This window comes from Cannabis sativa, unplaced genomic scaffold (genome assembly GCF_029168945.1).
Source record: "Cannabis sativa cultivar Pink pepper isolate KNU-18-1 unplaced genomic scaffold, ASM2916894v1 Contig3, whole genome shotgun sequence".
Lineage (NCBI taxonomy): Eukaryota > Viridiplantae > Streptophyta > Magnoliopsida > Rosales > Cannabaceae > Cannabis > Cannabis sativa.
Window position 1 is genome coordinate 2,761,917 of NW_026870039.1, and position 61,832 is coordinate 2,823,748.

Here is a 61,832-nt window from a genome sequence, read left to right on the forward strand (position 1 = left end):
GGAGCTAAAATATATAGACATATAAAGAACCTTTATCATCTCTATTGTAACATTTTTTTACTCAAATCATGCTTTTATTATTGAAATTATTAAATAAAAAATAAAAATTGATACTTTATTTTCAAAAATACACATATAAGATGTGGACAATATTTATATTTTTTTATGTGCTTTTAATTACCAAAATACATTTTATACTACCACTACACAATCAGACAATGGTTGCTGGGTAGCTGGCTGAAGGTTGCATCAGGCGACGTTTTCAGTCAGAGGAAAGTTGTTGGGTGATTGGCTGAAGGTTGCATCAGATGAAGGTTCCAATCAAACGAAAGTTGCTGAGTGGTTATTAGGTGGTTTGCCGAAGGTTATATTAGACGAAGGTTTCAATTAGACGAAATAACTGTTAGTAAAATGTTTATGCAACTGTAATGCAACTGTTATGAAACTTTAAAAATCAAAACAGTGTTTTCACATACGTAACTCTATCTAAAACAATGAAATACACCAAGATAAACATTTTACTATAATATTAGTGTAATTTTTTTTGGATTATACTTAAGTTAGATTGTTTGGAAACTCCAGTTTAACTTTTTGAGATCTACATTTTATGGATATGAAAATTGAAGTCAAGACATTAGTTTTATGCAAATTAAACTAGATTTTGGATTGAATTTTAGTTTCGTAGTAGTTTTTCTACACTTTTTTTTTTTTTTTTTCCATGAAATCAAAACGAGACCATGTTTTAATTGATTCTAGTCATCTTCTCGGGCAAAGTCGCCATAATTAATGGTGGTTCTCTTTACGGTTGAATTTTTATTTCGGTTGCGTTAGGTTCTTTGCGTGGTTGCAATAGTTGCCCAAGAAGCATGAATCCTGAGTTGAAGGTGTGTAATTGGTATTTGTATATATTTTTTTTTTATTTAGACTGTATATTTTATTTGGCCAACTGAAAGTATTTTTGTATTATTATTATTTTTTTTAGTTAAAATTGAAAAAATCCATTATTATTATTATTTTTATTATTTACATAATATATATATATATATCAGTATTTATTATTATATAGATAACTAGAAAAATGGTAAAAGAAAAACACTCTGTAATTCTATGCTTTATTCCTAAAAAAGTTATTTTGATAATTTTTTTTATCTATTTCGGAAATTAGAAAGTTATGTTATTTTGAATGATAGTATACATGTAAGTAAATTTTTAATTTTTTTTAAATAATTTACCTCGCTAAAAATAAAATTGAAATACTTTATTTCGCACAAATTTTTATATGTACATATAAATACTTTTAGTTAGTAAGTATATATATAAATTTTATTTTTCATATTCAAAATTATTCTAAATTTTATAAAACTTTAAAAGTGATGCTAAAAAACTATAGGAACACGATCATATAAAAAAATGATTAAAATAGTGTACTTTTTTTTTTTGAGAAATTAAAATAGTGTACTTTAGCATATAGGAGGTATGTAGAAACGACTTTTTAGAATAATGTACTTTAGATTTATTTGAAACATATTTAGCTAGGTAAACTTTAGCTAAATATAAAATACACTTCTAAATTCTAATAAATTCTAATTTGAGTTTTAATTTAATTTCGTAGCAATTATGAAAGAATGATATCACACCGTATTATTCATCATCATATTTATATATAAAACTACTTGAGGATAGTAGCACATGTGTGTTGGAGGTTTTAAGTTCGAGTCTAAATTATATTATACTGATATAATATATAAAAGTTTAAATAAAAAAAATATATAGCATTTGACTACGTTACCTTAAAAAAAAGAGAGAGAATAAAAACTTACTATATTAATTCTTTGTCAGCTTTTGATAATCCACTATTTCTTACAATTTTAAGGAAATCACAAATTCAATTTTTTTTCTTAATAAAAGAGGAATTGACCATTTGACCCCATAATTTGAAGGGGTAAAAACGTGAATTTACTTTTTTTTCTTTTTCCCTTTTGTTCCGACTAATAATAATGAAAATGATAATTTTACCGCGAGGCAACGCTCTCGGAGCTGAGCTTGGGTGGTTCGCGGTGCACGAGTTGACCCTGGGCCTGCGCCTGGGCCAGCACCAGAGACTTGTAGATCTCGATGATCATCTTATTGTCGTACTCCTTAAGTGGGGCCCTTCCAAAGGAGCCAATCCGGTCGTTAAACAAGCCACCACCGTAGCCAGTACTACACACCTGCGTATTAGCGAATCCCAGCATCATTTTCACGTAAGCGTCTCGTAGCCAAACCAGTAACTTCTTAGGCGAAGGGACTCTCCTCAGAAACCCCAGCTTCGGCCGACCAATCCGGATCCGCCATACCCGTCTTCTTCTTCCTCGGGTCGAACCAAGCTCCGAGACCCGGATCTTCCTCCGCCGAGAATCCGACCCGTTTAGCTTCTTGTAGCCTCTTCTCTTCCAGTAACCTTTTAACCCTTACATAGTCGCAGACACACCTTCCATATGATTCAATATTAACCTCTCTTTCTCTCTATCTCTCTAGCTAGCTAGAACGAAAGAATGTAGAGAGAGAGAGAGAGAGAGAGAACGAAGAAAGAGAGAAGAAACAGAGGTGGGTAAGAAATGAAATGAGTTGATTAAATTAGGTGTAATGGAATGTATCTATAGATATATAAAATAAATATAATATATGTGTATACTATATATATATATAGAGATATAAAATTGAGTATCATAAATGTGATACGCTATGGGGTACCTGCTTTCCTCATGGAAGTTGTTGTCTTATTCAATGAGAGTGGAGATGGCACGTGTTTATCACGTTCGATCACAACCGTTGGATTTGATCGCCCAATCATGATAATAAATCTTGAAGGTGGGGTAAATAATTAAAGGTATCAACTTTTAGTTTTTACCGCTAATATACATGGAATAGGAAATTGGAGTGTAATTAAAGTCTCTAACTAAGTTGCTTAAAGTTTTGTCTTATTGCTTTTATAAAAATTTACATTTTATTTTAGTTTAACGAGCTTTTACAGAGATAAAGATAATGTGATAACAGAGTAAAATTGAGCTTTTATAAAGTTTACAAACTTTGCTGTGCACGTACATATGTTTTGCTATAATCATAAAAAAAAAAAACATAATTTGTAATGGGTAGCGGATATATATTACGATTTAATTATTATTATTAAAAATTTATTATTATTTTTGGCACTTAACTTTAGTTATTGATTTCGACAAAAAACATTAAAAATTTATTTTTAAAAATAATTATACAGACTTTGTTAAAAGTTGAAAACAACATTATCCAATTGAAATGTTGTGGAAGCACACACACAATATTATCTCATTTGTTATCTCTCAAAAAATTAATGAGTATTAATATTTTTTTTAAAAAAAATTATATTATATACCCACTTTATTTTATATATTTAAATTTTACTTTTATTTTTAAATTCTTTAAGTTATACCTACTTTTATAGATAATGTTCTCATATACTCCTTAAGTTAATATAAATTATGTGCTAAACTTAAATGAAAAGTGAGAGTATATTAAGCAACTCACTCACAAAAGTGGGTATATTTTAATAAAATATAATATAAAAGTATTTTTTATATATATTTTTCAACTTATTCCATTTTTCTTTGACATAAGAAAGGCTCACTAATGGGGGCCTTCTAATGGGGTCCTCTCAATGGAGTTCTACACTCTCACCTCTTCATGGCATTTCAAACCAGGAGGCGTCTCCTTGGTACCTCCACACCTTGGACCAAGGAGGAGAATCCTCACACCTCCATCACCTTAGGCCAAATGGGCATCCTCACCTTCTCATGTCATCTCGGTCCAAAGGGGGTCTCATGCCTCCATCATCTCGGCCCAAAGGGGCCTCACGCCTCCATCATCTTGGTCCAAAGGGGTCTCATGCCTGCATCACTCGGCCCCGAAAGGGGCGGCACGTCTCCATCATCTCGGTCAAAGGGGCCTCACACCTCCATCGTCTCGACCCGAAGGGATCCGACGCTCCCGTCACCTCGACCCGATAGATTGGCCTTACCTTAGCGGCACGTGCCTCTCACTTTACTCACCAACATGACTTGGAAGACTCATTCAATTTTTATCATTTTTTAGACATTTATTTTGAAATGAGATTTTTGTATTTTGAAATCTTACCTGACTGTAGTTACGAGAAGGTGCTCCTATGGTCAAGAGATTTTAAATCCTAGATGAAAATCTATATAAGGGGAGTGAAGTCACTTGTAAAGGAACCCGATTTTGATTCTCATAAAATCATTCTCTTTAGCTCCTATCTAATTCTAAAAATTCACTTGAGGATTGAACTCTTGGAGAACTCTCCATAAGCATTGAGATCAATAACACTCTAGTGGACTAGCCTATAACCGACGAAAGAGGGTGAACCACTATAAAATCCTCATGTTCATCTTTGTCAAATTTTCTTTCATAAAATGGTTTACTTTGATTAATTAGTTCTTGTGTTCATCTTGTTCGTTTGCAATCCTCTTAGATCCGTTCACGAAAAGCAGCATCAACAGTTTGGTACTTTAATTGAGAGCGATGAACACAAGTGCTAATCACCACTTACCGTCATGGTAAGTACGAGACAAACGAATTATGAGGAGGAAGACCATGGTGACCCCATGAATGAAGAAAATTCCATGGAACACCATGAAGAGTATCAACCGCAGATGACGAAGGTCAAGTCGAGATCTTTGGAAGTTCGTCATCACTATCCCATGGTGTACGACAAATACCAATTTCCATGAGGTGTTCATGGAAAATGAGTCTTGCGCCAACACACAGATGAAACTCTCGGACTCGATAGAGAGCGACAAGAGATATGGTACCTAAGAGGCTACATGACCACGATGACAAGGAACTGCGGCGTGCGGGGATAAGAAGGGGACGACCTCGTGGGATTCGTTCAACACGTTACCATGTCGAAGGCCAAGAGAGGTTTAGGTCACAAACAACTCAAAGTCGTGATACTAACTGTAATGTCATACCACAACGACCTTCTTGTGAGAACGACACTCATGGTGGGAGGAGTGAGCGTGCCTCATCACAGCAATGATAACGGGTCACAAAATTAATACTATAAGGGAACTAATACTCGATCTTCTTAGAAAGCTTGAATTCCAATATTGTATAACATGTTCCTAGCCACTCATTTTATTAAGGTCCAAAAATAGATGTTGTAATAATCATCTTTTATGAGAAGCTTTGACGAGTGAATCAAAGAACTTAACGAACACAAGAAGAAGTTCATGTATACTCCGGATTCAGACTGATATACTAATGATCATTATTATGATATGAATAACTCTTTCATTGTAAATGACATGTTAATAAAAGATGTTTATTCATATCGGTCCAACCATGTATAATCAAATTATACACAAAATCTTCACTACATGTCTATCCACATATGTGATCGTAATCAAAATCACATACACTAGAGTATAGTGTATAGTAAAACTTGATAATTCTATATTAAAGATCTCTAACTTAAATACACCATCGATTTGTTTTAATCATATTGTATAATCTTAATTCTCTTGTACAACCTTACAAGATTATACAATTTCCATATGAATAAGGAATTTTTAGATATTTATTAATTATACTTCTATTATTAAAGTATTCATTTATCCTATAATTGTATTTCATATATTCTATAATATATTAACTATTAAATACTTACTTTTAGGCATAAATTCTAACAATAGTTCTCAACCAAGTATCTAAGACTATAAAATTTTTTTGCAACATTAACTATTTTAGCCTTAAAAAAAGAAATTAATAATTAAGTGATTAAAATTTAAGTATTTTTGTAGCAAATAAATATAAATGTGTGTATATATGTATAGAGAAAAATACGACATAACTCTTAATATTTTCATTTTGTTAGCAATTAATCCTTAAAATTCAAATTTAATTTGATAGCAAAACTCCAAAACTAACTTTCTGTTAGCATTTAGCTATTTTTATCTATTTTTAACAGTTAGTTGTCATATTGGACTATCCACGAGGACATATTTTACACATGATACAATTTAATTAGCCAATATAAAAAATATTTAAAAATAAAGTAAAATTTAAGCTAAAAAATAATAGCAAAAAAATAATTTTTTTTTCTTTTTTTTTTCTCACTGCTCCTCTCTTTCTCTCTCTCTCTCTAATATTCTGATCTCACCACGAGACTTCTCTCTTTTTCTTCTCTTGTCATGCTGGCAACCTCTCTCTCCCGTCTCTTCTTACGTCGGACTCTGTTTCTCTCAAACACTAAGGTGGCGTTTGGTTACTAAGTGAAAATAGAATTGGAATGGGAATGGGAATAGGAATAAGAATGGAATGGAATGGAATTTTTATTCTTTTGTTTGGTAAAGCCTCTGGAATCAACAACGGAATAAGAATTATCATGTTCGGTATTGTATGGAATGCAATAGAACTTTTATTATTTTGACTAAATTACCCTTTACTCTTCAAAAATTATATTTATTTTATTAAATTACCATTATTTTATGAATTGAACAAATAAATAATATTCTTAGCAAAAAAATATATTTATCATGTGAGGGAAATGTGCACATTCTCAAACTTAATTATTAAAAAATAAAATAATAAAATTACATATAAATATTAAATAATTAGTAATATGATGGTAACATCCAAAAAAAAGTGAGAAGTGGAGGAGGATTGATAGGGTAAAATAGACTTTTGTTAGTATGGAATTAACTTTCAAGTGATTTTATAGTGGAAAAGTAAATCCTTAGTTTAGGTGAATTGTAATTCCTTTGGAATGGGCTTTCAAGTTCTAATAAAGAAACCAAACACTTGATTGAGTTTTCTTAAGGAATAGCAAGTCCATTCCAATGCTCATTCATGTGAACCAAACACCACCTAAGTTTCATCATCTCCACTAAAACAAACCAACCCAAATCAAACAAGGAAAGTATTAGTGATTAATTACTAACAGAATGCAAGTTTTAGGAGATTTTGCTTGGATTTTAGAAATTAATTGCTAGCCAAATAAAAGTATTAGTGATTATGCCGTAATTTACTCATATATTTATATAGTACACCTTGAGGATGAAATGAATCTTACTGCCGATCTATATAATTAATTGGTGAAGGCAATATATATGGGAAGGGAGTATCCGAGTATGGGAAGTTGAGGTGGACTTTACATGAATTATATTTGGCCAGCTAGGTACATGTACAGATTTGAAATACATATATCGATCTATTACTCTCTCTGCGAAATTTGGTTGGTATGCCATCAAATTTCATGCTTTTATTTTATATTTATATATAATATATTATATTCGTAATCCAGAAAACAATCACCAACATCAACTTTTGTATGCATGCATGTATATATATATAATATATTTATATATATTAAAATTCCTATCAACCATAAATTCTTACATATTCACAAAATTTTATTATTATAATTTTCACTTAAATTATTAATTTTCCATTTTCGCATCTCGCGCAAAAACTGGGCACGTACATATGTTCGTCTTCATTGAAAGAAGTATTAGTCCAAAGGAGATCGACTACATTAATTTTCACGTGGTTTCGATGAATTTGAGTTTGGTCACTCACTCACTTATCGGTTATCATTTCATTCTTATCTCTTCCATACTGGATTATTTTTGTACGAAATATAAATATAATATAGGAAATATATTTATTTCGTACTTTTTTTTAAAAATATTACTTTGTGTTTTTAATAATATTTATTTAGTATTTTATATTTTGAAATTGTACATATTTGCTACCCTTAAATAAAATATAATTAACATAATTTTATTAATTTGACTAAACAGTTCTCAATTATACGTAATCAAATAATTAAATTTAAATTCAGAATTTGTAAAATTGAAGACAGTTTAATTGTATTGAAAGTTTCATCATTTTTTTTTTTAGTTTAAAGTATCAAATATATATGATTTTAATGTTAAGAACAACTTTGTAAAACTTAATTTAGCCCTAATTAATTCAAGAGAATGAAACAATAGAAAATAGATTAGCGGAAGCGTAACGGTGTCCATAAAATCGATTTAAGAAAACCTTACATAGGTTGCGGCGGAATATAATAACTCCTTCGTTCAAGATCTACGACCGCTTGATTCCTTTTTGTCACGAGCATTATCAAGATCTAAACCTGGATCTCTTTCTCTCCTTCGGGTTTGGTTACCACCGTCTTACTCACTATGATTGAGTACTTGACTTGCAATGTGTGGGTATGGCACTCTTTCACTCAAGGTTTCGAATTGGATGAACAATGAAGGAGGTTTGAAATCACTATGAAGGTGTCTCTCATCTACTAGTTGTCAGAGAATGAAAACTAGCTTTGGTAGGTTGAATAGTCAAGTTGACAAGAGGATGAGATGAGAGCATCATGTCCCTTTTATAGTGTTTCAACTAGGGCTTAGAAATTTGAATTATATGGATTAAAACGGAAGGTAAATATTAGGCAAAAAACACTTAAGGCCCATACACTTAAAGAGACCATTCTCTAATTACAATTTTGCCACTTTATTTCAACTACTTATTCTTCTTTCAATAATACCATATTTTCTAATTCAACTAGTATAAATGTTAAAACTATTTATTTAATAATTATATTTAATTATCAAATAAAATTGTCATGTATATTATTTATTAATTAGACCATATAAAGTCTCTTAATTAATAAATTGAACCCAAAACCTCTTTTCTTCACAATTAAGCTCTTGCTTAGTGAAAATTCTTAGATAAGACATAGTCTAATTTTAGAATTATAATTGATTAATAAATCAATTAACGAGTACGCATAGCGGATATTATCTCAGCTAGTGAGGGGACCATGAGCCTATATAATCGAGCTTTCAATAAGTAGATCTAGAATTCACCACGTAAATTCTCTAACTTATTAATTAAAGCCTTGCGCCATATAGATTTAGAATTGAATAGCACTCTCAATTATATATAATGCTCCATATGTACCACGATATACATTATGATTATCCATTGTTACAATCTTAATAGTCGAAGATCCTCTATATATGATCTACACTAAATAGGGACAAATTCTTGTTCTACTCTTCAATGTATTTTATCTTTAAAACAACTTGGCTACACCGTAAATCATACTTCAGTAAACGAATATAATTACTTAAATGAGGCGTCAATCATTTATCTCTATTCAACCAAGCTCGAAGGAAATCATCGTTTCACTTCTAAATACTTATAGAAGCTATAGATTCCTTATCTATGATCAGCGCTCCCACTCAATTAAACTACCATGTTCCCAAGATGTAAATATCTGCCAGAACCATAAGTTAACTTTCACGAACAACTTGAAGATCATAAATAATACGACTAAGTTTAACCTAAGCATATCAAGATTAAGATCTATTGACCTAAGGTCAACCATTGATATTGACTTAGAAAGGTATAATGGTAAGTTTACAATATCTTATCCAAGATCAATATCGGTCTATTCTAATGTCTACTCCATACATTCGATACTGGTAAACTTTCCAATGCCCTGAAAGGACATAACACTTATTCAAGGTGTAATAATACATTATAGTCGATTATCATGTCAGTCTAAATCTAGTGAACTGAAAAATCATGGGAATTAAACTTTTAAACATATAATCATGATTATATTTTACTGTGCTGACGACACTATAATCATGAACAAATATATACACATTTATATATATTTTGGACTTAGTAGAATTTATACATTAAACATAATCATGAAATAAATTATGTAAAGACTACTTAGCTTTAATTTGGAAATTAGCAGATAATTAGAGTTTAATTATGAAACTTGTTTATTAGTCTTGAATCATTTATATATGATGATTTATTTGAATTCAGAATGCATTTTATATGTCATATATAGAATTTCATAATTTTGCATGTTTTGTGCCCGGCATCACTGGAGCACGGTGTTTGGCTATTAGAATCACATATGAATATTTTTAGTATAGCGGGACAGTATAGTTAGACATTGGAAATGTCGAGAATAGTCGAGATTTTAGAGTTGACAAAAATACCCCTAGGTGACTTTTTATGACTTTTATTGTGGGAGGGGCGAAATGGTCTTTTCGCCCATTTGTGTTTTGTCCTTTAGTGGACTTTGTTTTAACTTAATAATTAGATTTTTAATTTAATTCTAAGCTGATATTTATTTAATAAAATCTTTTTAATATTTTCATTTTACAAAAATAAGAAATTTGAAAAAAGAAAGCATCTTCTCTCTCAACTCTCTCTCTCTCTCTCTCTCTCTCTCTCTCTCTCTCTCTCTCTCTCTCTCTCTCTCTCTCTCTCTCTCTCTCTCTCTCTCTCTCTCTCTCTCTCTCTCTCTCTCTCTCTCTCTCTCTCTTTCGAATCCACCTAGAACCAGCTAGGGTTGGTGTATTTCTCTTCAATTCAAGCTAGATTCAGCAAGTTTTTGGTGGTCTCAAGCTCTAGGTAAGCTCTTAGTAACCTCCTCCTTAGTTTCTTGAATTGTAAGAAAATGGATTTTGTATGAAGTTGTGATTTTAGCTACTATTGTTGCTATTAGTGCTTGATATTGTTTTCTGAGGTTTGTTTATGTTTAGATATGTTGATTTGATCATGTTTTGATAGCTCATTTGTTGTCTGAGCAAGCTTTGAGTTTTAGAACTCAAGCTTGGCTCTTTAATGGGTTTTTCGATTACGAGATTGGGTAGTTATTTTATTGCTTGGAATATGTCTATTGGGGTATAATATGCAGGTCTGGAAGGTTTGGCAAAGTTTAGAATTGATTTAGTTAGGTTTTGGAATTTTTAGGAATTACGGTATAAGCCTAAGCTAGGTTTTACGGGACTTGTAATAGGTTACCGGATTCTTCTTTGGGTTCCCCGAAAAATTTGTGTTGTCGATTCATGCTAGTTTTAGAGATTTGGTTGGTTAATTCCCTCCTAGTTTAGGGTATTTCCATGTTAAGTTACAGTAGATAGGTTTTTGGTTAAAACCTAAGTCGCCGGTTGTGATTTAGCGTGTCACTTATTCGTGTTGTTATCGATGTGATTTAGGAGCACATGGTCGGCAGAAGCGGTTGTTCTACTCAGGTTGGCCGGCATAGCTGAATTCAGAATCAAGGCAAGATTAGTATAATGTCATGCATATATTATTACCTGTTTAGCATACATGTTAGTATTTCCTTTTAGAATACATTGATAGCAGTAATAGTATACTTAGAATTGCAATGATTACTAATAAATATATGTTATTTGAAATGCGATCGTATTTGTCACATCAATAAGGCTAGAGTATGACTAGCATATTAAATATAGGCTGACATTATGGTCGATAGTATTTTCGTATGAACGTTATAGACTCAAGACCGTGTGGGACACGAGGATAGGGTTATGATCGGGTGTATGGGCACCTAGTTATAACCCGGGATGTTTCTATGTTTTATGTTATGCTTTTCTTACTGAGTCTGTCGACTCACAATGCTGTTTCCATGTGTAGGTAAGGGCAAGGTTAAAGCTGAGGAGCCGTGAGAGCGAGTAGGTGAAGATTGTACATGTCGGGGTCGTTAGACCTGGAGCATAAGATCTTTGGGACATTAGGGCTTTTTGCTGTATAGTCGCTACGCGACAAAATATTTGTATATGAATAGCAATCTTTTGTAAATTTATTTTGTTAACAGGATCTCGGGATTTTATAAATGTATTACTTTATGTCTCTAGTTAAATAAGCAAATTTTAATTAATCACATTTTTTGCTAATCTCATTGATTAGCAACAAAATTTATAATACATTAAAAATCACGTTAACATGCCTAAATTAGTTAGGGTGTTACAATTTGGTATCAGAGCTGCCAAGTTATCTTTTGAAGATCATCACGACACGTACAATCATCATCAGCAGTCAACTCGTTTCACGGTTCAGTAAGCTTTTATTGCTTTAGTAGTTTATTTTGATAGTATGATTTAAGAAAAGCCTGTTAGGAAGCATGTTAGTAGCCTGATAATAGAATAGGCGCATGTTTTTAATTTCAAAATAAACGACCATTAGTAAGTTCTTACTTGATCACGATCTGACCAGACTAGCTCTTGGTTACGCAAGCTGTTCTAATTAGTATGGACGCCAGGCGAAACACCAGGAGCCAAGGCAATTCGGTTGGATCCAGTGGTGGTCAGGGAGCTTAGATTACCTTAAATATTTGCGGCCAAGGTAGAGGTCCTAGAGGCAGGGCACGTGGCCGGGGTGATGCTAACCCGCCACAGGCTGCCCAAGCTGCCCAAGATTGGGAAAATAAGCCAGGATTAATGAACAAGATGAGGAGATTTGGTGATTGAGACAACAGGGTGCTCCTACAATCCCTGCTCCAGAAATACCAATAGCTCCTGCCCCTGTTGTGCAGGCAGAACCTGTAGCTGCAGTGAACCGAATGAAACCCCTGTATGAAATGTTCCGTAAGCAAGCACCTCCAGTTTTTCTAGGAGGTCCTGATGCCATGAACGAGAAATGGCTAAGTGTGATTACCGGAATCTTAAACTTTATGGGCATCATCGGTGATGATAGAGTGGCATCTACCACATTTCAATTTCAAGAAGACGCTTTGGTATGGTGGGACATGGTGTCCCTGACTCAGGATGTTACAACGATGACCTGGGAGAAGTTCCAGGAACTATTTAATGCAAAGTATTACAATGAGGCAGTTAGAAGTGCAAAACGAAAAGAATTCACCCAGTTGACTCAGAAAGAAAACATGAGTGTTACTGAATACACGACTCAATTTGATCGCTTGGCAAGTTTAGCCTCAAGAATCGTGCCAACCGATTTCAACAAGAAAGAGAAATACCTGGACAGGTTGAATGTGAAGATCAGACATGACTTAATGATCACTACTGACGACAACCCCACCTATGCTGATATGGTGGATAAGGCACTGTGAGCTGAGGGCGCAGTGGAGTGCACCTTAGAGTATCGAGGGACTCCAGTTGTTGGTGGGGCTCCTACTCCTCCTACATCAGGCTTTAGTAGGGGAGGTAGTGGCTCGACCACTGATCAGAAAAGAAAGGCACCTACTGCATCCAGTGGCTCAGGTCAGAACAAGAGGTTCCGAGGGAACCAGGGTCGAGGCCATCGTTCGGGTAGCTGCGAGCACGATACACTTACCTAGAGTGCCCTAATTGTAAAAAGCATCATCTGGGGGAGTGTAAAGGGCAGGGGTGTTTTCAGTGTGGTATGCTAGGGCATTATAAAGGGGATTATCCCTAACTGAAGCCTGAAGTATGGAAGACTACAACGAAACCCAATCCAGTAAGGGTGTTCGTAATAACTCAGGCTGATGCAAAAGCCAGCCCTTCAGTGGTATCAGGTCAGCTCTCGGTCAACAACTCTTATTTCTCTATGTTGTTTGACTCTGGGGCCACTCATTCATATGTGGCAGCCAAAATTTTTAGTAAATTGGGTAGATCTTCCAACCAGAAGGTGAAGAACCGTTTGTTTTTGTCGGATTAGTTCAGGGATCTCGGATCCCAGTAATTTCGGTACCAACAGCTAGGGAATTGTTACGAGAGGGATGTCTAGGGTTTCGAGTCGTGGTATTGGATACCACTCGGCCTAACTCTGTTTGGCCAGAAGACATCAAGGTGGTTCGGGAATTTCTAGATGTTTTTCCTGATGAACTTCCGAGTTTACCACCACAGAGAGAAATTGATTTTGTTATTAACTTGGCACCTGGAGCAAAATCGGTTTCTAAGGCCCCTTACAAAATGGCTCTAGCAGAACTTAAAGAACTAAAAATTCAACTCCAGGAGTTGCTTGACATAGGGTTTTCACGGCCTAGTGTGTCACCCTGGGGAGCTTCGGTACTGTTTGTTAAGAAGAAAGATGGGTCTTTGTGAATGTGCATTGACTAACGGGAATTGAATAAGCTAACAATCAAGAATAAATCTCCTTTACCTAGGATCGACGATCTCTTCGATCAACTTCAGGGAAAGACGGTCTTTTCAAAGATTGATCTCCAATCGGGCTATCATCAGTTGAGAATTCGAGAGGAGGACATCCCAAAGATAACTTTCCGCACTAGGAATGGACATTATGAAGTTTTGGTTATGTCTTCTGGACTGACCAATGCTCCCGCAACTTTCATGGATCTGATGAATAGGGTATTCAAGGATTTCCTCGATATTTGTGTTATTTTATTTATCTATGACATCCTTGTGTACTCTCAATCAGAAGAGGAGCATGAGCAACATCTTCAAATGGTTCTGCAATAGCTTTGAGAACATAAGTTATACGCCAAATTCAAGAAGTGCGAATTTTGGCTATCTCAGGTGTCCTTTCTTGAGCACATTGTTAGCAAAGACGGGATCAAGGTGGATCCGGGAAAGATAGAATCTGTCAGAGATTGGCTAAGACCGAAATCAGTCACAGAAGTTAGAAGTTTCTTGGGTTTGGCTGGTTATTATCGTCAGTTCGTAGAAGGGTTTTCCAAAATTTCAACACCCTTAACCGAGCTTACTAAAAAGAATCAGCGTTTTGTATGGATGAATAAGTGCGAAAACAAGTTTTCAAGAGTTGAAACAAAGATTAATCACAGCTTTAGTGTTAGCCCTACCTTCTGATAAAGAGAAATTTGTGGTTTATTGTGATGCATCCGGACAGGGTCTGGGGTGCGTACTGATGCAGGCCCATCGGGTTATTGCCTATGCCTCCCATCAGTTGAAAGATTATGAGCAACGATACCCGACTCATGACTTAGAACTTACCGCGGTAGTACTTGCTTTGAAGATTTGGCGGCATTACCTCTATGGAGAGAGATGTGAAATTTATACTGACCATAAGAGCCTCAAATATTTCTTTACTTAGAAAGACTTGAATATGAGGTAGAGGCGTTGGCTAGAGTTGGTTAAGGATTACGATTGTGAGATCCTATACCATCCTGGGAAAGCCAATGTAGTGGCTGATGCCCTAAGTAGGAAGGGTCGTGGGCAGGTAACTAGTATGATTCAGATTTCACCTCAATTAGCAGAAGACATGGTCAGATCAAGCATCGAGTTTGTTGTAGGCAAACTTCATAACTTGACGCTGCAATCTGATCTGTTAGAACGAATTAAAGTTGCTCAGTTAAATGATCCAAAGTTAGTGAAAATTAGAGAAGAGGTTTCAGCTAGTTAAGCCAGAGATTTTACAATGTCAGATAGTTTGATGCTATTATTCAAGACCAGGGTTTGTGTTCCAAGTAGTGCAGAACTTAGAATTGAAATTCTTGAAGAGGCTCATACCACTCCATATTCCTTGCATCCTGGCACCACCAAGATGTATCAAGATCTTAAACCCTACTTCTGGTGGAGCAGAATGAAGAAGAATGTGGTAGAATTCGTATCGCGATGCCTAACCTATCAGCAGATCAAGGTTGAACATCAGAGACCGGTAGGTTTGTTACAGCCTTTAACACTACCTAAGTGGAAGTGGGAAGATATCACGATGGACTTTGTGGTTGGGTGACTTGGAACCACGAGTTTATTTGATTCAATTTGGGTTGTGGTAGATCGATTCACGAAGTCTGCACATTTTCTACCAGTTAAGACAATCTTTTCAATGGATTAGTATGCGAATTTGTACATTAAGGAGATAGTAAGATTGCATGGTGTACCAAAGTTTATAGTTTCGGATAGAGATCCAAAGTATACCTCTAAATTCTAGCAGAGTTTGCAACGGGCTATGGGTACCAAACTAAAATTTAGTACAGCTTTCTATCCTCAGATTGAGGGACAATCCGAAAGGATAATTCAGATACTGGAAGATATGTTATGAGCCTGTGTTATGGATTTTGAGGGCTCCTGGAGTAAGTATCTATTGCTGATAGAGTTCTTGTATAATAGCAGTTATCAAAGTATAATAGGGATTGCTCCCTATGAATTGTTGTATGACAGAATGTGTAGATCTCCCATTCATTGGGATGAGATAGGGGAAAATAAATTTTAGGTCCGGAATCAATACAACGGACTAATGAAGCAATCGAGAAGATCAAAGCTAGAATACTTGCCTCTTAGAGCATGCAAAAGAGTTATGCAGATCCGAAACGTAGAAATGTAGAGTTTCAAGTAGGGGATCATGTGTTTTTACGAGTGTCTCCAATGAAGGAGATCAAGCATTTCGGGAAAAGAGGCAAGTTATGCCCTAGATTTACAGGACCTTTCGAGATTCTCAAGAAGGTTGGACAAGTGACATATCAATTAGCTTTGCCTCCAGCTTCTTCAGCAATTCACAATGTATTCCATGTCTCTGTTGGGTTTTATGCCATAAATAAAACTCTATTTCAATGTAATCCAGATTATTCAATATCAATAAAGTAACAGAAGTATTTTTCATTCATTTGTGTATGTTTTGGTTCACTTAATCAATTGTTTGTCTATTTGATTTATAAATTCATCCAAACCCCTTTCACATACTTGATCATGTTTATTGTGTTGTCAACACAGTGGAAAGTAAACATGACTATGTGAATAAAGTATTCCTAGATTTATCAGAACACTGGGTTTTACTTATATGACAATCTACAACAGAGTTTACTTGCATTTGGAGAAATGTTATGTTCTTTCCGAACATAGGTTAAAGTAAAGCTCGGGTTGGATGCATGGAGTATGCATTGGAATGGACCAGATATTGAACTTTGAAATAGATTTATGAAACTTACGAAGTAAATATCTATTCAATTAAATATCATAAGTTGATCCTAGATCACATGATCGAAATCCTGATATGGTTAGGCTAAATCTCAAGAGTGTTATTCGTGTTCTTTGATTTGTTAGTTAAGCCTAATTTTTGGTCAGGGCAATACATACATTTTGGGAACACGGTAGTACGATTGAGTGGAAGCGCTAACATAAATATGGAATCTATAGCTTCTATCTGGCGAATAGTAAGCAAAGGGTGATTTCCTTCGAGCTTAACCAAACGAGATAAATGATTGAGTACTCATTTCACTTACTTGAAATATCATTTATACAGGGTTAAGTGTTTTAAGGATAAAATACATTGTAGGGTGTTACGGTAAATTAGTCCCTTTACAGTGTAAATCATCCATATAGAGGATCATTGATCACATTAGGATTATAACAATGGATAACTAATGATGTGTCTATATGGTGGAACATATAGAGCATTCTATATGCGAGAGTGCAATTCGAGTTCTATGTACGGATTCAACGAAGAATTAATAAGTCGATGAATTTAAGTGGTAAATTCTAGATGCAGCTTATTGGAAGCTCGGATATATAGACCCATGGTCCCCCCACTAGTTGAGATAATATTACTTGTAAGACTCATTTAATTGATTTTAATTAATCAATTATAATTCTCAAGATAGACTGTGTCTATTTGAGAATTTATCACTTATTAAGGGCAAAACAGTAAATAGAGATTTTGAAGGGCATATTTATTAATTAGGAAACTTTAATTAGTTTTATTATTAATAAAATAAATGACAATATATTATTTGATAATTAATTTTAATTATTAAATAATTAGATTTGACATTTATGTGGTTGAACGAAGGAATTGACAGTTTTTGACAAAACAGGAAACTATCAATGTAGGAAAAGGAAAGTTAGAAAAGTGGCAAGCCTTGTTTCCACAATGCCTAGGCCGGCCACTTAAGCTTCCTTTTCTCTTTGCTTTTTTCAATTTCTAATGTCAATTAATTCAATCATAGCCCTGGATGGTCTTCTATAAATAGAAGGCAAAGGCTTCAGTTTTCAACACAACTGATTCACAACATTATTCTGACAGAATTTTCTTTTTGAAAATTCTCTCTGAGCCGCCACCCTCTCTCTCTCTCTATTCCTTCACTGTTTCGAAATCTATAAGTTTTAGAGTAGTGCCCACACACATCAAGTAATACCTCAATCATAGTGAGGAAGATTGTGTAGAATTCAGAAACAACAAAGAAGGACTATCGAGCTCAGATCTTGATTATACTCTGCTACAGAAAGGAATCAAGGGTTAGAGATCTGAGTGGGAGGAGACATATATTCCGCTGCACCCAATGTAAGATTTCTGATACTTTTATGTGTTTAATTTTTCATCGTTTTAGAAGTTCATATTTAGGTTGTTAAATCAACATACTTGTGAGTAGATCTAAGTTCCTGGTAAAATAACTTCCAACAACTGGCACCAGAGCCATGGTAATTGATTTGCTTGCAAGAAATTTGGACTTAAAACGATTTGCTTGTGTTTTGGATGGTATCATGTTGCTTTGTGTGTCATATTGATGTTTGATTGTTGTTTGTAAATTCTGGGAAAAATAGTTACTTTTCTGTCTCTGTAATTATTTTTGTTGGATAGTTTGGAAAATTCTAAGCAATTTACCTTTTTACAGAACTCGATTTCGATTTAATTTGAATTAGTTATGAATTTTTGAAAATTGGAAAAATCGGGATGATGAGCACCCTCATCACGCGCGCGGAATGGCTGCAAGCAGCCTTCACCTGCCGTGATTCCTCCGCGTGCACCCCAGATACGCACGCGGATGGACATGCCTGGCATGCCATCCGTACAGTTCATCATTTTTTTCAATTTTTTCGATTTTTCATGCTATTTCATGTAATTAAATTCCGATTTTTTGTATAGTTTTGTATGTTGATTTTTGTTTTTCAAATTTCAAATCTAATTATCAGAAATAAATTAATTTTATTTTTTAAAATTAATTTTATATATTAGTGTAATTTGATTTTGAAAATAGGAAAAATCAAGTTTTGCTTACCTCTTTTCTTATTTCCTTTAAAATTTGATTATTTTTTTTTTTAAGGTCAGATATTAATTTATTTTTGGTAACTTGACCTTAATTAGAATAAGATCAAAATAATCATGATAATTTTAAAAGAGGAAATAAGGTATTTTTGTTAACTTTTAAATTTTGTTATTAAATTAAATTGTAAAACAAGAAAAGGGTATGTATTTACCATTTTCTATTTTATGATTTAATTTGTTAAATAACATGAAATTTAAAAGGAAAGTTAGAAATTTATTTTGAAATGACATTTAGGTTACCCAAAACCTAATTTTTCAAAATGGTAGGTTTAATTTTAAATTTCATTTTTCGAAATATATGTTTAAAAATTAAATAAATCCTACATCCAACTATCCAAATCTAACCTTGTTGCAGGAGTATGTGTTTTAGATTGTTTGTAAGTTTTCTAAAACCTATTATTGCTTGATCTAAATTGCCTCGGTTAACTTGTTGATAGATCCAATGATCTAATTTTAACCAATGGTTCTATTGATGATAGATCAAGTAAATAATTTGTAACAGGTAATTCTTACAAACTTCTTTCATCTGTGTATGACCTAGTAACATAATAGGATCCATCCAAATGTGTATGCCTGTGTGAGCCTATATGTTTAATTTCTGTTATAGATACATATAGGTTGTTGTTGCTAAATAAAATATCATAACTGATAGATTTTATTTAGGCTCATTTAGTAGTGAGCCTATTCAATTAATAACAGTTGTTCATTTTAAGGTTAAATTCCTCTCTTTTGGGCCTTGTGTGAGAGTTGGGAGCCTTAGAAGTGGGTACGACATACTGGACCCAGCCCCCCCTCACATGAACAACCCCAATTGTGAAGGCCCATTTGCCTGATTTGAATAACTGTGCTAGGTTAATTATATTAGTTTGACCTAATAAAAATTGATTAGCAACATAATTAATTTCATTCTTCCTTGAAATTAATTTCAGAAAAACATAGTTTGAATAATTATATTCTGGAAAACTATATGTATTTTTCTTGTGTTTAATTAAATATGGAATTATAACCATATAAATTCTTTCTGAATCTTAATTTTATAATTTCATTAAATATTCCTTTTTTAAGTTGAGATTTAGTTAAATCTATCAAATCAACTTAGATTTGAATTTTGAATTTCCTATTATAAATTAAGTTGAGGAATTTTAGGAATTGATTATTAAGATTCTTTAGATATTTTTTTAAGTTGATATTTTATAAATATGGGAACTTAATATTGAATATCTTCTAAATTAAGTGGTTACTATTTAATTGGTAATATTTAATTAAGTCATTGATTGGAAAATATTTGAGTTGGGTATTTAGATTTTTCTAAACAACTTAAATAAAATATTTTTCAAAATTATTCTATATTTTGAAATTTAATTAAAGTTTTTACTTTAATTTGTAATATTTCATTATTGAGATATGGAATATAAATGATTAAACAAAATACATATTTTTTTTAATAATGAGCTTCAATCAAGAGAAATTTGATCTCCATTGTTGGTTTTACATAGCTATTGTTTTAGTGAGTAATCCTCCCTAATGGAGAAACGTTCATTAGCAAGTTAAGCATTTAATCTCGAAAGATAAGTATTCTGATAAGTTTTTTATATGGTTTATGACCACCCTAATGGTGGCGACTGTATAAGACTTACAAGAGTGCGAAACAATGGTAGAAGCTCATAAGATAGAATTGCCTTGACTCTCTCCTAAACGGGACAACGCTGAATTCCAATCTTGATCGAATAAAAGGTTGCTAGAATGTTTGACATTTTAGATGAATTGACAACTCTATTCAATGGATGATGCTTTGACTCTCGCCTAAACGGGACACTGTATCAGTTTGTTGGAAACCTTGGAAAATAAACTATGTTAGATTTAGTATTTTTATAACATATGTGATTATTTATTTTACGAACACATGTGTGAATTTATAGAACCAAAACCTTACTTCTGTTTATTGATATGTTGTAGTGCCAATATGAATAACCCTCATCCCGATCCACTCCTAGTTAGTATCTTTGCAAAAGAACTCAATAGTGTGAAAATGCATCCTGGTAGTTGCATTAACTCGCACCTATTGTTGATGAATCTGAAATTCCAAAAGGCAAATCTACTATAAATTGATTTATCAAAGGAACAATGGGTAAGACTCATACTTAATAGTCTTCCTCAGGAGTATGATAGTTTTGTTCTATATTACTTATTGCACAATCCTCACTCCTCCGACATGGACAAACTCGAGACTGAGTTGAGGGCCCATGAGCGGAATCTGATTGCAATGGGACCTCCTGGTATTGCAAACTTTAATCAGAGGAAGAAGATTAAGCATGAAGGCTCTAACAAAGCTGCTTCTTCAAGTACAATTATCAAACATCATGTTCTATGTGCGAATTGTAATGGAAAGGGACATAAAGAAGAACAATGTCCCAGGCTTCTAGACAATTCAAACGAAGGTGATGCTTATGTCTTTGAATCATGTGTTTTAGAGAACGACAAATCCACCTGGATTGTTGATTCTGGATCTACTAACCATGTATGTTCTTCATTGCAGCTGCTTGAAACTTGGGAGAATCTTCACCCAGATGAGTTAAAGCTAAAAGTTGAAAATGGCGAGTTGGTATCAGTTAAAGCAAGAGGAACAGCCCGAATCAAGTTTAATTCTAAGAAGTTTTTACTTTTAGAGAATGTTTTATATATTCCCAATTTTAGTAGAAACTTGATTAGTGTTTCATGTTTACAGACACAATTTTATATATTGAATTTTTCGAGTTCAAATTGTTCAATTTCTCGTAATGGATTTCATATATGTGTTGCAAACATGGAACAAGGGCTTTATGTTTTAAGACACGATACTCAAATCTCACTAAATGCGAACTTTTCAATGTAGCTAAACCTAGAAGCCTTAAGAGAAAAGAGATTGATAATGATGATCAAACTTATCTATGACATTTACGTTTAGGTCATATAGGCTTTGATAGACTCAATAGGCTAACCAAAGACGGTCCATTGGAAAATGTTGTCTTAGGAGAACTGCCAGTTTGCGAGTCTTGCCTAGAAGGAAAAATGACCAAACGTTCTTTCTCTGCGAAGGGAGAGCGTGCCAAACAACCCCTAGGGTTAGTACATTCAGATGTTTGCGGACCGCTGAATGTAAAAGCCAGAGGAGGTTATGAGTATTTCGTCACTTTCATTGACGATTTCTCTAGATACAGTTTTCTTTACCTAATGCAAAAGAAATCTGAAACGTTTGAAAAGTTTCAGGAATTTCATGCTTTGGCTCAAAACCAATTAGGTAAAACATTGAAGATCTTGCGAACTGATAAGGGTGGAGAATATATGGATATTCAGTTCAAAGATCATTTAATTGAACTTGGAATTGAATCCCAATATACGCCACCAACTCCACAGCAGAATGGAGTTGCAGAAAGAAGAAATCGCACTCTCTTGGAAATGGTTAGGTCTATGCTGAGTTATTCAACTCTGTCTACGTCCTTCTGGGGATATGCTATTCAAATGGAAAATGACATTCTAAATGTTGTACCATCTAAAGCAGTCCCTAAGACACCCGTCGAACTATGGAATGGTCGTACACCTAGTTTACGCCATTATAGGATTTGGGGGTGCCCTGCTCACGTCTTGAGAAAGAAAGAAGGCAAACTGAAATCGCGAACTGAAGTTTGCATGTTTGTCGGAAATTCTAAAGAGACTAGGGGTGGACTATTTTATAGTCACAAGGATAACAAAGTGTTTGTTTCCACAAATGCTACTTTCCTTGAAGATAACTATATGAAAGACAACAAACCGAAAAGTGAAATTGTATTAGAGGAAATGCTCACAGATACTGTTCCTTCAAATGTACCATCCTCTTCTACTCAAGAAGAGGAACATCCCACTCCATCAGTTGTAGCAACTGAGAAAACTACTACCAAAGCTCCTGTTCAGAAGGTCACCGCTCCTCGGCGTAGTGGGAGGGTTTCTACAAAACCATCTCGTTATGGCTTGGATGGTGAAATCAATATGGTCGTTGGTGACGGCATTGATGACGACCCATTAACCTATAAACAGGCAATGGCAAGTCCGCAACGGAAGCGATGGTCAGCCGGCATGGATTCAGAAATGGATTCCATGAAAAAGAACAAAGTCTGGGAATATGTAGAACCACCTGATGATTATCGTCCAATTGGATGTAAGTGGGTCTACAAGAAGAAAAGAGGTGCTGGAGGCGAAGTCGAAACTTTCAAAGCTAGACTGATCACCAAGGGTTATACCCAAAGAGAAGGTGTGGACTATGAGGAAACTTTTAGTCCGGTTGCCATGCTCAAATCCATCCGAATTCTTCTCTCTATTGCTGCCACTTTAGATTATGAAATTTGGCAAATGGATGTCAAGACAGCCTTTCTTAATGGGCTTCTTGAAGAAACCATCTATATGGAGCAACCAGAAGGTTATGTTCTTCCTGGGCAGGAGAATAAAGTTTGCAAATTAAATAGGTCCATATATGGACTTAAGCAAGCTTCTCGCTCGTGGAATAAAAGGTTTGATGAGATCATTAAAACCTACGGCTTTCATCAGAATGAAGATGAACCTTGTGTTTACCAACTCAAGGAAAACCAAGTAGTAGTATTCCCGGTCCTTTATGTTGATGACATTTTGATCATTGGCAACAATGTTAAGAAAATGACTCACATCAAGGAATGGCTTGACACTCAATTCGACACGAAAGACTTGGGTGAGGCAGCCTATGTTCTCGGTATTCAGATTATCAGAAACCGGAAGAACAGATCCCTTGCTCTCTCTCAAACAGCTTACATTGACAAAGTTCTAGAGAGATTTTCCATGACTATTACCAATGGGGCTAATATGCCCTCTAGACATGGTATCCGTCTATCTAAGGAACAGTGTCCTACTGATCCTCAAGAGATAGAAGACATGGCGAAAATTCCTTATGCTTCTGCAGTTGGAAGTCTAATGTATGCTATGCTATGCACTAGACCTGACATCTGCTATGCAGTTGGAATCGTGAGCAGGTATCAGTCAAATCCAGGACGGGTACATTGGAATGTTGTTAAGTATATTTTGAAATACTTAAAGAGTACAAGAGATTATGTATTAGTCTACAAGGGTGGTGCTTTAAATCCCTTAGGCTATACAGACTCAGATTTCCATGGATGTCTTGAAGACAGGAAATCTACATTTGGGATGGTGTTTATTCTTGGGGGGTGGAGCAGTGGTTTGGAGAAGTGCTAAACAAACTGCGACTTCGGATTCTACCATGGAGGCAGAATACATAGCTGCGGCTGAAGTAGCTAAAGAGGTTGTCTGGCTTAGGAAGTTCTTCACCAGTCTTGGTGTAGTTCCTGGAATGGAAAAGCCTCTAGTTCTGCTTTGTGATAACAATGGAGCTATAGCCAACAGTAAGGAACCTCGGAGCCACAAGAGAAGTAAGCATATAGAAAGAAAGTATCATATTATCAGAGAATATGTGGCAAGAGGGGATGTACTGGTGGTGAAAGTGGATACGCAGGACAACTTAGCTGATCCATTCACCAAAGTCTTGGCAGTAACTTCATTCGAAAAGCACCGTCAGAATTTAGGATTAATTGAAATGTACTGATTTGTTTTATATTAGTGCAAGTGGGAGTTTGTTGGGTTTTATGCCCTAAATAAAACTCTATTTCAATGTAATCCAGATTATTCAATATAAATAAAGTAACAGAAGTATTTTTCATTCATTTGTGTATGTTTTGGTTCACTTAATCAATTGTTTGTCTATTTGATTTATAAATTCATCCAAACCCCTTTCACATACTTGATCATGTTTATTGTGTTGTCAACACAGTGGAAAGTAAACATGACTATGTGAATAAAGTATTCCTAGATTTATCAGAACACTGGGTTTTACTTATATGACAATCTACAACAGAGTTTACTTGCATTTGGAGAAATGTTATGTTCTTTCTAGAACATAGGTTAAAGTAAAGCTCAGGTTGGATGCATGGAGTATGCATTGGAATGGACCGATATTGAACTTTGAAATAGATTTATGAAACTTACCGTAAATATCTATTCAATTCAGTATCATAAGTTGATCCTAGATCACATGATCGAAATCCTGATATGGTTAGGCTAAATCTCAAGAGTGTTATTCGTGTTCTTTGATTTGTTAGTTAAGCCTAATTTTTGGTCAGGGCAATACATACATTTTGGGAACACGGTAGTACGATTGAGTGGGAGCGCTAACATAAATATGGAATCTATAGCTTCTATCTGGCGAATAGTAAGCAAAGGGTGATTTCCTTCGAGCTTAACCAAACAAGATAAATGATTGAGTACTCATTTCACTTAGTTGAAATATCATTTATACAGGGTTAAGTGTTTTAAGGATAAAATACATTGTAGGGTGTTACGGTAAATTAGTCCCTTTACAGTGTAAATCATCCATATAGAGGATCATTGATCACATTAGGATTATAACAATGGATAACTAATGATGTGTCTATATGGTGGAACATATAGAGCATTCTATATACTGAGAGTGCAATTCTGAGTTCTATGTCTGGATTCAACGAAGAATCAATAAGTCAGTGAATTTAAGTGGTAAATTCTAGATCTGCTTATTGGAAGCTCGGATATATAGACCCATGGTCCCCCCACTAGTTGAGATAATATTACTTGTAAGACTCATTTAATTGATTTTAATTAATCAATTATAATTCTCAAGATATTTGTGTCTATTTGAGAATTTATCACTTATTAAGGGCAAAACAGTAAATAGAGATTTTGAAGGGCATATTTATTAATTAGGAAACTTTAATTAGTTTTATTATTAATAAAATAAATGACAATATATTATTTGATAATTAATTTTAATTATTAAATAATTAGATTTGACATTTATGTAGTTGAACAAAGGAATTGGCAGTTTTTGACAAAACAGGAAACTATCAATGTAGGAAAAGGAAAGTTGGAAAAGTGGCAAGCCTTGTTTCCACAATGCCTAGGCCGTCCACTTAAGCTTCCTTTCCTCTTTGATTTTTTCAATTTTAAATGTCAATTAATTCAATCATAGCCCTGGGTGGTCTTCTATAAATAGAAGGCAAAGGCTTCAGTTTTCAACACAATTGATTCACAACATTATTCTGACAGAATTTTCTCTCTGAAAATTCTCTCTGAGCCGCCACCCTCTCTCTCTCTCTATTCCTTCACTGTTTCGAAATCTATAAGTGTTAGAGTAGTGCCCACACACATCAAGTAATACCTCAATCATAGTGAGGAAGAATGTGTAGAATTCAGAAACAACAAAGAAGGACTATCGAACTCAGATCTTGATTATACTCTGCTACAGAAAGGAATCAAGGGTTAGAGATCTGAGTGGGAGGAGACATATATTCCGCTGCACCCAATGTAAGATTTCTGAAACTTTTATGTGTTTAATTTTCCATCGTTTTAGAAGTTCATATTTAGGTTGTTAAATCAACATACTTGTGAGTAGATCTAAGTTCCTGGTAAAATAACTTCCAACAGTCTCTATGCTAAGGCAGTACGTTTTAGACCCTGCTCATGTACTAAGTTATGAAAATCTTGAGCTACAACAAGACTTATCATATGAAGAACAACCAGTTCAGATCCTAAACAGAAAGGATAAGGTCCTTCGGAACAAGACCATAGCTTTGGTCAAATTACTCTGGAGGAACAGCAAGGTGGAGGAAGCCACCTAGGAGTTAGAATCTGACATGAGAGGTCAATATCCAGAGTTGTTCAGGTTAGATTTTGAGGACGAAATCCTTTTAAGGGGGGATAATTGTAAAGACTGCTTAGCTTTAATTTAGAAATTAACAAATAATTAGGATTTAATTATGAAACTTGTTTATTAGTCTTATATTATTTATTCATGATGGTTTATTTGAATTCAGATTGTATTTTATATGTCATATATAGAATTTCATAGTTTTGCATGTTTTGTGCCCGGTAGAATTAGAGAACGCTGTTTGGCTACTTGAATCACATATGAGTATTTTTGTATAGCGAGGCAGTATAGTTAGACATTGGGAATGTCGAGAATAGTCAAAATTTTAGAGTTGAAAAAAATACCCCTAGGTGACCTTTTATGACTTTTAGTGTGGGAGAGGCAAAACGGTCTTTTTGCCCATTTGTTGTAACGTCCCCGTTTCAAACCTCCATTGGGCCCTTACACCCACGGACTAATGGCTCTTATACACGAGTACACCACTCTGACTGCTTCCTGGATTGATGACTGACTCTACAGACCAACATGAGTGTTTTCAGCGTGGTTTGTCCTCACTCACACGCATCCTGGGAAAACTTCCCAGGAGGTCACCCATCCTTGAAATTACTCCAGGCCAAGCACGCTTAACTGTGGAGTCAGTCATCAATCCAGGAAGCAGTCAGAGTGGTGTACTCGTGTATAAGAGCCATTAGTCCGTGGGTGTAAGGGCCCAATGGAGGTTTGAAACGGGGACGTTACAAATGGTATCAGAGCCTTGACCCAGCCGGAAGTGTGGTCGACGAGGACGTCGGACCCCGTAAGGGGGGTGATTGTGACAGTGAGTAGTCCCGTGATCCGTAAGGGGAAACAACGGGTAAGCTGTGCAATCCCACACCGCCTCGGAAAGGTCAAGTGGGATGATTCTGAGACTGTGTAGGTATGGGACTACACAGTTAAAGAGGGCTTAAATGGATTGATTGGTACTACCTATATCAACAAGGTGCATCTTGTTTTTCGGTAGCCCATCTCGAAAGAACTCCACAGTTAAGCGTGCTTGGCCTGGAGCAATTTCAGGATGGGTGACCTCTTGGGAAGTTTTCCCAGGAAGCGTGTGAGTGAGGACAAAGCACGCTGGAAATACTCGTGTTGGTCTGTAGGGTCAGTCATCAGTCCATGAAGCAGCCAAAGTGACGTACTTGTGTATAAGAGACATTCATTCTGTGGGTGTAAGGACCCAATGGAGGCTTGAAGCGGGGACGTTACATTTGTATTTTTTCCTTTAGTGGACTTTGTTTTAACTTAATAATTATATTTTTAATTTAATTCTAAGCTGATACTTATTTAATAAAACCTTTTTATTATTTTCATTTTACAAAAATAAGAAATTTGAAAAAAAGAAAGCATCTTCTCTCTCAACTCTCTCTCTCTCTTTCGAACCCACCTAGAACCTGCTAGGGTTGGTGTGTTTCTCTGCAATTCAAGCTAGATTCAGTAGGTTGTTGGTGGTATCAAGCTCTAGGTAAGCTCTTAGTAACCTCCTAGTAACCTCCTCCTTAATTTCTTGAATTGTAAGAAAATGGGTTTTGCATGAAGTTGTGATTTTAGCTACTGTTGTTGCTGTTAGTGTTTGATATTGTTTTTTGAGGTTTGTTTATATTTAGATATATTGATTTGAGCATGTTTTGATAGCTAGTTTGTTGTTTGAGCAAGCTTTGAGTTTTAGAACTCAAGCTTGGCTCTTAAATGGTGTTTTTTGATCCTGAGCTTGGGTAGTTATTTTATTGCTTGGAATATGTCTTTTTGGGGTATAATATGCAGGTTTGGAAGGTTTGGCAAAATTTGGAATCGATTTGGTTAGGTTTTGGAATTTTTGGGATTTCTGGTATAAGCCGGCTAACCGGTTTTACAGGACTTGTAATTAGTCCAATTCCCTGTGGTTCGACCTCACCTGTGTGAGTTTACTACTTGATTGCGTATAATCTGCATTTTTAATTTGCATTTTTAATTTTCTGCTTTCAAAAACTTGTTGCTATAATTTATAAACACTACGCAAGTATACGCAATCAAGTAGTAAACTCACACAGGTGAGGTCGAACCACAGGGAATTGGACTAATTACTACTAAATTATACTATTGATTCTATCTGGTAAAAGATACTTTTATGAATTAAATAAGACAATTCAGAAAATTAAAAATAACAAAGGAAGATTAATCAAGATAAGAAAATAGGGAGACGAATCCTGTTGTTAAGTTACCAATGTTAATGTCTAAATGCTATCCTTCTCTTGAAGTGAATGACAGATTATGAATTAACCTAGCTCTTTTCAGATCTTCTAGGTTCTAAATCTCATGCTCTCTAATTAATCTCTTAATTAAACTAACATGAAATCAACATTAAGCAATAATCTAAATGTCACAAAGGCTATGTAAATACTTTCGTTTCACATCAAAACCTAGACTATCCAATTTTAGCATTCTCAATTCTCACTTTTTCAGATTTCGAATTGAGATCATAAAACATGTAAAAGGTGATCAATCTTGCACATGGAAATTAAACACAAATATGAATAGTATTCACAATCAAGATGGAGGAATGGCAATTAATCATTAACTAGGAAAAACTTAGACAACATTCATCATTCTCCCTAAATAGGAGTTTAGTTCAAAACATCCATAATCAAATCCATAATTAACATTAAAATAGAAAAGAACATAGAAAAATTAAAGAGAAGAGAAAGAACTAGTTGAAGCAATTGATCCGGGTCGCCACAAGCCGCTCTTCTAGCCTCCTCCTTTGTTTCTAGGGTTCAAATTCTGAATAAACCCTAATTTCCACGAACCCCATCTATTTAAACCAAGTCTCATCCTTAAAATTCGTGAAATTACAAAACTGCCCAAAAATCTCGTCTCTGGGTCCCTGTCGCGACTGGCAAAGCCCCCGTCGCGACGGGGTTAAACTTTGAAACTTTGAGATTTTCGCTGCCAGTTCCCGTCGCGACTAGCAAATTCCCCGTCGCGGCGGAACGGGCAGAGACACCAATCTTGGTTTTTCTTCTCGATTCTTTCACCACTTGTCCTCAATTCTTGTACATACTTTCTTTAAACACCCAAGGACCTGAAACAAAAGAATCAAGCATAAAATAGCCCTAAAACTAGAAACAAAGAGTGAAAACTAACCGAAAATATGACCCGAAACTTAGACTAATTTTAGCCTAACAACTTGTAAAACAGGTTACCTGGATTTGCTGCTGGGTTCCCCAAAAAATTTGTGTTGTCGATTCGTGCTAGTTTCAGAGCTGGTTAATTCCCTGCTAGTTTAGGTATTTCCATGTTAAGTTACAGTAGATAGGTTTTTGGTTAGAACCTAAGTTCCCGGTCGTGATTTAGCGTGTCACTTATTCGTGTTGTTATCGATGTTATTTAGGAGCCTGTAATTCGCCGAGCAGTTGTTCCACTCACGTTGGCCGACACACCTAAATTCAGAATCAAGGTAAGATTAGTATAATGTCATGCCTATGTTATTACATGTTTGGCATACATGTTAGTATTGCCTGTTAGAATACATTGATAGCAGTAATACTATACTTAGAATTGTACTGATTACTAATATATGTATGTTGGCTGAAATACTGATCGATGATGTCACATCAATAAGACTAGAGTATGACTAGCATATTGAGTATAGGTTGACATTATGGTCGATAGTATTGTCTTATGAACGTTTTAGACTCAGTACCGTGTGGGACACGGGGATAGGGTTATGATCGGGTGTATGGGCGCCTAGATATAACCGGGGTATATCTATATTTTATGTTATGCTTTTCTTACTGAGTCTGTCCACTCAAAGTGCTATTTCTATGTGTAGGTAAGGGCAAGGCTAAAGCTGAGAAGTCGTGAGAGCGAGCAGGTAAAGATTGTACATGTCACGGCGGTTAGACCTAGAGCATATGATCTTTGGGACAGCAGGGCTTTTTGCTGTATAGTCGCTAGGTGACAAAACTTTTGTATATGAATAGCAAACTTTTGTAATGTATTTTGTAAACGGGATCCCGAGATTTTATAAATGTATTACTTTATGTTTCTAGTTAAATAAGCAAATTTTAATTCATCACATTTTTCGCTAATCTCGTTGATTAGCAACGAGATGCACAATACATTAAAAATTACGTTAACATGCCTAAATTAGTTAGGGTGTAACAAATGATGTGAACCATGCAACATAAAAGCGATTTCTGATCTTTTATTAATAATTAGTAAATCTGATTATATTGAAATGAGTTTTATTATTTAGGGCACAAAACCCAACACCTCGTACCCAGATCATGTTATCTGGAGAAGATTTGTAGCAGGTGGTGTTGTGTGACTTCATTGACAACCAGAGAATGCTATTTGGAATGATGTATACTTTTCTTTAATCTAATTAATCTTATATATGAAATTCTAGTTAAATTATTATAAAACACTAATATTTAATAATTCAATGCAGGCACATCTCGGAGATCATAAATGATTTGAGAAGATTTTTCAAGTTTTACGACCCAGAGTTTCTCGCAGTGACTGGTATCAACGATGAAGAGAAGAATGAGTCTTTTGAGAATACGTCAAATCGATTGGCTGTTTGGTTATTATCGATGAATAATAGCCACCAAATGTTCTTTACTCCCTAGAATATTTGGTACACTATTTAATTTTTTTTGTGCTAATTGTTTATTTCTATATTATAACTTGAAATAATTTTTATACTATCTTACATATATCCCAATATAATTTTTTAGTGCGCATTGGATGCTAGAGATCGTTGCGCTAGGGAAAATTATCCAATTAGGCCCTATGTGGCCACAAAGTTCCCTTACAAATTATTGCAATTTTGGAAAGGTAATAATTTAATTACTCTTTCTGTAATCAATTTTTTAATTAACTTATGAATTAAAATGTTAATATAATTTTTAAACACAACATACCAGATTATAGGGGCATCAAATGCGTATCTTGGATCGTGGCTAGGAATTTCACTAGCAAATTGTCCAAGACAACCTAAAAACCCAGAATATGGTTTTTATGTTTTGAAATACATGACTGATATCGTTGAATGTGCAAACCCCAACTGTTATATACAAGATCAAAAAACTGTAAATTTTAATTATTAATTATCGTATTTATTATATTGACAAATAATAAAATATATAAACTAAGATAAATTTTTACTTTTTTTTTACAGTTTGGAGAAAAGCAAACATACAATCTAAAACTGAATTATTACCATTACAACGACAGTAAATAGAACGATTAATGGCGGTGATTCACGAAGGCTTGGACGAATGATGCTGAAAGGCCTAAGAATTTTTTCCCTAGCTTATTTTTTTTTAGATTAACTTGTAATTAGATTTATTAACTTGTTAATACTTAGACTAATTTTACAATATTTGTGTAATATATACTTGTAATTTAACTAATTGCTTCTATGAAATGAAATTAATTATATTTGCTAATCATAAAATTAATTTAAATAATATTTAATTTAGGTTTTAAAAAAAATGAATACTTAATTTAAATTTAAATTAAATAATATTTAATATAAATTAATAAATATATAATTTAAATGAATTAAATTTCTTGATTTATAATAAGTTTTTAACTGAAAAAAATAATTATTATTGATTTGGCGTCAATTTTTAGGCCTATAACGTCGGTTATATGTGCATATAGCATCAGTTATTTGTATATAACCGACGCCATAGTGTACATATGGCGTCTGTTCTTTGATAATAACTGACGCCATAGGGTAACATTTAGCATCTGTTGTTTTCAACCCTACATGCTACTTGAATCAACGTCGGTAGCGAATTTTGCTAAAACCAACACTGAAAAAACCTTAAAAATTGCCTCTAAAGCTCAAATTTGTAGTAGCGGCTGTAAATCTTTGTAACCCGAGTGAGTATCAGACCAGATTTGTTTGAATAAAAATTGTGATAGTGTAAGGTAGAGTCTAAACTAGAGAGAGAAACTTCTTATCGTAATCTCTTAGAAATTTGTGAAGATTCTTGTAACCTTGTAAACACTAATATCAATAGTGATATTGCTACTATTGTTCCAACTGAGATGCAGAGCATTACACATGGCTCAAACTCGTTAAACCTGATGATGCTTTTTTATTTTACTACTTAATTCATTATCTTGAATTCTTGAGATTTTTTAGTATATTATTTCTTGATCGTGTTGCGTGTTTTGTTGGTACTGTAAACTGAATTGTAAGTGAAAATAATAAAAATAAATAGGGCTTAAGATATTTTAGGGGAAAAGGAAAAATAAAAGAACTGGGTATGAAATATTAGATATTTTCTTCACTCAATATTGAGCAATGAGCACCACTTAAAAGATTGTAGGAAGAGCCAAAATGATTTTGTTTGGACTTTGGGGGCCCAAGCTATGTTGGCATTTACCTTTGTCTCCACTCTACACCTTGATAATAACATACTTACTTTATTATCATTTCAGTTCCAGAAGTTGTAAAAGTAAATGTAAAGGGCCTTTGATAATCAAGAGAAAAAAAAAATGAGGTGAACAAACGTATGGATTGAGTTGTCAGATGTAAGAAAGGTAATTTGGTATTGGTAAAGATAATGAAGATGGGATGTCAAGTCATAATCTATACCTCTTGTAATTGGCATTATTCAAAAAATAATGCTCCCTATACTAATGCACTTAACATGTGCACAACCAACCTATATCTTATTCCATTGCCCACTTTTCATACCAAATACAAGACATGAGTAGTCTAATTAGTGTCTTAGTGATAAGGTTTGTTGTGGACATATATATATATACATATATATATATATATATAATTAGCAAATGATACAATGGAATCCTAGAATGTTAAATTATTAAAGAAATTAATCAACTTTATCAACGTTGTCTTTCAATAGTTTAAATTGATTAAAATTACTCATTTTAGAAAATTAAATTCAATGTTCTGTGAAGCTTAGCTTATTATTAAGGAGAGCATTCTTAAAAAGAAAAAAAAGCAAAGAATAATGTATCTGGCAATTTTAGCCTTAATTAAAAATTTAGTTATCATCAATTACTGCAACATATTTTTTGATTAATGATGACATAAATATCATATGAGTTGTTTTTAGTTATTTATTTATTATTTTTTTTTATTTGTTACTCTCTTTTTGAGAAATTATTTGATTAACTTTTATTGACATTTTATATGTGAAATGCCAATTACTAGTGATCTTTTTTCTGGTATCAAATTGTATTTTCCAGCATGGATCTTCTTTTTGTTTGAATATTCGATAATAAATGTGGTAGTTTCGTTATTTAATGATGTGAATATATCAATGCAGTAGTATATAATATTACTAAATCAGATATAATTATATTAATTATGTGCAAATTTTCTAAAAAAAATTATATTTATTATATTGGTCGGTTATATTGAAGTGATGATGCGAAATTAATGGACTTCATTAACTTTTTTTTTTGATAGGATGGACTTCATTACTAATTAAAAGCAGTAGTATATAAATATTTATATCTCGATACGATAAGTAGGTCATAGTCTTTAATTTGTCAACGATAAAAAAAAAATAAGCTACAGAGAAAACGTTTAATTAAATGATTTTATATTAATCAGATCTAATCAAAAAATGTGGCAACATTAATTATGTCTAGTGTACATGCATCAAAAGAATTAATGATTCTGATCGAAGAATTGCACTACTACACAAACGAAAGTCAATACAGATAGAATAAACGATTACAAATTAAAAGAAGACATATATATGGTAGCTAGTTATACATATATAGCTATAGCCTTATTCTTCTACATTAAATATTGTTTTGAACTAAAATTTGCCTCTTAGAAGCAAATAAACCATACACGTAAATATATATGGTTTTAATTGTAAATATTGTTCTTCATATATAATTCTAAAACTTGTATAAATACTACATAATAATTAAGGAAAGAAAGAAGCAGAAGAAGAACAAGGAATTGAGAATAGGGGTGATTGTGATTCTTAGAGAGCTTGAAGGTGGAGGCATATAGTAGTTGGGATAGTATGAAGCCGGCGGAGCATCACCCACCGGCATATATGGGGGACGTGGCATAATAGGAGTAGGATATTGGGGACTGTTATTACTGCCACCTTCACCGCCGGGAGGACCATAATTACCGCCGCCTCCGCCGCAAATATTCTCTTGGCAAGGAGGTTTAGGCATTGGAGGAGGTGGGCATTCTGGTTCTTTGTAGGGCGGTGGAGAAGGCGGCGGAGGAGCTGGTGGCGGCGGGCATTCGACGACTGGTGGCGGTGGTGTTGGCAAGGGCTCACATGGGTTTTCACACGCGTCGCACATCGTGCATGCTACTTGCTCTTTCGACACAACTGAGGCCTCCTTGGTAGTAGTGGTTGCTGTTGCATTGTTTGAATGGCTTAGAACAAGTAGAATAATGGAAAATATTAGGAGTGAGATTTGTGTAACAATGGAATTTGCCATTGCTACTAGTCACTACTTTTGATTAGAGAGAAAAAGAAAGAGAAAGGGAGAGAAAGAGATGGGAGGTGATGAGGAAAGGTGATGGCAATATATATTAGCTATATAGGGATTTGGTATATGGTATGAGAAGAGTGCATGTGTATTGGTGACCGCACCATATGTCGGTGTATTATCTTCTACGATACCTCAAATGAGAGACAATTATAAAAAGAGTATTGCTATTAAAGACTAGTAGTACCTAATACTTTCTTCACATGTTGCGTTGCGATTGATTAGCGATACTCCCTCAAAGTTATTATATTAAATTATATGGGACACGATACTTAGTTGAACCAATAATGGTATTAACACATAGGAGAATGTTAGACACTAGGTGCACTTTAGCATTTCTCTTGTAAAAAATAAAAAATTAAATAATTTATTTAATTTATGTATTGTAGTCAGAGTAAAAACCAAAGGTAGTTAACAAGTTTATTTCAACCACACTTTAATGCAAACACGTCCATCGGTCCATGTGATATAATTTGTCTTTACTGCGTATGAACATGAAACATAGCTGTATAAGCTACTGGTTATATAGTTCAATGGTTCTTCTGAATTTTGATTATAGACTTTAGTTTGATGTGTTGTTGAATGTTAATTTATATGTACAATAAAGCTAGTTATTAGTAAAATTTATCACTAGTTATGGAAAATCATATAAAGCTAGCACACTTATAGAATTTTTACATTATATATAGTTATATACAGGGGCGACCCACATATAACCGAAGTGGGGCAGTCGTCCACTTGAAAAAAATATATATACAATTTAATTAGTTACGATATATATTTGTAATAATTAAAAATAATATTTTTGAACATAATATTAAATTTGGTGTAATGATTAAGCATATCTTGTTAGAGAACAAGAATTATAATCTCATTAAATGTATTTTTCTCCTTTTCAAATTTACTTCTTTGCCCCTCTCACTTACCAAAAAAAAAAATTACACTCCCCTCATTTTAAATCCTAGGTTCCCTACTGGTTTTATATAATATTAAGAGATTTTTTCTATTATAGACTAAAAATAGATGAAATTTACATTTATGACCCCAAAAAAGGAAATAAACAAAAATGGAAATTAAAAAGTTGGTAATTACAAAAATACCGGCTGAGAAAACGGAAACTCCATCTTCTTCGTGACCAGCCGCACCATTCTTCGTGACCCAGCCGTCCAACCCCAACAACCCAATCTCAACCATTTTTCTTCCAAAAACCAGCAAAATCAAATTCAATTCAAAATGTAGAACTCCTAGGAAACCAGCTGAATCCCGAAAATCCAAAATCAAAAACGAAAAGGAAAAAAAAAAACCAGGAAACCTCCATTGATGTACAAAAAAAACTCAAAAACAACAATCATTGAACAAAGAAATCGCGATCAGAGGAGAAGAACCGAGTAGAAGGAGAGCTGGAAATCAAAGAAACTCACCCATGATTGAATCAGAAGGAGAATTGAAGGTAAACAAATTTTTTCATGAACGTGAAAAAAATTTTTAGTGTAGATGAATAGAAATTTGATATTAATTGATGAAAACCGGATTAAATTGAAATAATAATGAAATATTGATGAAGCTGAGAAAAAAACAACAACGGTTTGCATGAAAATAAACATTAAGGCATATAAATAGTTGCTACAGTGTTTTATTCTGAAACTGTTGTTTACAAGTTGTTTTACAGTGGAATAATAGTTGTTTGGGATCTACAAACTGGAAAATATGAATCTATTGTTATTAATTACTGATCAGTTTTGAAATAGTTGTTTGATAGTTGATTTAACCTATATAAATAGTCGGCCAGCTGAAAGTGTTACATGCATAAGTTATTGGTGGAAAGAGTTGTTTATTGGTTGTTTTGGCAGATTAAAATAGTTGTTTGCAACTACAAAAACTGAACCAAGTAAATAATTTACATTATTTCAGGAAACGGAACCATTACAAATATTGGTGCAGAGCAATGGGCATTGGGATGACAACAAAAACTATGTTGATTATGAATCAAGTGGAGAATTAATTTCGACCAAGTGCACTTTTGAGGAACTAATGAGAATAATGATGGAAGAACTCCAATGCAACCATGAATCAACACAACTACAACTGAAATATCAACTGAAGGAAGGAGGCCAACCACTACAAATCAAGGATGACAAAAGTCTGTTGTTCTACATAAAGCTATTAACGAAGGAGGTTGATTTCACAAGGTACCCATTGTGTGTGAACAAAACCAGTAACACGGCACCACCTAACCAAACAATGGTGTGGAACAATATGATCATGGAATCGTATGAGAACAACGCAGCACAGGAAGACTTGCAGCAACCTGGAAACAACACGGCAACAACTTCCAAGCAACAACTATCTGCGCAGACGATGGGATATGGGGAAGTTGATACATTTTTCCTAGAAACAGGAACAGTGTCATCAGAATCAACCATACAACAACCAGAAAACAACAGAGAAAAAACTACAGCAGTAGATGAAGATTTCGACTTCACCGACTATGCAAAGCTTGTGGCTGCAGAAATGGTACAACAACTAGAAAACAACCAGGAAGAAGAAGAGGAAGTGGACAACACAGAAATGATGATCATCAATGACAAACGACATGAAACAATAGAGAAGGGGCAAATTTACAAGGACAAAGAAACATTTATAAGTACACTATGCTACTTTGCAATCAAGAAGACATTTCAATACAAAGTAGTGAAATCTTGCACAAAAGAATACAACATAGTGTGTTTGGACACAAACTGCAAATGGAGTTTAAAGGCTAAAAAAAATGGAAACACAGAAACATTCATAATAAGGAGCTACGAAGAAGAACACACATGTGCAGTTACAATAAGATTTGGAGATCAACGACAAGCTACATCAAAGTTGATAGCAGATTTTGTAAAACCAAAATTCTTGAACCTGAAAACAAAGTGCAGCCCTGCAGACATAAAGACAGAAATGAAAGACAAATACGGAATAAAGATGAATTACATGAAAGCATGGCGTAGTAAAGAGCGAGCACAAACCCAGCTACATGGAAATGCTAAAGAGTCGTACAATCTCTTGCCAAGATACCTGTACATGCTACAGATTACAAATCCAGGTAAAAAAAATTTAAAAATTTTACTTTGAAAATATTTGTGAAAAAACAGTTGTTTTTGCGTTGTTATTTCGTTGAGTACATGTTGTTTGACAAAATCCTGTTTGATTAAAATTCAGGAACATTAATAGACATAGAGAAAGATGATGATGACAGTTTCAAATATGCATTTGTTGCATTGAATGCTGCTATAAAAGGTTGGCCAAACTGCAAACCAATCATCGTGGTAGACGGTACATTCCTAAAGGCCGCGTATGGAGGCACGTTGCTCACTGCCAACACACAAGATGCAAAATCGAAAATTTTTCCACTAGCATACTGCATAGTTGATTCTGAGAACGATAAATCGTGGGAGTGGTTCTTAAAAAAAATAAAAGAAGCATTCGGGGTTCGAGAATGTCAATGCCTAATATCAGACAGACATGAAAGCATCATCAAAGCAACTAGGAAAGTGTTCCCTGAAATAACACATGGCTACTGCATCTTCCACCTCTTGTCGAACCTCAAAACAAAATTCAAGAAAAATGCAAAGCATTTCAGAGTGCCATTCTTTGCGGGTCGCAAAAGCTTACACAGAAATGGAGTTTGAATTCCATATGAGGGAGCTAGACAACTTGGATAAGCGCATAAGACCGTACCTGGAGAAAATTGGCCATGAAAAATGGTCAAGGTATCATTCAGAAAACAACAGGTGAAAACTAATAAGAAGGATAAAATTAATGATATATTCACATATTTAGAGCGTTGTATTTGCGTTGTTTTTGCGTTGCGTTTGAGTTTTTTTTCAAAAGTAGAACTATGACAGAAACTGTCCAAATTATAGGTACTCTACCATGACATCAAACATAGCTGAGGCACTGAACTCAGCAAATTTAGCAGCAAGGGAAACACCAGTGACAACATTAATGGAGTGCTTGAGGGCACAAATGCAAGAGTGGACATACAATAATAGAAAGGAGGCACAAAAATGCACAACAAGGCTGACACCACCATCTGAGAAAAAACTCATAGGGAACTATGTACAGTCATTGCGACTAACAGTAAGTTAAAATTATCGTTCGCATAAAGTAAAATGAAAACAGTTGTTTTTGCATAGTTTTTTGGTTGTTTTAAAGTTGGTTTAAAACATGCAGGTGAAACCAGCAAACCAGAACCTGTTTGAGGTGATAGATGAAGACAGAACAAGAATAGTAAACTTGAAGGAGAAGACGTGCACATGCAATAGATTTCAAAAAGATGAAATGCCATGTAACCATGCAGTCGCCGTCATGAAGGACTTGAACATAAACACATACAACTACTGTGCACAATACTACACATCAAAAGCATGGCTGCAAACATATGAAGAAACAGTATACCCAGTTGGAAACGTAAGAGAATGGGAACTTCCAGAATTTTTTGAAGACATCATAGTGTTGCCTCCAAAGGAGAGAATCAAGTCTGGAAGGCCGAGGAAAAGAAGAATGGCAGCAGCTTGGGAAACAAAGAAACAAAACAAGTGTGGCAAGTGTGGACAAAAGGGACATAACAAAAAGACCTGCAGAAGAATTACAGCATAGAAGTGGAAACAACTACACATCAACCAAAAAACAACTATATTAAAACATTTAGAAAACACATACTGCATATTACGATTGGTTGTTACATACATTTTTTTATTGTGATTTTTTATGTGGAGAGATATTGATAATAGGGAATTGGTATTATTATCATTAATATACAAAAGAACATCAAATATTATAGTTAAATAATTAAATGAGTGGAAGAAGGTTGAAATTAATAAGAAGGAAAAATAAACTACATAAAGTGATTACAAATGCAATTTAGTTGTTTGTCAGATGGTTGTAATAAGGTTGTTAATAGTATGCTGTCATGAGTAAGAGTAAATATAAAGATTAAAAATCCAAAAATATGAACAAATTAAAAACCAATTCCAATTAAGAAAAAAACATGATAGAAACAACAACTTGTCTATGATTATGAACATAATCTGGTAATAGAAAAAACAAAAGCTAGATAAAAAAAAGTAGTATTTCCAACAACAACCAATAGATAACTAAGACAAATTCTTCTTTGGACCCTTTGGAGGAGCCTCATCTTCACTATCAATAAAATCCACTTCTTTCATGCGAGCATACTTATAGAACAACACAGCAAGCCTATCACGGTGTTTCTCAACATCAAATATGGGAGGAATCGGTTTCATATCAATAAAGTATTCGGCGAACGATGCAACGAAACAACCACAGTCACTGCAAAACAACCAAAAAACAACAGCAGAAAAACTTAAAAAAGGAAAATAACATTACAAATTTTAAAAACATTTGAAAAATAAAAAATAAAAACAACTTACTTCGAGGTTTGTTGAGGCAAACCATCAACCTTAACAACTTTGAAAGGGTCTAAACAAATCGGTTTGTTTTCCTTTTTGAACTCATCAAACAAAGCAAAAAAGTGGGGCAACAACACCGCAAATGGCTGACAAGCTTTGATAGCAGCACTATCTTTCATAGCAGTCGACAAGGAGTTGTACATGTACATACGCCTTTCCTCAATATTCAATCGACCAAGAATCCAATGTGATTCAGTCTCCATATGGATGATAAAGAAAACATGATCGCACAAATGCCAAGGGGAACCACATAACATTTTTCTACCTCTTATATAATCAGCAATGGCATGCTGGGCAGTTATCAAAGAAAGATTTTTTTTTCTGTGCAATAAATTTTTCATACAAAGCATGAATGGTTTTGAAGAATAAGCAATCGGTGGTTGTGAACTTAACCTTTGGCTCCTTTGCATACTTTCCTTTTTTACGTAGATAGTAAAAAATGATGTCCAGATGCTAAATAATTAAAAATGAGAAATGTTCGAAAATCAGAAAATGAATTATATTTCAACAACTAAAAAACAACCAACAAACAACATGAAGAAAACTATAGACTGAAATTTTTGAAAAAAATCAAAAGAAAAAATAAATTAACTTACAGAAATAGTCAAACATTGGCCAGGATATGCAAGCTTGTGGAACCACATCTTGGTTGCAACATCTTCCACGCCAAAACGAAAAGGGGGAACAATCTTATCCTTACACTTCAAGTAAACCTTCTCCTTGTCATGCCTAACATTTAAAAAAAAAAATGAAACATAAATAGTAAAGTAAAAAACAAAAAATACAAAAACACAACAAAAATGCTGAAAATAAACACTTACGGATCTTTCTTCGATCGACGTCCTTCACCAAGCCACAAGTCAAAATCAATCTCGTCTTTATGTTCTACATCTTCACCAATCTTATCATCGAGAGGACACAACCCAGCCACATACTTAAAAACTCCATAACCAGAACCATCTTTAGAACTAGAAATGGAAGAGTCATACTCCATAAACGGAGACGTCAGCGCTATGGGTTTCTTAGATTTCCTCTTGTCAACAAGAGGAGTTTCTTCAACGGGAATTGGGTCATCTTCAAGTTCAATGTTAGAATCAACATTGAGACCTGTTGCACCCATCTAATATATTTTTTCCACAAAAATGAAAGAAAATAGACAGTGTTAAACACAAAAAGTATGAAGAAACTAAAAAACAACCAAAAAAAAAAAATATACCTCAAAACAAACAAGACGACGATCCGTAACCTCAACATTTTCAGAAACTGAAATCTGTTTACAAGGATCACCACCAATTCCATCTGAAGACATCTGTTTATATATGGTATTAAAAAGGAATTAGAGCATGGTTAAAAAATAACAACCTTTACACAACCAAAAAACAACACAAAAGCAACATTACCATAATCTCAACTGCTTTTACACCGGACTGAACAGTAGCCTCAACATCTATTTGAGTACGGCCGTCATTGAAATCAACAAAATTCTTGATACAGAAAATAAAGGAAAAAGAAAATGGAAAAAAAGTGAAGTTATTTTTTGTGAAAGACTTCAACAACTAAAAAAAAACTACATAACAACTTAAAAATAAAATAAAAACAACAAGTAAAATAAGAAGACCAACAATAAATTGCGAACAACATAATCTATAAACACGTACCTATATAAATAACATAATAAATACAAATAAATAGTCTGAAAAATAGTTGCAAATTTCTGAAAAATAAAACATAACAAGAGACATAACAATAACATAGAATTACAAGACCACTACCTAAAACGGACTTACAACAAAATAAACCACACAAAGTAACTAAAACCTAGTTACATTGTCTACTTATCTACCTTCTCCTCACTATCAGTGGATTCATCATCACTGCCATTATCATTTTTTTCTTTTGAGTCAGAATCTTCATCGGCTTGACCATCCTTCTCTTCACCTTCACTACCCTCCCCTTCTTCATCACCCATAACATTCTCTTCTTCATTTTCATCAGTTTCTTCAGATTCATTTAAATCAAAATCTGCTTCATCACCACCTCCATCATCATCATTGGAAGAGTCACTGCCTTTTTCCTATATTGAAATTACAAATTAAATTAGTATAAAACAACTTAAAAAAAACCGAAAAACAACTATTGAAAAACTAAAATACCTTGGCATAGGAATCGGCAAAAACAGTAGAAAACTGTGTCTGCATTGAACCCATCTGAGCACCAAAAGAAACAAACTGTGCAGACACAAACTTTTTCAACTCAACCAAATCAGATGAAATCTTCTGTTGGGAAGTATGCAACGAATCGATCTTGACCTCCAACCCATGAAATTTCTCAGAAAAGGCATCGAAGCTTGACGAAATGTCACTCGATCAACCGCTGGCTCTTCGGGAAGAGGAAGACTCTTGTAAGAGTTGTAGTCGGTGTCGAACTTGAAACTGCTCAGTTTCAAAGCTTTGAACTCACCAGCCGTGGGCCTCATATTTGAAAGTTGCAGCTGATCAAAAAACACCAAAATAAAAATTTCAATTATGAAGATTATTAATAATGAAAAACAACACAAAAACAACTACTGAAAAACCAAATTACAACAAACAGATATACCTTATCTTTGGAAACATCAAAGATAGTAGTCTTCAAAACTTTGAAAGTAGGTTGACTATTGCATGTCCACTGAGTGATCCTTGGAATACGAGAGCTTTCCTTTTGGCAGTACTTACATTTCATGTACTTACAACACTCGTAGAACCAAACTTGAAGAACATGAGGACAACCAATCAAAGTGTAAAAAACACTCGGCCTCTTTCCCGAACTCCTTGCCTTCCTAACACCCTCAACCCAACTATCAAGCTTACCCTTCAATGAGGAAATAGTCAATTCAAAAGAACTCCGGCCCCAAGCAAATTCATTGTACCTCCCACTATCTACAACATCTAAAATAGACTTGGGTACATTTTTATGCTTAGTGCCACTAAGCAAGAACCACTCCACAAAATACAAAACTGCCAACTTCACAGCATCCTCATCAGAATCACCCCACCTCTTGGTGGTAAAACATTCCCTAACAGATTCCTTAGTGATAGAGGACGAAGTTGGCCAATATCTTTCACAAAGACTATTAACCTCTTGCTTAAAATCTAAGACACTACAAATCACCTTCACAAGCCTAACCCAAAGAATCAATGCAAATTCCTCAATGCTAAACCTAAGCCTAACACCGCGTATCATTACCCACAACTCAGCATCATTAGGTTGCTGAACCTCCCGGAGCAACAACCCATGAAACACTTGGGGTTGAACTTTAAAATCGGGAAGGTTAAGGAAATGACCAAAACAGGTTTTTGAAAACATTTCAAGCTGTACATCTGAAAGACAAGACTTAATGTTCTCTATCACCTGGAAAGTAGCAGTGGAAAAGGCTTTCGCAATGAATAGATTCTTCTGGTCATAAATATAATCCCATTCCTGTATCAATAGAAACAAAATAAATCAGGACAAAAACAAAAAAAACTAAAAAAAAAAACAGAAAACAAATAATAAAAATAATTTTTTTTAAAAAAAAGGACACCTTAGGGGGATTTTTCTTTGGTAGGTCAAATCCTTCAACCTTCACTGAGGCCCTAGCATGGACCTGCAAAAAAAAAAGAAATACAAAAGCAACAAATCTTAGATACAATAACAATGAATATATAAAAATGTAGTAACCAAATTACAACCAATAAAAAACCTAAAAACAACGTTTATGAAACCCTTACAGTATGATAAATGTAAGAGATAAACAACTTTCAAAAAAATACAGTAACAACACTGTCACAACTTAAAAAAAAACAACTAAAATATTAACAACACTGTACAAGCTCGTTGTTATGAAATTTCGAAAATGGTAGTCGATAATAGTAGTGTGACAAACAACCGAGAAAAAACTAACAATAAACATATACAAAACTAAAGAATAAACAACACTGAAAGATCTTGTTGCAATTGAAATTAGTAAAATGCTTCTCAATACTAATAGTGTGTAAAACAACCGAAAACAAATTCACAATAAACATATAACCAACCAATGGTGAAAAGCAATTCAAAACTGTAACAAAATACGAATTGAACTGGGCAATTTTTCAACAACCAAACAACAACTGAATAAAAACAACAAAACAACATCAACCACAATACATGACAGAAATACATAAAGAACACCAAAAAAACATAAAAACATCCTAATAAACACCTAAACCAGTGACCTAAAAAGCTCATGTAAAAATTAACACAATAAAATGAAACCAAGCAAATTTAAATTACCTTCGATTCAACTTTGGGCTTTTGGTCCTCACCATGCACTTCATCCTCAAAATCAGAATCTGAGGAAACCTAGAACAAAAAATGGGGAAAACTTTAAATCATCAAATGTAACACCACAAATAAAACAACCAAAAAAAAAACTAAAGAAAAATTTAAAAACAACAAAGAGAAACTTACATCGCGTGCAGACTTGGAAATTTTTGCTCTCTTAGTCTTAGGAGCATCGGCTTTAACAGGAGGGGCTCTTTTCTTAGTGCCCGATGTCTCTGGAACATCAGCCACTAAATTTTTAGCAATTTTTTTTTAACCCCATCTTAGGTTGGACTTTGGAAGTAACAGTTGGAGCCTTCTTCGATTTTTTAGAAACTTTCTTCGCCGGAGATGGTGATTTCGAACCACTTCTAGTGGTTGCCATTTATATAGAGAAAATATAGTGGAGGATGACAATGTAGGTTGAGGAAAACGTGGGTGAGGGCTTGGAGAAGGTGATCGTGGGAAGAAGAAATTGGTTAGGGCTTGATAATGGTGATCGTGGGAAGCTCGGTTTGAAGAGTGGAAGAATCAGATAAATGAAAAATTCAAAAAAAAAATAAGAAAGGAGTTATGAGGTGGCGTGCGTGTACGTGTGTAAGGAAGAAGGGAAAAGGTAAAATTGTAATTATTAAACTTTTTGAAAAGTAAAATTAAAAAATGTAAAAGTTAAAAAAGTTTAAAAAATCGTGTATGGATAAAAATGTAAAAAATGTGTCAATTTTGACATGAGGTGTAAAAATCTCTAATATTAATTGAATAGTAAAATTGCATCAAATAATTTTAATTATGTATAATTTTTAATAAACATATTTATTAGACAAATAATAAATTTATATAAAGAACATTAAATAATTCTTTAAAAAAATCATTGTACAATTTTATAAAAAAGAAAGTAGTCGTACAAAGAAACATTCTAAATGTCTGTTATAGTAAAAGAAAAATTTAAAAGTAAACAACCCCATACAAAATAGAAATCTAAAAAAAAAGACAATAAATTTATAAATGCTTATAATATAATTTCAAGATAATTCTCATCACTACAATAAATTTATAGAAAATTGGTCATATAATTTTAAAACAATTGTCATCACTGTATCTTACCTATATGTAGTCGTCATTAATAACCATCTTACATTATACATAAAATAAATCAAGTAATGTTCGTTAAGTACTCACGATCATTTTGTTATAAATTAATAAGTGAATTATTGTTATCATATACGGGTTGTTTACACTAAAAGTAGCCCTGATGATGTGGACATCAATGTTTGATATGTGAGAAGAAAGAAAACATCTCAGAGGTAGTCTCAGATCGTAGCAAGTCAACCTAGGAGGGCTACCTAGCCCTACGTCCAGGTTGACTCGAGAACTCTAGATTGGGTGTTTGGATCCCGCCAAGTTCTATCCAACCCACTATCTTTCAGTATTTTGTACCATGAAGACATGAAACATCCAAGTTCAGGCCTCGAGAGCTGAAAATACACGAATAAGCACCTCAAAATCAACCTGGGCAACTAGAGTTTCATTGAGTGCCCAGGTTGACAGCCCCAACTAGGTTTTTAGTTTTTAAGATCCTCTTAGTGTTAATGCATGGGTCAAACTTTATATTGGCACATGATCTAGACATACCACGAACATATTTGAGGCATCAGAATCATATTCCAAGAACTTTTATTTTTGAGTACCCGGAGCATCAGGTGCGCATGCACCCAACGTCCAAGTTTAAAATTTGTCAATCTAGGCCACTTCCAAGCATCAGATCTGAAATCCAACTTGTGCATCTTCTTTGACTTCATCAAAACACATGGAAATAAATACTATTGAGGAAGAAATAGCCTACCTTGAGTGCAAGAACAAGGGACCAGTGCTCAGGTTGACACCTTGTGCTGGCCGAGTGCCGAGGTTGACATTTTGACAACCTAGGCCAATTCTGAGGTGTTTTTCCAAAAAGTTGCCAGCAATATTCTCTATTTTCATCAAAAATTAAGATCCAACTAATTTTAGGGACCAAAAGGAGCCGTCTAAGGGCAAAGAATTGGGCCCAAAACCAAGGTTGACACATGGCACTAGGCCCAGCGCCCAATATAACATATTTTCAACCTGGGCTGTTTCCTATAATTTTTTCAAAAAAGTATTTTAGGCATTTTCTGTCATCATAAATGAAAAAGATACAAGTAAACTTGGGGAGAAAACGATAATCAAGGGCATCAAAACTCAACCCAACGCCCAAATTGACTGTGTGTCGGCGCAACTCCTAGCTTTACAATCAACTTGGTGTGCTGGTTTCGATCACTCAAATAAATTTTTTTCTCTCAGCATTCTCTCTATAATGGTCAAAAACGGGGTAGGAGACCTCATCCTCAAGTTTAATGACTATGGAAGTATCAAAACGACATCTCAAAATCTCTAAAAAAAGCACTTACTGCCCAGTGTTACATATGGCCTAGTGCGCTGGGTTCTACTTATCCGATCTTGATTTTGCCTTGACCATTCATCGAGTTTTTCATAATAACTGAGAGCCATGAAGTCAGAAGAGTCAAATTCACAACTTCATATTTTCACTTTTCTGTTAAGGTGATGTACTCGGTAACCGGGTAGTTTTGAGTCTCCCATTTTTACAAAACAACAACATCTCTAAGAATTTCCCAAAACATAGAAATACACTAAGTGATGTCCAAATATATCTTAGGCATCAAAAAATAAATTCCCAAAATGTTTTCCTACACACTCAGCGTCAAAGTTGACATCACATGTCAACTTGGGCGCTGGATGTTAACTTGGGCGCTGAGATGTCAGCGTGGGCGCTAGGCCCACAATAACCTTCAGTAAAATGGCCATAACTCACTCAATGTTGATTCGATTGACACTATTTCAATGCTCTATCATGTCATTTCTCACATTTCAATCGCAATTCTCAAGCTATCGACTCCATATTTTACCTTAGAGAAATTACTAATTTAAGCTAAACCTTACCCGAAGTGGGTCCTGCAAACGCAACTCAAGCTCTAAAATTAACGACCAACCTCTGGAGTCAATTTCACCGTCAAGTCATCATCTACTGTCAAAAATAGCTTAAAAGTATTTTTCCATATTTTTTTGATTATTTTATTGCAATTTATTAGGACCTTCATCCCTTATAAAATGAGAGCTACACAATCTCATTTTTCTTATTCAAAAAAGTACCCATAACGTCATAGCATCTCTCTCTAGTTTCTCTTTCTAGAAATTAAAATTTTCACACTTAGCTAATTTTCTTGTAATTCTCGTGAGAATTAAAAACTTGAAGTAGACGTAACTCTATTACAATCAAGACACAGGGAGTGAACTACTATAAATTTTTTGTGTCTCTCTAAATTATTTACGTAAACTCATTATTCATCTTGCCAATCTAGCGAGCTGGTGTTGGCCACTTTTCAACGTCAATATTTTGGTGCTTCTATTTATAGCCACAACTTGAGTTACCCAACTACATTTTGATTTCTTTGCTAGGAGCTTTGTTCTAAAAAGAATTCATAAGTTCAAGCAAGCAATCATCCATGATCACACAAAGCAACACTACCACTCTAGGTAGTCAAGCTACTACTCCAAAAGCAGCAGACACTGAGATTCCCCCAAAAAAAGTGAACTACAAGCGAGGTGTCCGAAAGGACTTATACTCGGGAACATTGATCTATGGGATCTCTGCCTGATATCGAGTGGTCGCCTATTAGGGAGACAAGCTATGAATGAGTGTGCGAAAGGACTCAAACTCCAGATCATAGACCTATAAGTCCACCACAAGTGACTAATAGGAACGACCACAATTCTACTCGAAGTGATTCGAACAATGCGGGAAACCAATCTCCTCTGTGGGATTTACTTCACAAGTCTAATGACCCTAGAGCACCCCATGACCCTGTAAAGAGAAAGGAACCTATAGTCAGACATAAGGGAAGAACTCAGAATCTCTACCACGAAAAAGAAGGGTATGAGATTTGGAGAGTGGAGATCAATCAACTACTCAACACTCAGAATTACTTCTGTGATGAATAAGGAGCTTCGTACTTCGCTTGAGGTCCTAATGGCCAATAGTACTAATACTTCCCATGGGTGCATGGAGACATGTTACGCTTGAGCAATCGGTCCAACTCCCTCTACACATGTACATGTCACTCTAAGGAGGACTATCTTGAAGGAAATTGTCGGTATAGTGTACACTAGTCAAGAGTATCTAGACATAGCTGACAGTTTCATTAAGCTCAATGAAGCTGTCAAGAAGGTCAGAGGATTTTCTCAACCAGAAGTAACCGAATACACTGCTTATCTTTTTTTTGTCTCGAATAGATATTAACAAGGATTTGAAGAAGAATCATCCCTAATGCCTCCACTGAGGACAATGGAGCCATGATGAAGATTCTCCCTTTATTTCCAACAATGATCAGGAACAGGGGAGCAACAATGAAAATGTGTCATATGAGTCCTCTAAAGATATTGACTAAGAAAGAGACATAGAAGACTCCTAATGAAAGAGGGAGGGATCTTATGTCATCACAAAAGTGTTTGAACATGGGACAAATAGGTTGGATTTTTCTATGACTTCCACTTGACTCCCGTGTTGGTACTACGATATTGGAACGTGGAGCATCTAAGACGATATTATTAATAAAGCAATTGTTCCCTAGACAGTTTGCTTCGTAGTGAGATTCACTTTACCTTGTGCAAGTGAATCAATCTCCTCTCGGACCGACAAGATGTGGCGAAGTCATGCTTTGGTTAGGAGGTCTATCGCGAAGGTGTGGACCCTATTAGTCGAACACGACATTAGTGTAGTGGGGATCACTTCAGCTAAGCTTTGATGAAAAAGAAAATTCTACAACTACTACTTCTTTTTCTTTCAACATAGCTCACAATGATGTAATTGAATTTAATATCAAATGAAGAAAATTGTTCAGTAAAGCTTGATGGTACTTCATTATTATTAATCAATTGCAGCAAGCAGACCTGACGACGCTCTCAAGCGCATTGATCTGAGCTCCAAGACTCCTTAGGTAAATACTGAGAGGAATTTTACTGTTGATTCCACAAACATCCTTGATGTTTTTCCTCCGGCTAAGAACTCTTCAAAATCCCAACCATCAAGCACCTTAACCAAGAACTCAAAGGGGGCAAACCATGACGGGCCTGGACTACCAAAGCTTGGGCCATGCTGCCCACACTTCAACCAGAGACCAAAAAGCCAAAATAGAGATGCTCTCTTTCTACCAAGATTGTCTAATGCCTGAGGTGAACGAGAAACTTATTAGGGCCGAGGAGATGCCAGTAGAGCTACTGGTCAGTGGAATCTTAAAGGAGGTTACCTAGGTAAGTGTTTTGTCTTAGGATTATTTTTGTATATATTTTTCCGCATACAAGTTTTAACTTTGTTTTGCCGTGCAGGTTAATATGAAGTTGGCATACACTAATTCTTGAGCAAAGTGTACAGCTCTAAAGGCCACCACGACCACCAATGAATTGAAGAAGTCACTAGAAGATGCTTAGAAAGTGGTTGAGAAAAAGATCCATCAGTTTGGCGATGTGAACAAGAAACTTATTGCTACGAACAAGCTCATTGATGAACTTAGGCAAGAGAAAAAGGACATGCCATCCACGACCAAAATTGAGGAGGATCCTGAGGCGGTGTCCAAGGAGGTGCAAACTCTAAAGGACTAGCAAAAAACTCTTCGTACCTTGCTTTAAAGCTAGGAAGCCAAGATTACACTGCTGATCAGGGAGAAGGCTACCTTGTAAGAGTCGTTTGACACTGAGCGAGAGAAACTTTAGAAGGAAGTTAAAGACTATGAATCAACTGCCTTCAAAATTTTCTACAAATTCTAGAAGGCAAATCCAGAAGGAAATTTTGAATATCTCAAGGGGGATCTCCGTGCTAGCTTTCTCAGCTTCTGAGAGACAACAAAAAGCTGAGGAAGAAGCAAGGAAAGCTACCGAAGATTCTTTTACCGTCCAGGAGCTAGAAAAATCTACCGCCGAAGACTCCATTATTGTCGCTCAAGATCCAATTGATTAGTAAACAGAGCTTGGGACTCCTTTTTAATAAAAATTTTAAACCTCTTTTATTTGTTCAACCTACTAGCCTTTTTGCTAGTACAATATGGCTGACCAAGCAGCTTTTGAACTTGGAGAAATATTTTTATTTTGTTTAAGACAACTGGCTTGTCGGAAAACTTTTAATCCCAAACTTATCTTGCTTTGTTATCTAAATATAAATATTTTCCTTTTTCTGAATTTTGTTTTTTTTTTTTCTTGAGCTTGTTTTTTACCAATGGTTGTATGGGTATAATTGCCCCCAAGTGACCGAGTAGACTTTTGACTCTTGGTCATTTGCATTTTATATAAGTTTTATTCTATCTATCTTAGTTTTGGGTTCAGTCAAACCCTTTGTACACATTTTAGGTATTTAAATAACTTGCTATAATTTACAAAAGAAAAGGCATAAAATTGACACAATTTGAATGATGATTAATATCTTTATTTATTTATTGTTTGTTATCTGTTGTTACCACGGTAACGTACATTTATTGAATTATAAAAAGCTATTACATGATCTATATGATCTTTAGCTAATTTAAACAGTATATTCTACCTAAAGACATCACTCAAGAGAAATGTTTTTGAAATAATTGTACTTGTGAAATGGTCACCTGACCTTATTACCAGTTGAATTCTTAACCATTAAGTGAGGTCTGCTCAGAAGGTCATCACTAAAGAGTGGTGTTCAAGCATTGTGAAAGTTGTGTGGTCTACAGACCTTTTGCACTTATTGGTAGTATTTTCTTAGGTGTTCACCATTGCAGTACCTTGGTACTAGAACTAATTCAATATTTTCATCATACGAACCAAGTTTGTATGCTCTAGATTTTGTAACTTCAGGTACTAGGTATGGTCCTTCCTAATTAGCTCTGAGCACACCTGCTAAACTGTCTTTTTTGTTTAGGAATACTCTTCTGAGAACCATATCTCCAAAAAAAATTTCCTTCTTTCACTTGCTTATTGAAGTACCAAGCCATTTTTTATTTTTGAGGTAGTAGCTTTAGATTTGCTGATTCTGCTAGGAGGGCATGCTTAGTCTCGTGGTCGTAAGTCAATCTTCAATGGGATGGAGGTTCTAATTGAACGGGTAACATTGCCTCATAGCCATAGGCCATGACAAAAGGTGTTTGCCCAGTTGCTGCCATTTTAGTTGAATTGTATGACCAAAGTACCTCTAGTAGTTCTTCCGACCATTTCCTCCGAAGTATACTAACTACTTCGAGATGTTCATTTTTTGGGGGGGGGGGGGGGTGTAACTTCTGAGAAATTCTTTATGATTCCATTTGTTGTGCAAAAGTCTGTGAACATTTGGATATCAATTTTTTTTTTCATTATTTGAAACAAGTTTTTGTGAAAGTCCGTACCAACATATAATATTTTTTACCATAAAATTCCAAAACATTCTTGGATGTGATTATTGCCAGTGCTTCGACTTCCGTCCATTTGGTGAAGTAATCATATTGCACTCCACCTTTTTCTTTGGGAAATTGTCCAATCAGATCTTTCCCCCATATGGCAAAGGGCCACAAACTTTGCATCTGCATTAACTCATTGGGCAACGCTCAGAGGATATTGGAAAATCTCTTGCATTTGTCATTCACATGAGCCTTTCAATCTTCAATCATTGTCAGCTAGAAGTAACCTTGTCTTAGTATTTTCTTAAATAAACTTTGCCCCCAGCATGATTGCCACAAAAGCATTCACGGACCTCGGACAAGTTCCATGCAACTTCTTCATTTGTTACACATCTTAATAGTGGCATGGGGAAACCTCTTCTGTACATTACACCATCCATCATTATGTATCGAGCCACCGTTCTAACAATTTTTTGAGCTTCATTCCTATTTCTCAGAAGTAATCCAATGTTAAGATAGGTTGTTATGGGAGTCATCCAGTTTGTTGCATTGTCTATCATCTCGATTTCCTCCGTGCATGTGTTGTTGAGATCTTTCAAAACTAGATTGGGACAAAGTTTTCTTGTTTGTTATTGTCTTGTTCGCCAGCCGTGCTAGCGCATGAGCTGTTATATTTTCTTCCCTTGGAATTGGCTTGAGTACCCTTTCAATTGTGCGAGTAGGTCATCGATCTTACTAAGATATGCCACAATTGTTTCTCCTCAAGCCATGTATTCCCCCAAAACATGATTTACCATCAACTGTGAGTCATTATATATTTCTAGATATTTAGCACGAACTTCCCAAATGAGTTTTAGACAAACAATAAGTGCTTCATATTCTGCCACATTATTGGATTCTTTAAATGAAAACATGATTGCTCTGTGCAAGGGTCACCCCCAGGTGTGATGAGAGAAGTCCTAGCTTTGGACAACTAGTCAGTGGCTAATCGATCCACATGCAACTTCCACATTGGCTTATCTTGATAGCTTTCTTCTAGTTGGCTATTTTTTCTTCCTCCCTTTTTGGCTTGACATTATCCTTTGAATTGTCTACCTTCTTGCCTATGCATTTAGTAACAAAATTGACAAAGCTTGTCCTTTCACTGTTGTGCGCGGTTGATAAGTTATTTTGTACTCCCCCAACTCAATTTCCATTTGAGTACCGACTAGATGCATGCATCTAGCTTTACAAAAACTTGGCGTAAAGGATACAATGTATTCGGTGAATGTAAGGTAGATTCTTAATTCTTCTTTGTCAGAGGTTTTCGAGAGTGTGGGGGGGTTCTGCAAGTTGCTTCTTAAGTTATTAAAAAGCATTCTCACATTCCTTTGTCCATTCAAATTTTCTGTTACCTCAGAGAATGTTAAAAAAGGAACATAATTCTCTATTGATTTTGAAATGAATCTTTTTAGTGTGGCCATCCGACCAGTGTTGTGAATGTTATATGGGCGTGTAGACGAGAGAGAGAGAGCGAGAGAGAGATATTAGACTTAGAGACTTAGACTTAGAATGAGGCTTAACACTTAATGCCTAGGTTTTCTAGGGTTGAATTAAGGCCCTTTATATAGGAGAGCCTAAACTCGAATTTAACAATAAAATAAGTAGATATTTGTATATTAAATATATTAAATACAAAACACTAAATTTCCTTTAAACATAGAGATTTTTTAGCTTTTTTATTGGGCTGTTAAGGCCTAATTCCCAAGCCAACTCGCAAATTCACATGTAAAATCGTGCACAGGATCTTGCCATGTCCAATTCGGCTGGCCGGTCCCTACAACAGCGTACTGGATGGTCTTGTGTTGTCCAAAGGCTAGCCGACCATAGGGCTGGCCACCAGCTCTTTTAAGGTAGTTGATCTATCACTTGTTGTCATGTTTGAGTGTCAGGATACCCGTTGGCTGAGGTGCTGACATGAACTTCTTGTTGGTGAGTTGTATTACCACATACCGCTAATATTGTCCACATAAGCATGTCACGTCAAGTGGACAAAAATTGGCAACATTTAATCGCAGTAAAGGAAGAGAATGAATAATGCAATTAAAATTGAGTAATTACCATTTTGGACTCTGTGTTTTGTAATAGTTAACAATTGGACCTTCTCTTTTGTTAAATAACAAAATGGACACTATATTTTCTAAAATGGTACAAATAGGACCCTCAATTGATTTTTTTATCAAAAATATAAAATTTAATTATAATCTGATCTAAAAGTGTTATAACAAAACTGTTTATATTTTCTGTATTTATTCGTATTAGGAATTGTCTTCAACTTTGTTACATTAAAAAGAAAAGTTGTCAAAAATTAAGCTCAAGGTCTTATTTATACCATTTTGGAAAATACAGGGTCAATTTTATTATTTAACAAAACAGATGGTTCAATTAGCAAATTTTACAAAACACAAGATCTAAAATTACATTTTAACATAAATTTGTCAGATTAAGTTTTGGTAGAATTATTCACTAAAATTAATCAATTCTATTTAACATTATCTAATTAATCAGAATATTGTGTCAAATATTAAAATATTTGGTTAAAATTTAACCATAAAAACAAATAACAACGTTAAACTAAAATTTTTGTTACATATATAGTCACATTTTATTTTACATAGAAAGATATATATTTGTATAATTAGTTCCCTTATGATGAAATTGAATCATTTGAATAATTATATCGAAATTGAATTATTATGTAATGGACAAATCGATTCCAACTATAAGTATAAGCTAATTATTTAGCTGGGGATGAGAAATTACATTAACAATATTTCTTTCCAAAATAAAACAAAAACATTGGAATAATTCGATTATACAAACATACGTACACAATTTATATATACAACAAATTAAAATTATACATACATATAATACACTTTGGCAAAAATAATATATATGTATATATATTACACAGATATTTATTGATAATGCATGCACCATATTTATATATAAATTTAAAAAGTTATAATAATTCTATCTACTAGTTGTATACATGTTTACAGCTTATAATAAATAAATAATAGCCAAGAGAGCAAAAATTACGTAGTTGATCAGCGCTCCATTATTGGGATAAATTGTGAAAGAGCTTGAATAATAAGATTGAGGCATATTGTAATTGGGAAAGTAGGAAGCTGGAGGAGCATCACCGTAGGGCATAAATGGGGGATTTGGGTAAACAATATGGCCGTCTTCATCGTCACCACCACAAGTATTTTCTTGGCAAGGAGGCTTGGGTGGAGGGGGGCATTCTGGTCCTTTAGGAGGCAGCGGAGATTGTGGAGGAGGAGCTGGAGGGGGTGGGCATTCGATGACGGGCGGCGGTGATGGTGGAGGAGGAGCTGGAGGTGGTGGGCATTCGATGACGGGTGGCGGTGGTGATGGCAAGGGTTCACATGGATTTCCACAGCCGTAGCACATGGATGAGCAGGGTACTTGGTCTTTGGACGTAGCTTTGGTTATAGTTGTAGTTTTTGTTGTTGCTGTTGCGTGGCTTGATGAATGGATCAGAAGAACAACAAAGACTACAAGGATTGAATATATTGTGTGTGGGATTGAGATGTTGGAATTTTCCATTGGCAAATATTAATATTTATTATTGGATTTTCAGAGATAGATGTAGTAGTTATAGAGATCGTAAGGAGCTCTTATTATGAAGAAAGATGATACCTAAAAAAGTAGTAATATATATAAAGAGTGCTTGTGTATTGGTGACCGCACCATTTATCCATGTATTATCTTCTAAGAAGAATTAAAATAAATTGGAAGTCTCAAGTTTCGGGTACTCTTTTATTTGTCATGATCAGCAACAAAAATAAACCTAGCTAAATCCAAATGACTTATAGCTAGGTAGATTCACTAGTAATCAAATTTACTAGAATCATATAGTAACTAATAATAATTATTGAATTAGTAACATTCTCATTCATTCATATATGTTTACTTTAAAACCGGAATAATAAACCATTAATTTGAGTTATAAAAATATACCCTCAAATAAAATTAATACATGCAAGAGATAAATTCTAATTTAAACTTTTGATATTTACCATCATTTGCCATCACGTTGAGATCGACAATCACCCAACTGATAGAGCTAATCTATAAATATATATTAAGGGATATTACTGGTGCTAACTAATTGTAATGTGTTATTTTTAAGTGGTGCTAGACACTTTTAATGTTTAATAACAATGGTCAATGTAATATTTCATAATTTCAAATTTGTACTAAAGTCCACTAATATTTGTTCTCATTTCATAATAATTTAAATTATTAAGTAACATGAGTAATCATATACCCATTCTCTATTTTCATTTCCAAACCCTTTTAGTAAACACATTTTATATATTGAGATAAAGGAATATGGAAAATATGAAGAAAAAAGTTAATTAGAAAGTTTTTTATTTGAGCCACACTTTTATGAGCACATACGTCCATGTGATATTGTTTGTCATTACTATGTAATGAATATGAGATGAGAGACTCATATGGGTTCCATGTGGTTCATATGGATTTTGTATTGATCATGATGAGGATATATTCTTTTTCTTGTGTGTTGTTGATCAACGGTCACAATACTTATAACAGAGAAATGTTAAAAGGCACAATGGTGGCTTTCATTCTCTTATATCTTATTATTAGTATAATTAAATATTGTATCTTAAATAATTTAATGTAATAATTTTTATAAAATATCGCTAACAAATTATAGAGTGACACGTCTAGAAGTCTAAACACCACTATTATCTAATAACAATGTTCTAACTAACATTATGATCATAAAGTACAAACAAAAATTCCTAAAAATATATAAGCATACAATAATTATTGTCAATATATATATTTTTTTTTTCAAAAAAAATCTTTATTAGAAAACGTTGACCCCATTCTTAGGGAAGCTGCAAAACATGACAAATGGCGCTAATTAAGACTATCTCTAACTAACAACAAAAAAACACGAGTCGATGCGATAGGTACGAGTATGACCCAACAATAAAGAAAGAGTATTGTTATTAGACACCTTAAGGTGCTTAATGTTGGGATTTGTGCCATAAAAGTAAGTAATTAATGGATAATAAATTAAAAAATATATTAAATATAATTATAATATAAATGATAGATTAATTATAAGAGATAATTATTAAATATTTGAAAATTTCTTATTCATATAAAGAAGGTATAATTTTGTAAAGATCTACTAGAAAATTAAGATTATACGATATGGATAAAACAAGTCAGTAGTATATTAAAGTATTGAGAATCTTTAATATAAAAATGCTAAGTACTGTTTACTATACAATATACTTTTAGTGTGTGTGATTTCGATTCGAATCACATATGTAGATGAACATGTAGTAAATGTACTGTGTATAATTAGATTATGCATGACTGAACCAATATATAATAAACATCTTTCATTAACTTTTCGTTTACCATAAAAAGAGTTTATCATATTACAATGATGATCATAATTAGTAGATCATCCTGAGTATATGATGAACTCCTGTTTGATTGTGTTCATTGAGTTCTTTGATTCACTCGTTAAATTTTCTCAGAAAAGATGATTCTTACAACTTCTATTTTGGTAGCTTAATAACATGAGTAGTTGGGAACATGTTATACAATAGTGGAATCCATGCTTTCCTATTAGATCCAATATTAGTTTTCTAATAGTGTTAATTCTGGGAGTGCTAACAGTTGGATCCAATTCTAAATAAGTTATAGATTAATTGTTCACATTGAATTAATGGTACATACTGAATTAAGAGATAATTAGAAGAGTAAAATAGTATTTTGACCAACTCTATTTATGAACTAATAATTAGAGGGTGAGCTACTTATATTGATTATATCAATGGAGTACAATTAAGAATAATGTAAATATAATTTAATTTATATTGTCAAAGAGTGTAATTTCATATTTATAGTGGAGTAATAATAGAATTAATAAATTAGATTATTCTATTGATGAGATTGATGGCAATCTTGGGTTACTAGAGCTTTGAAATATAGTTCATGGTTCCTTAGTCATCTCTATACAACACTGTATAGGGAAGGTTTTATTTGATGAATGAATTTCAAGTGAAAATTAATTTTTATGAGAAATAAATTCTTAAGGGCAGATTGGTAATTTGAAAAATTATTATTATAATTAACTATAGTAATTATGAAATGTATAATTAATAGTATTTAACTATTTAATTTTATTGGATAAAACTATATTAATTAGTTAAATATAATATTATTACTAAATAATATTAAAGAGGAAAATATATTAATTTATTAGAGAAAATAATATTTATTTTAATCGTTTTAAAATAAGATATTAATGAAAATTAATAAATTATTATTTATTGGTAAAATAAATAATAAATCTTATTTGTAGCAAAATTAAGAAATCAGTTTTAGACCTTTAAATATGGCCTACACGTGTAGGCCCACTTCTACACCTGTAGGATGACATATAAAGGACCATGATTGATTTAGTTTAATTATTTTATTAATTAAGTTAAAATAATTTAAATTAAATTAAGTTAATTATCTTTTAATTATTAATTAAATAAATAATTGGATAGTTATTTAATTAAAATGATAATTATTAAAATAAAATATTTAATGATATTTTAATATTTGGTTAATAGATATTTATATTTGAATTTATTGAATTCTGAATTTCAAGTAAATTGAATATTTATCTTTTATTTTAAATAAAAGATTAAAGACTTTATTTATAAGATATATAATATCATAATTAATAAACCAAAAATTCAGAGCAATTAACAGGTACAAAAAATGCATAACCTCGTTTGTGAGGTTAAAATTCTAATCTCATTCCAGTGTCTCATGAATTGAGTACACACTTTAATATCTAAATCTGTTCATCCTATAAGATCTAATAGCCCACTCTATTCTTGAGTTATTGAGGGTGACTTGGAAGATCAAGGTGTGGATTCTTCAATTAAGTTCTGGAATATCAAAGGTTATACAAAAAGAATCAAGGATATCATGATATGCATCAAGAGGTAATTAAATTTCTTTCAGTAATTAGATTTAATCTATATTCATTATGTTGACATCCTTGAGCTTATGGTTCATATTAGATAAAAATTGTTTTATAAAAATTCAACTTCCACTTTTATAACTTTGATATAAACCATAAAAACCTATAATTAGTACCAGAGAAATCTTTATAATGATATAGATTAAATATTGTGTTGGATGATCATGTATTTATTTATATATATATATATATGTTGATATATTGTGAATGGATAGAATAAATTTTTTTTATTCATCAATATGAATCGTTTATTACATGGTAATTTTGGATGACGAATTTTACAATTTTACTAAAAAATTGTACACTATATTTCTGGTATAGGTTTTAATGTAATTTTTATTTTAAATTTATTTGTAAATTTTGGTTGAAAATTGTAAAGTTAAAAAGTCCACAATACCTCCATTGATGAGTCAGCTTAGGTTAAGGAGTAAATCTTGGCCTCATTCGAGATGACGAGTTTTGGACCTCAAGTGACGAGCCATGAACCCCGAAAGGTTGTGGCTGCAAGCCATGAGATCGAAACATGTGATGTTCATGTGTGAATGTTTGCCATGCATTGCCATGCACATGAAAAATGCATGAACAAGGGAGGATACCCAAACTCGGGTTCGGGTTTGACCAAAGGCCACCGTGGGGACCCAACGATCTCGTGGCTTGAGTATAGGTGATGTCGACCAGCCCTCCTGGCCTCTAGTTGACAATGACAATGGAATAGAAGGACCATTGTGGTTCACGAAGATCCTTGGCTCCAATTAGGTCGCACGACCCATCGTGGGTCTAAACGAAGCTTGTTCCGTGAGCTCTTCATCCACCACTGCCTGTTTGGCATCAACGTCATTTAAGCCCACTTCAACTGTGTAGTCCCATACCTACACAGTCTCGGAATCATCACGCTTGACCTTCCCCAGGCGATGTGGGATTGCACAACTTACCCGGTGTTTCCCCTTACGGATCACAGGACTACTGACTGTCACACTATGGCTATGAGGGGATGTTTCCAGTAGAACTGGTGCCACTATCTCACAGGAGGATAACATATGACAAAGATACAAGCAGCATCTTGCTAGTAGAATCCCTTGACGAAATAAAAGAAAGAAGAGATCAAGCCAACCTAAAGTTGTAGGCCTACCAGTAAAAGGTTGCAAGACACTTTAACGAACAAGTCAAGGACAAGAAAAAATTCAAAGGAGACTTAGTACTCCAAAGAGTGTTCCTGGACACCAAAGATCCAACAGCAGGAGTGTTCGAACCCAACTGGGAAGGCCCTTACCAAGTTACAGAGATAACTAGTAAGGGGGGCTACAAGCTGGGAATGTACAACGAGAGCATGGAGTTTGTTCTCCTACCAATATATTGGAATGGGGAGCACCTCCACAAATACTATCAGTGATCGTCTTATAGAATGTTATCTTTAGGAGCAGCTCTATCAACTCATCATTAGAGTTAGAGTAAAAGAGCTAGTACTCATGGCCTTTTGGCATGGCCGTCCATCATTCATCAACGATGGCCTCTGCTTTGCATGTCAAGCAGGGGTAGCAATTTGATATCTAGAAGTGGACTTTATATAAGCTTGTAGATTCAATTTATGTAAGTTATGCATCAATAAAGACCAATTAATGAATAAAAAATAATATTTTATGTTCAAATATGTTGTGTCTAAACCACTTGCTAACAAGACTAACTTCTTAAAGCTATTCTTTTTCAATTCCATATATATATACATCAGGTAGCACTCCAAGAAAATTCCCAGGCAAGGTCTATGAAACTTGGTGAATTGCAAGTGACAAAGAGACCGTAAGTATGCGTGCTCACGTAGGGGTTACCCACACCGTACAATGCATCGAACTAGCACATAAAACTTATGTAAAAAAAATTTAACACGTAGTACAAGCTACTAAACCCGCCTCTAAGTCAAGTGTAGGCATACTTTAGATTGGCACAAAAAAATTTAACCTGGATACTTACATGTCCAGGCAACAAGAAGATAGACAAGATTAAAGATCGCCTGGTCGGTCACATATTCATAGTAAAAAGATGTAGGGCTAAACAGTAGTAATGTTCAAAGTTAGAGTGCCTATAGGCCAAAAGAACGAACATGAAAACCCTAAAGCTGAAAATAAATAATGTTCAAAAGTAAAAGGCCAACATTCCTTACAGAACATGAAATCAAAATGTTTATGCAAATAAAATCATAAAGTCGAAATACTAATAATGTGAAGCTACATGTGTGCAGGTGTAGGTGGAGCTGAGTTGAAAGCTACAGTGTCCAGATTTCCAATGTGTGGGCCGACCATAGCCTCTGTACGCTGGCCAGGCACCTCCTCAGTGGGTGCACCATCCATGGCCTCATCTAACTGCCCTGATGATGATCCTTCTGGTTGGATGGTGGTCTGGGCCTGCCTCCATCCTGCTCTCATACAACGCTTTCCCCTGGGCCA

At 34.2% G+C, this 61,832-nt stretch overlaps 5 protein-coding genes and 1 pseudogene across 7 annotated transcripts; 1 reads left to right on the forward strand and 5 right to left on the reverse strand.

Annotated features, from left to right (window-relative positions):
• Nucleotides 1–1,804: 1,804 nt before the first annotated feature.
• Nucleotides 1,805–2,623, reverse strand: LOC133033159 (uncharacterized; annotated as a pseudogene).
• A 31,595-nt stretch (nt 2,624–34,218) lies between these two features.
• Nucleotides 34,219–35,204, reverse strand: LOC133033283 (leucine-rich repeat extensin-like protein 3). Its single transcript, XM_061107989.1, has one exon. The coding sequence runs from the start codon at nt 35,018–35,020 to the stop codon at nt 34,472–34,474; it is 549 nt and encodes a 182-aa protein (XP_060963972.1). The 5' UTR covers nt 35,021–35,204; the 3' UTR covers nt 34,219–34,471.
• Nucleotides 35,205–38,720: 3,516 nt separating this feature from the next.
• Nucleotides 38,721–39,969, forward strand: LOC133033212 (uncharacterized). Its single transcript, XM_061107869.1, has 3 exons — nt 38,721–38,844; nt 38,977–39,193; nt 39,287–39,969. Exons 1-3 carry the CDS (start codon nt 38,732–38,734, stop codon nt 39,710–39,712), a joined length of 756 nt encoding a protein of 251 aa, XP_060963852.1. The 5' UTR covers nt 38,721–38,731; the 3' UTR covers nt 39,713–39,969.
• Nucleotides 39,970–40,065: 96 nt separating this feature from the next.
• On the reverse strand, nt 40,066–42,187 carry LOC133033213 (uncharacterized). Of its 3 annotated transcripts, none has more exons than XM_061107871.1 (3): nt 41,762–42,187; nt 40,507–41,665; nt 40,066–40,405 (listed from the first exon to the last, which is right to left on the reverse strand). In XM_061107871.1, exons 2-3 carry the CDS (start codon nt 40,953–40,955, stop codon nt 40,210–40,212), a joined length of 645 nt encoding a protein of 214 aa, XP_060963854.1. In that variant the 5' UTR covers nt 40,956–41,665; nt 41,762–42,187; the 3' UTR covers nt 40,066–40,209. The 3 variants fall into 2 exon arrangements, with proteins under 3 accessions (XP_060963854.1, XP_060963855.1, XP_060963853.1); XM_061107870.1 differs by having other exon boundaries at nt 40,507–42,187.
• Nucleotides 42,188–42,212: 25 nt separating this feature from the next.
• On the reverse strand, nt 42,213–43,890 carry LOC115713341 (uncharacterized). The gene is made up of 4 exons (XM_061107698.1): nt 43,144–43,890; nt 42,908–43,036; nt 42,699–42,752; nt 42,213–42,619 (listed from the first exon to the last, which is right to left on the reverse strand). The coding sequence occupies exons 1-4, from the start codon at nt 43,888–43,890 to the stop codon at nt 42,377–42,379; spliced, it is 1,173 nt and encodes a 390-aa protein (XP_060963681.1). The 3' UTR covers nt 42,213–42,376.
• Nucleotides 43,891–51,995: 8,105 nt separating this feature from the next.
• Nucleotides 51,996–55,751, reverse strand: LOC133033099 (leucine-rich repeat extensin-like protein 3). Its single transcript, XM_061107699.1, has 3 exons — nt 55,377–55,751; nt 52,322–52,475; nt 51,996–52,075 (listed from the first exon to the last, which is right to left on the reverse strand). The coding sequence occupies exons 1-3, from the start codon at nt 55,749–55,751 to the stop codon at nt 51,996–51,998; spliced, it is 609 nt and encodes a 202-aa protein (XP_060963682.1).
• Between the last annotated feature and the right edge of the window lie 6,081 nt (nt 55,752–61,832).

Bases quoted from the DNA above. Each gene is read 5' to 3' on its own strand.
- LOC133033283 (XM_061107989.1), bottom strand. From the start codon at position 35,020: ATGGCAAATTCCATTGTTACACAAATCTCACTCCTAATATTTTCCATT.
- LOC133033212 (XM_061107869.1), top strand. From the start codon at position 38,732: ATGGAGTTTGAATTCCATATGAGGGAGCTAGACAACTTGGATAAGCGC. The intron at 38,845-38,976 runs GTGAAAACTAAT...TCCAAATTATAG, and splicing joins TATCATTCAGAAAACAACAG to GTACTCTACCATGACATCAA. The intron at 39,194-39,286 runs GTAAGTTAAAAT...TAAAACATGCAG, and splicing joins TACAGTCATTGCGACTAACA to GTGAAACCAGCAAACCAGAA.
- LOC133033213 (XM_061107871.1), bottom strand. From the start codon at position 40,955: ATGCAAAGGAGCCAAAGGTTAAGTTCACAACCACCGATTGCTTATTCT. The intron at 40,406-40,506 runs GTAAGTTGTTTT...GTTGTTTTGCAG, and splicing joins TTGCCTCAACAAACCTCGAA to TGACTGTGGTTGTTTCGTTG.
- LOC115713341 (XM_061107698.1), bottom strand. From the start codon at position 43,890: ATGTTTTCAAAAACCTGTTTTGGTCATTTCCTTAACCTTCCCGATTTT. The intron at 43,037-43,143 runs GTATATCTGTTT...TTTTTTGATCAG, and splicing joins TTGATGTTTCCAAAGATAAG to CTGCAACTTTCAAATATGAG. The intron at 42,620-42,698 runs GTATTTTAGTTT...ATTTCAATATAG, and splicing joins TTGCCGATTCCTATGCCAAG to GAAAAAGGCAGTGACTCTTC.
- LOC133033099 (XM_061107699.1), bottom strand. From the start codon at position 55,751: ATGTGCTACGGCTGTGGAAATCCATGTGAACCCTTGCCATCACCACCG. The intron at 52,476-55,376 runs GTAATTTTTGCT...GAGTTAATGCAG, and splicing joins ATGGAGCGCTGATCAACTAC to ATGCAAAGTTTGTGGCCCTT. The intron at 52,076-52,321 runs GTAAAAAATATT...CTAAAATGGCAG, and splicing joins GAATGTTTTGGAATTTTATG to CAACTGGGCAAACACCTTTT.